At 39.9% G+C, this 72,089-nt stretch overlaps 2 protein-coding genes and 1 pseudogene across 3 annotated transcripts; 1 reads left to right on the top strand and 2 right to left on the bottom strand.

The window, feature by feature from the left end:
* Positions 1–8,933: 8,933 nt before the first annotated feature.
* Positions 8,934–14,180, bottom strand: LOC148800774 (protein IQ-domain 26-like; annotated as a pseudogene).
* A 2,330-nt stretch (positions 14,181–16,510) lies between these two features.
* On the top strand, positions 16,511–19,846 carry LOC104606245 (protein DETOXIFICATION 55-like). Of its 2 annotated transcripts, none has more exons than XM_088903446.1 (2): positions 16,511–17,111; positions 17,918–19,846. In XM_088903446.1, exons 1-2 carry the CDS (start codon positions 17,034–17,036, stop codon positions 19,466–19,468), a joined length of 1,629 nt encoding a protein of 542 aa, XP_088759572.1. In that variant the 5' UTR covers positions 16,511–17,033; the 3' UTR covers positions 19,469–19,846. The 2 variants fall into 2 exon arrangements, with proteins under 2 accessions (XP_088759572.1, XP_010269642.1); XM_010271340.2 differs by having other exon boundaries at positions 16,519–17,793.
* A 2,176-nt stretch (positions 19,847–22,022) lies between these two features.
* On the bottom strand, positions 22,023–53,187 carry LOC104606197 (uncharacterized). The gene is made up of 8 exons (XM_010271286.3): positions 52,886–53,187; positions 34,060–34,141; positions 33,867–33,934; positions 31,888–31,985; positions 31,363–31,499; positions 30,905–30,972; positions 29,864–29,927; positions 22,023–22,377 (listed from the first exon to the last, which is right to left on the bottom strand). Exons 1-8 carry the CDS (start codon positions 52,894–52,896, stop codon positions 22,360–22,362), a joined length of 546 nt encoding a protein of 181 aa, XP_010269588.1. The 5' UTR covers positions 52,897–53,187; the 3' UTR covers positions 22,023–22,359.
* Positions 53,188–72,089: the final 18,902 nt, after the last annotated feature.

The raw sequence follows: 72,089 nt of genomic DNA on the forward strand, positions 1-72,089 counted from the left end.
TGCAAACGGAAGTCACAAATGAAGAGATAAGAATAGCTTTATTCCAGATGGCTCCTCACAAGGCCCCCCAGCCCAGATGGGTTTCCCAACTCTTTCTTCTACAATTACTGGGAGGTGGTAGGGGACAATGTGTCTAAAGTAGTAAAAGAGTTCTTTCAAAATGGGACCCTTCACAAAGATTTCAATAGAACCTTCATTGCCTTAATTCCAAAATGCAAGATCCCAGAGTCAGCTACTCAGTTTAGGCCTATAAGTTTGTGCAACACCAATTACAAAATAATCTCCAAGATCTTTCAGAACCGACAAACAATAACAATAATAAAGAAGAGAGCAAACAATAATAAACTTTTGAGAAAGAAAATAGTCTTTGGATGATTCTTCATGATTGAAACTGATATGTATTTATAATATTAAGAGTTAAATGTACAATGGACTTCTTGGAGATAGGGGTATCCTAGATAGAGTCCAAAAATGAGTGTTATGATTAGACAAACTTGGATTACAACAACGTCCTAGATAGGATTCAATAGTGAGAATTATCTTAAGTGGATAGACTTCCACGAGAGGTGGAGTCATGCACGTCATTGAATTGGTGAAAACATCTACAACCTGATCACCAGTTGGTATGTACCTAATTTGGAGTTTCTTGTTGATGGTGAGATCCTAGAGAAAATGGAAGTGAATTTCAACATGTTTAATATGTGCATGAAATATGGGATTGGTAGCTAGATGTGTTATTCCAATATTATCACACCAAATGACAGGAGGGGTGATGTATATCCAAGATCTTTGAAAAGGGACTGAAATTACATAAGTTTAGTACCTCGTCATTTGTTCTGCTCCCAAGTGGCCAATGACTCAGAGGCTGAAGTGGAACTCCCTAGTGTAGTGCAACCCGGCTGCTCCCTGCAGGAGATGATCTGCTCATCTTTGTAGACAACGGGAACTGGTTGCCTGCAAGAACTGAATCAGAGAACCCGGGGTGGTTTACCCGGTGGGGACACTCCGATGGCTAAGTCAGCACTTAATAGTGAGCTGAAAATGATATTAGAGAATGAGAGAGCTAGAGAGCAAAGATCACCCTTCATTTCCATCCCCTCTTCCCCTTGGGGGGTGAGACCTTTATATACTGGAGTCCTCATGGGTTTGGTGGAGCAGTTCCTGGATTCCCGCTGTAATAGGACCTGCTTTCGTGTTAGGTGGGGATAAAGCCACCAATTGGTACGGTTGTCCATTTCCGCTTAAATCGGGGAGTGGGTGAGCTAATATAGCCGTTACAAGTCAATCCCGTAAAATGCGGGGTACGGTGGTGAGCTCCTCGTGGTTGTCATGCGGTGGTCAAGTTACCTGTGAAGTGCCGAGCTGTCTGTAAGGTGCCAGGCTACATGATGGCGAGCTGCCTGTGAAGTGCTGAGCTGTCTGTTAGGTGCCAGGCTACATGATGGCGAGCTGCCTGGTGGTGAGCTGCCTGCGAAGTGCCAAGCTGTCTGTGAGGTGCCAAGCTGCATGATGGCGAGCTGCTTAGTGGCAAGCTGCCTATGAAGTGCTGGGCTGACCAGGTGCCGAGCTGCCTGTGAGGTGCCGGGATGACCAGGTGTCGAGCTACCTGTGAGCTGTCGGAATGACCAAGTGCCGAGCTGCCTTTGAGGTGCTAGGCTGACCAGGTGCCGAGCTACCTGTGAGGTGGCGAGTTGTCTAAGTTTCCAGGCTACATGATGGTGAGCTGCTTGTGGTGAGCTGTCTAGTTGTCACGAGGCTGCACCTATTTGTCACGAGGTGCCAGGTGTCACAATGTCATTGGAGGGCCAAATCCATCCTCGTCACCTTATATTCTCACTGCATTGCGGCACACCAATGTGTAGACTTGGCTGCCTAAGAGAATGAGTGTGGCTCTTGTTCCTCACTGGAAAGGAGAGACATGAGTGTTGATGGACGGATACCTCGTGGCAGTGTTTGTCAAGAAGCTCTTGTGCGCATGGAGTGAGTATGGGTGGGTGGAGGGATCATTGGAGTGTTGTCAAGAAGCTCCTGCATACTTCGGTATCATACGATCCATTCAAAGGACGGAACATAAACAATAGTAGAGGAATTTGCGGTAAGCAACAATTGCAACTCAATGGACATATCAGGCGATGGAGAGGAAGGAACTGAACTAGAGGATGGAGCTGATGTATCATTAGTGGGAGATCCTTGTTATAGTGGCGCGAAGATATAAACCCCAATTGAAGGAAAAGAAGAATTTAAGGGAGGATTCTGGAAATCCTGGAAATAATGTTTCATCAAAGAGTAAATGGCGAGCAACAAAGGTGCGGCCTATAAGAACATGGAGACACTTGTATCCTTTGTGAGAATTGTTATACCCAATGAATAAACATTGTAGAAACCAAAACATAAATCTATTCTTATTCTATGGCAATAATAGAGGATAACATGCACAACTAAAACAATGAAGTATGGAATAATCCAGAACTCTGTGAAATAGTTTCTCATACAAAGACATACCATTCAAAGACACAATAGGCAATCTATTGATCAAATATACTGCAGTTTCAGCCGCTTTAACCCATAAGGAAAAGGGGAGTTTAGAGGTAGCCAGTAGAGAAAGTGTTGACTCAATGACAAGTATGTGCTTTCAATAAAACCATTCTACTCATGAGTTTGTGGACAAGCCAGTCGATGAGAGATGCCTTGTGAATATAAATATCGAGATAGATTCTGATATTCTCTGCCCCTGTTAGATTGGAAGGATCGGATTTTAGTATCAAAGAGGACTTCAACATGTCGTTTAAATTTCAAAAATATATCAAACACATCCGACTAGCGAGCCATAGGATAAATCCAAGAAAATTTTAAAAAAATCATGAAAAAAAACATAATATGAATAACCATTATTGATGGAGTGCCAGCTCGTGACCAGCCGGCGCCAGATTCGTCTTAGGGAGGAATTCCTATGCTAGATATCCATTGTCGGATGAGGGGCATCGAAGACTTCTACTTAGTATCGAAGACTATTATTTTACTTATTCTACAATTTGTCCTTAGAAATGTTATAAATACTTCTTCTGTTTTAAGTTTTAAGAACAACAATAATATTTTCTTTATCAATTCATTCGGCTGTTCTATCGAAGTCGTACGTTGAGTTTCCTTCGTGAGTGAGGTCGGTCTCTCGACCAACATTCGGCCGGAGGGTTTGCTCGTGCAACCATCGCTGTTCGAGCAACTCACGCTGTACCAGGTGGTATCAGATTGGGAGTTCGCCCAATCAGATGGCCAACCAAGATGGTAGCAGTTGCAACCAACCCCGTGACGGAGATCAGGGGTTTCAAGCTGTTTGGAGAGCAATCGAAGAGCAACAAACAACCACTCGTAACATTGAGCAACAGTTGGCAGAGATCGCTGGACAACTATGGACTGTGTTGCGAGAGGATGTTCCAAGGAATGGGAATAATGCATTGAATCAAGCCGGAGGAGACAACCACGGTAGGCTGATCATTGATCCTATACCTCAATTACCTAGGAACCCTATTATTGATGATGATAGCGACGATGAGCTAGAGTTCGGCGTTGCTCCAGTTAATCCTGGGGATGGTATGACTGATAGGAATTGGCGATATCATGGCAATTTCAATCGACACTAGAATAATGACGAGTTTAAACTAAAAGTGGATATCCCTACTTTTAGTGGAGAGCTGGATATAGAAGGTCTTCTGGATTGGATTACTAAGGTAGATCGTTTCTTTGAGTACATGGAGATCCCGGAAGAAAGAAGGGTGAAACTAATAGCTTTTCAATTGAAGGGAGGAGCATCTGTCTGGTGGGAATGAATGAGGGAGACTCGGATTAGAGAAGGAAGAGGTCCAGTTCGAACATGGAGATGCATGAAACAGTTAATAAGAGGTAGGCTTTTGCCTCCTGATTATGAACAACACATGTTTGAATTGTATCAAAGATGTGTACAGGGAATGAGGAGTGTGAATGAATACACCTTGGAGTTTCTGAGACTGGCCGAGAGGAACCAACTATCAAAAAGTGACAATCAACAAGCAGCTCGTTATTTGAGTGATTTGAGGCCCGCTATTCGAGACAAAATTGGAGTCCAGATGGTTGTGTACAGGAAGCGAGAAAGTTAGCTTTGAAAGCTGAGTTGATGTTTCAAGAGAGGACCCGGGCTGATAATTATCGACGGTACAACGAGAATGATAATAGGCAGGCCGCGGCTAATAAGGGCAAGCCAATTCAAGGGGTGCAACCCCCCAACCCGCCTAATGTAGCTAACACCAATAAGGCTGCAAAGGAAGCACTAGAGGTAACACTTCAAACCCTCCTAAGAACATTAATCCTTATGCAAGACCTGCTCCTTTTAAGTGTTTCAAGTGTAATGAGGTTGGACATAGGTCTAGTGATTGTCTCAGGAGGAAAGCAGTTAACGTGGTAGAAAGGGAGGAGGAAGAAGTTTGTGGGGATGAAATGTATTGTGGGCCCGATGGAGAGGACGAAGGAGATGTTTATGAATACGAAGAGTACATGTGTGTTGTAAGGAAGCTTATGTTCTCTCAGAAAAATGGGGATGACACACAACGACACTGGCTGCTTCGCACCATGGAGTGTTTGAAGCTTATATTCTCTCATTACGGAGTGTTTGAAGAAAGGTAAGTTCTAGTGGGGAGAGGAACAAGAACAAAGTTTTGCTCTAATAAATGAGAAGTTATGTACCACTCCTGTCTTGGCTCTACCAAGCTTTGACAAGTTATTTGAGGTTGAGTGTGATGCTAGTGGAGTAGGCATAGGGGTTGTATTATCATAAGAGAAGAGACCAATTGATTTCTTTAGTGACAAGCTATGTGAGGTTAGAAAGAAGTGGTCTACTTATGATAAAGAGTTTTATGCTATTGTGAAGGCATTAAAGACATGAGAACACTATTTGATTGCTAAAGAATTTGTCCTTTACACCGATCATCAAGCCTTTAAGTATCTAAGTAATCAAAAACGATTGAGGAGTGATCTGCATGCTAGGCGGTCTACTTTTGATAAATTCCCATACAAGATTGTGTATAAGACAGGACAGCAGAATACGGTGGCAGATGCTTTGAGTAGACGTGTGGCCCTGATTAAGACCCTTAGCGTTGAGATTGTGGGTTTTGAGTGTTTGAAAGATCTGTACGCTCAAGATGAAGGCTTCAAGAAAGTTTGGGAGAAGTGCATGGCCAAGCAAGCATCAGGTGACTTTTATGTGCATGATGGGTTTCTTATGAAGGGAGACCAATTATGTATTCCTTGCACATCCCTTCGTGAGAAAGTCATTAGGGATTTGCATGGTGGTGACTTAGCAAGACACCTTGGGAGGGACAAGACGATTGAGGCTGTCAAGGGGCGTTACTACTTGTCTAAGCTGAGGAGAGATGTGGCTATTATCGTGGGTAGGTGTTATATATGTTAGACAGCTAAGGGACAGGCTCAGAATACTAGTCTTTACATTCCTTTACCAGTTCCTACTACTATCTGGGAAGATTTGTCTATGGATTTTGTGTTGGGTTTGCCAAAAACTCCACAAAACATGGACTCCGTGTTCGTGGTTGTTGATAGGTTTTCCAAGATGGCGCACTTCCTTCCATGTAAGAAGACTGTAGATGCAACAACAACAACCAAACTATTTTTTAGGGAGGTTATTTGTTTGCATGGGGTGCCTAAGACCATTACGTCAGACAAAGATACGAGGTTCTTGAGTCACTTCTGGATTACCTTGTGGAAGTTATTTGACTCATCTTTGAATTTCAGTAGTACAACTCATCCACAGACTGATGGACAGACAAAAGTGGTGAATCGAACTCTGGGTAACCTGATTCGTAGTATTTGAAGAAAGAGGCCGAAGCAGTGGGACTTTGTTGTAGCTCAAGTAGAGTTTGCCTACAACAATGCAGTTCATAGCTCTACAGGTAGGTCACCATTTTCTATTGTTTATATGAAAGTACCTAACCATGCTTTGGATTTGGTGAAGCTATCCAGGGTACCAGGTCTTAGTACTACAGCTGAGCAGTTGGCAGGTCAGATTCAGTCAGTACACGAGGAAGTAAAGAAGAAACTTCAAAGAGCCAATGAGAAGTATAAACTAGTAGTTGACAAGCATCGAAAGTACAAGGTATTCAAAGTCGGTGATAAAGTCATGGTGTTCTTAAGGAAGGAGCGCATACCTGTTGGGAAGCATAGCAAGCTAAAGCCTAGGAAGTATGGCCCGTACAAGATTATTAAGAAGATCAATGACAACACTTACGTAGTGGACTTTCCAAATCACATGGGTATTTTCAAAACGTTTAATGTTGCCGATCTTCATCGTTATTTGCCTGAGGTGACACTTGCATATCCTGATCATGACTCGAGGTCGAGTCCTTTCCAAGTGGAGGTGAATGATGGAGTGCCAGCTCGAAGACTTCTACTTAGTATCGAAGACTGTTATTTTACTTATTCTACAATTTGTCCTTAGAAATGTTATAAATACTTCTTCTGTTTTAAGTTTTAAAACAACAATAATATTTTCTTTATCAATTCATTATGTTGTTCTATCGAAGTCGTACGTTGAGTTTCCTTCGTGAGTGAGGTCAGTCTCTCAACTAACATTCGGCCGAAGGGTTCGCTCGTGCAACCATCGCTGTTCGAGCAACTCAAGCTGCGCCAATTATTTAACTTGATTGGAGTCAAGACTCGTACATCTGAAAAAATTAAATCCAAAGGACGTGTAGACTGATACTACAAAAACAACATATGACTCTTACCCATTTGACACAATTCACAAACTAACTCAACCTAGGATTATCATAAGGAAGACCATAATTTGAAACAACTTTTCGTACAATAGATAGTGCTGCATGACCAAGATACAAGTGCCAAGAATGAACTGAAGTCTATTCCCAACAAGAGATTCTGGTGCCTGAGAAATTTAGTTCAGTATTTCGGTTTTTACCGAATAATGCTTACCCCTAATCACGAGCTCCTGTTTCACTTGATATGGCTTTGATACTAACATAGAGTTTTAGAACTGATAAACAATAATAATAAAGAACAGAGGAAATAACAATAAACTTCTAAGAAAGAAAACAATCTTTAGATGATTCTTCATGACCGAGACTGATATGTATTTATAATATTAAGAGTTAGACGTTCAATGGACTTCTTGGAGATAGAGGTATCGTAGATAGAGTCCAACAATGAGTGTTATCATGATTAGATAAACTTGGATTACAACAACATCCTAGATAGGATGCAGTAGTGAGAGTTATCATAAGTGGATAGACTTCCATGAGAGCTGGAGTCATGCACATCATCGAACTAGTGTTCTATCATTGACAAAAAAATTAAACCAATTCTTACAAAAATAATAAGTCCCAATCAAAATGATTTTGCTCTGGGCGAACAAATTTTTGGCAATGTTCTGATCTCTCATGAAATCCTACATTTTATGAAAACAACTAGACAAAAGCAAGGACTTATGGCCATCAAAACAGACATAAACAAGGCCTATGATGGGGTGGAGTGGAGTTTTGTTAAATATGTTATGGGGAAAATGGGGTTTCCAAGTACATTCATAGAATGGATTATGATCTGCATTTCCTCTATTTCTTACCAAATCCTAGTGAGTGGTAGTCCTAGTAAGGTTTTCTACCCTACTAGAGGACTAAGACAAGGTAACCCCCTGTCTCCCTACTTATTCTTGTGCTTTGAAGTTTTATCTTTGACACTCCAAAATCTACATGATTCTGGCAAAATCACAGGCATCAGACTGAACAGGCACTGAGGCACTACCCAACAATCACTCACCTATTTTTTGCAGATGACTCATATGTCTTCTCAAGAGCAACCTTGGCAGGAGAGGTGATTATGGAAACCTTGCAACAATATGGAGAGGCCTCTGGTCGATGAATAACCCAAACATGCATTCCAAACTACATAAAATTATGTGTAGGGCTTTAGGAATAAAAAAAGCGAGCACACCCTTAATTTATCTAGGTCTTCCTTCTCATTTTGGTAAATAAAAAAGGACTTATTTAGAAGCCTCAAAGAAAGGACAGAAAGCAAAATAAGAGTTTGGAAATCAAACCACATTACCTCTATTGGAAAGGAAATCATGATTAAATCTATATTGAATGCAACTCCAACCTATGCAATGTCATGCTTTCTAATTCCAAAGGAAATTTGCAATCAGCTGGCCAGCTTTCAGAGGAAGTTCATGTGGGGTGACTTAAAAAAATTAGAACAAAATTAACTGGGTTAGTTAGACCAAGATGTGTAAGAGTAAATTAAATGGTGGCCTAGGTTTCAAAGATCCTCATATTTTTAACCATTCTCTCTTAACAAAGCAGGCATGGAGATTCTGTTCAGACAATGACAACCTGTGGGCCAAATTAATAGCTGGGAAATATCTGAGAGGGAGGAATGTTTGGAGGGTCAAAGCACCATCTAATTCTAGATTCTCATGGGGCTTTTTGAGTTTGTCAGCGGGAAGAGATGTCTTGAAGGATGGAGTTTGCTGGAGTATTGCTAAGGAAACTTAAATTGGCATCTAGGACGACCCATGGCTGATAGGTGTCCATCACTTTAGGGCTATGGGGCCAAGGATAGACTCATATCAGTGTCCTCTTCCTCTATAGAACTAGGATGGTGGAAAGCACAAAATGATGGAAGCTTCTCAACATCTAATGGTAATGGTTTTAGTTTTTTGGTTTCGAATGATTCTGTAAATTTTGTTTTTGGGAAACGTGGGTTATGTAAGATAATATCTGCTGAATTTTCTGAAGTGTTTGCAAGCTGTGAATGTTGTTTTTTTGCTAAGGACTATGGTTTGCTAAACATTCTCATTGAAAGTGATTCCCTCAGTGTAGTAAAGTCTTTTGACTGTTCACCTATAACTTGGCCTTTGCCCAATGATATTTTCCACTTAACAGGGGCCTCTCTAAGATTCAGGTTCGTGTCAAGAAGTAAGCTAACTTCAACTCGTTTGTTATCCTCCAAAGGTAAGGGTGGTTTTTCAGGCTCCTAGTGTTTTCCCCCGAGTTGGTTAGAGCCATCGTTGGAAGCTGATTTGGGTGGTGTTCCTGCCCAACCTCCATAGTTGTTTTCAGTCTTCTTGTTTCTTTGTGTTTTTTTTCCCTTTTCTGTGTTCTTTTTTTTTTTGTCTTATGTTATGTTTGCTTGCTATAACTTATTCTGCCAAAAAAAAAAAAAAGAAATGTTATTGCTTTGTTTACAAAAAAAATTATCATCCGAAGAAAATTCAAATCAGATCTTCATTGTGAATTTACATGCAACATGTTGTGTGTTATATAATCCTATTGATTACAACGAGAGGGAGGTCTAAAGAAACTAGACATGGCAACTAATCTTTAATTTGCCATCTCCTTTGCAAGTAATAATCTCCCTTTGTTTCTCTAACAAAAACTAGACAGATCTATCGAGCCTACCCACTATGGCATTCTTAAAATTGATTGCTTCCTGAGCTTGAGAACAAGAAAGCTGCATTCAAACTCCACTCAGACTAGCCCTTGACTCCACCATTTTGTTCAGTGAGAGCCTCTTCCTGGGACTTGGCTTGGGCCTCTGTTTTGGAGAACTATTTGACCTAACTTTTGCTTTGAATGATTGTGTATTGTCCATGTGATTCGGGAAATTCAAATACAACTAGAAGAAGTTGTCGACACACATGCTCTTGGCGGATGTAATGGGTGCATTTGACCCACCACCTGAATTTACAAACCGAGGGATGCTTTGTGCCTTAGAAAACTTGCACTCATCTCCGGTGAAGCCCCAGTCCAAGTCTTGGAAAATTGCAATAATCTGGATGGACAAACGAGTAGGAATTTGGCACGACAAAGGAGAAGAAACTGTTTAGTAAGGTGGGTCTTCTCCACATCTGGACATTGATGTGTTTTTTTTTCTACGATATCTCGACTTGGGTATTCCTATATTGATCTCAATGATTTTAGGGCTTTCTTCAAAGGTGTTAATTGCAATCTCAGTGGATGCCAATAGCCTCCAAATGTGAATGGACGTGTTGTGTGCTCGCTTCTTGTTTCGTCGAATCTTTCCTGAAAAGTGGAAATAACAAAAGAGGAGAGTTGAGATGAAATGATTACTCACAAAATACAATTCTTGTCCAATATTAAGTTTATTACATGGATTTATGCAGTGAATATTTGTGCTCTTTCTTGAGGAAAGCACGAGCTTTCTGGGATCGGATGGTGGCCTGGGCTCTTATGAGAGCTTGCATAGCGTGAAGAGTTGTAATAACTTGCTTATACACCAGGTAACCTCTAACAAGTGCATGCAACTTTACTAGTCCCTCCAGAAATCATTAGACGGTGTGAGCATCGGAATCGGTTGTTAGGCGCCAGAGAGGAAGCCTGGAGTCCAAGTTTGGTTTTGGACATCTGGGACAAGATGAGAGACACAGAGAACTAAGTCAAGAGAGGTGAGCAGGAATGACCATTTGGGGTCTTTTGGGAGCTAACGGGATGGAGGGCGGATTAGCTGGAGACAAAAACATACACACCAAGCTGAATTATTTATCACGGTTTGACACGCCAGTGTTTAGTACAACTGGGTCCTAAATGGGCCACACAGTGAGCACTGGTGTGTTCAACCGTGATAGGTAGTTCAGCGAGTGTGTATAATTTTGTCTCCAGCTCATCTAGACTGAACGGGATGAGCTAACATCCCTAGCTCCACATGTGTTAAGGCTAGTACATAAGCAGACAGGTGGCAATTCGCTATTGTGTGGGGCATTGATGCGAACTCGAGTAAGAAATGCTGACCTTATCTAACAATTGGTTAGCAGTTTTCAAAATTCATTTTTCCATCTAGTCTAGTGTACTATTATATACATCATTTGGTTATGTGCTTGCATGCAAATGCCTCAATAAAGGAGTGTGGATGAGAAATTGGGTGGTATATTACTTTCAATTATACTATACCTATAGTATGGTTAAGAACACACCATGCCATAACAGAATAAGTGTTTTGTAACGTGGACAAAAATAGGTAACCTGAACCACATCACACCCATATAGGCGCGTTTTGTAGGGTGTGGTGTGGTTTAGACCACATCCTATGTTTTTATTCTATGTATCTCCAATATACAATGTGAGATAATCTATGACATCGATCAAGAGTAATATTTTTTGTTTTTTTAAGCAAAATACAAATTAATTTAACATGTGATCAATTCAAATATTAGCTAATATGAATTAATAAAAAAAAAATTAACAGATGAATTCCAAAAATTAATAATGACTAAAAATTAAAAGTAATATAAAAATATAAAACACACACATAAGAAAACTAATGTTCATGATAAATAATTAATAAAAATTAATCTAGAATTATTAAAATTAGTAATGCATAAAAAAGTAAAATTCCTATTTTTAATACCAAATAGTAAATATACACGTTCGTTTTGCACGTGGTAATTTCAGATAACATTAATAATTTCAATATTCTCATTAGAACCATTTTAAAAGGATAAGTAATAAAAGCATGGTGTGTTGGTGTATTTATATTTTATATTTCATTTTCATTGTTAATAAAAATTTCTTATTTGTCAAGTTCATTTTTATTTAATATGATAAATATATGATATTAGAGATGTGCAAAAATTTTATAAACTAATTTTTTTGTTTTCTATATTTTTATTTCTATCAGTTTTTATTATATAATTATGACACCATGTGCTGGCCTATTCGAATCTCATTTTTGGGCAACTTTATATTTTTCATTCCATTTGCATAATTAATTCTAAAAATAATTCATGTTTATCATACTTATTTTTATTTGATATGAAAAGTTTATAATATCTTAGATATCTCAAAAGTTTCTATAAGTTTTATGTATTTTCTTATTTTTTTGTGTTTCTATCTATTTTATAATTTTTTATTATTTAATTATAACATCATTGGTTAACTCACTTAACCAAATGATTAGACCATTATGGTGCACGTCAAGTAGGTAGGGCTGAATTTAAGCTTAACCTAGGTCCAACCCTATGATTGGACCATTATGGTGCAAGTCAAGTAGGTTGGGCTGAATTTAAGCTTAACCTAGGCTCAACCCTATGATTGGACCATTATGGTGTAAGTCAAGTAGGATGGGCTGAATTTAAGCTTAACCTAGGCCCAACCCTATGCATTGGACCTAAGGCTTCAAATCAAAGTCTTGGACTTGGGCCTATCAATTAGCCCCATAAGTTCTATACATACGTACATACATACATACATACATACATACATACATACATACATACATACATACATACATACATACATACATGCATACATACATACATACATACATACATACATACATATATATATATATATATATATATATATTTATATGCTAAATTTTAGCTACCTAAGGGATAGGCTTAGGCCCAACCTGAAAATAAAAAAACCAAACTTTTAAACCTAGGCTTAGGACCAAGTCGAGGACCGAAAATCGAAGCTAACTCGTATAAAATTACGAGTAGGTCGATTCAAGCTCGAGTTAAGCCCACCTAATTTGCCTCCCTATGGACCATTGACCATTAATTTGATGAAAAAACAGTTTTTAAGTTATTTTAGTTTTTAATTCAATTTTTATCATTAATAAAAATAATTCTTATCTGTCACACTTATTTTTGTTTAATACATTGAATACATAATATTAAAGATGCACCCAAATGTTCTTTTACAATTTTTTTGTATTTTTAATAACTTTTAATATTTCTATCTTTTTTGAAATTTTTATTATTTATTTATGATATCATGGGTTCCATTTGACCTAAAAGGTTGAATCATTGACCCACCACTTGAATAGAAAAATGGTTTTGTTTTTGGGTTACTTCTAAATCTTGCATTTCATTTCCATTGAATAAAAATACTTTTATTTAGCATGCTTAATATTAATTGTTTGATATGAAAACATTGATTGATCCATTTGATGATGGTGGTTGAACTATTTAATTGCCACTTAGTCAAAAAGGGTGGTTTATTTAATTATTTTTCTTATTGTTTTTGAACATAGGTTTTGCATTATTAAAAATATTAGATATAGATTTACTTTGTAGAATTTATTGGTGATAAAACAAAAATATTTCAAATAAAGTATCTAAGGAGAAAGAATGAGAGTTAACACCTTAATGAGATGAAATTTAATGAAGTGGAAAGTTACTTTAAATTACAATTTTTTTAACTACATAGTTAAAGAGGGATTAAATTCATACATAGTTTTTTTTCGTTAAGAAAAGTCCACAAAGCTCATTTATGTAGTGTGTCTTAAATATAAGATTTAATAAAAGGAAATAAGACTTAATGATGAGGAATGTAATGAATTTAATAAAAGTAATAGTTCAAATTATGTTTTTGGCTCTCATAAATACAGGGAGGCCAAATTCAAAAAGTAAGGGTATTTTAGTCAAAAGATTCTAGAATCTAGAACTCGTATAGATTAATAACAATTGTAATGGTAAGATAAATATTATTAATTAGCTATATATAAGACAAATAATTAAAAAAGCATTATATAAATTAATGCACGTGTGAAGTATTGGATAAGGAGAGGGGCACATGTGGCATGATATAATGGTGTGGCCAATATTTTGGGGCGAGGTGAAGGGCACATATGGCATGATTGTACCATGAGATAATGGTATGACCAATATTTTGGGGCGAGTGTGGTATAGTTTGAAAACCCATTATCTTTCTTTTCTTTTTTTCTTTTTTTGAGAGAGAGAGGATTCAAATTTCAAAAGATCGAGATGGATTATGAAAGGTGCCCAACTCTCTACCTTTCACGCACGAGATAGATAGTGAGATGTAAACGTGCACACATTTACATCTAATTCCAAGAATAGAAACTGGATGGTATATATCTCTTTCTCAATGCCAAGAATAGAAACTTTCAGCCTTCTGGGTCTGGGGTCCCTTCGTAGACCGTGGTCCGGACTCCGGACTTCTTCATACACAGCTCTCTCTCCTTTTCTTTTCCATAGAAATATGGAATACCGGAAAGCATATATATCTCTTCAGTTCACAGAATATGGATCCCCGCAATCAGGAAGAAAATGGACGAGATACCCAGATGTGACTTGTGATTCGAGAGTCCACATCACTTTTCCCTCGCCCTGCTGTAATGTCCGGCCGGTTGGTGATGAAAATCATCGATGGGGCCAAAACGTTTCAATTCCCAACATAACAAATATAACATATTTCTATTGGCAACTCTAAATATGTTGTCCTACCTAGCTTATCCATTTATGAACGGGGACAGAAGCTAATCCATTGTGCATGTCATCGGGTTAGATCAGTCGAAGAAACCAGTGGGGGTGGGGTTACGACTCAAGTATAGGTTCATTGATGATTTATTAAGGTAATTGGCACTGGATTATGACCTCGTTATGTATATACTCCGGACTCTTCTCTAAATGATCATGCCAATGATGTTGATGCTAGGCAACGGTTGAACCTTGAATACACTCGAGTGCTGGGATACGAGATATCTCGATCAGCTTAGACTTGGGATTGGTGAAATGATGCGGAGACATCACTATTGCCAATCCACATGCAAATTAAAGCCTCTCTCTCATGCACAAATTAAGTGCAATGCCAATCCATGCACCATCGGTATCCCCATGAAGAACCTTGATAGAAATGTATAGTCTTTGGAGTGCCAAGGGTAGATAACTAAGGCTGCATTTGGTAGAGGTGTAAATTTTACACTCTGGTTGGATTTTCTAGGCATTTGGTAGAGATGTTAACATACCTCATCAATGGGTGTAAAAGTCAATTCTTGCCAGTATATTCATATAAAATCGATGTAAAATTTTACCTTCATCTTCCTTTGTCCAACGGTTACCTCGCGTCTCCTCTGTCCAACGGATGCATCTCTTTGTTCGACCAAAGAAGAGAGTGAACCGATGATGGCGACGGTGTATTAGAGTTCTGTCCAGAGAGTGAACCAGCTCCGGCGTATTAGTGAGTGGTGGTGCATCAGAGTTCCAGTGGCAGAAAGCGACGTATCAATGCAAATCTTGCTGGTGTACGCATTGAAGCACTATGTAAGATTCACTACGCAACGGTAACATTCACTGCGTAAGCATTGCTTGTTCACCTTTTTCCGCCGATACCTAGTTTGTTCACCTTTAATCAAATAGCTTTTTAATTTACACCTTAGAAAACCAAACATGATCGGTATAAATTTTCAAAATCAACCGGTCCCAATTTCCATCGATCACTAAACCGGTTCACATTTTCCCATTGTGTAAAATTTGAATTTACACCTCAAACAAATACAGCCTAAGGAGGTCAACCACCCCCCCTCAAAGAAGACATTAAGCTTTTGAGATTTTGACCGAAGATGATAACATTAGGGTGGTGAAAAATCATATTATAATACCATTCAACCTAGTCCACTTAAGAAAAAAAATCGGGTATTTAGTAATTCACCAGTCACCACAAGGCGGTTTGATCTTTGACCGGTGCTTGGTTGTGGCGACCAAAACCCTAGTTTCCATCCATCCATACATGCTTGTTTAGTGCAAGACTCCGGCGTTTCAGTTCAGTGGCCCACACTCAAAAATCATGAAAGAAATTGAGGAAAGTACGTGCCCTATCCCTATGCAGACTATGCCCAACCATACGGATCAATTTATGTCAAACTATATAAGGTAATGAATCTATGGGATGATTTCCATATGGCCATGCTAGAAACCCTAATACCAGAAATGATGGTGTCATCATGGGGAGATGTTCTCAATACATGATGGGGATGTGCTGTGGGATGTTGTGGGGGACTGATTTGAATTTAAAATCTACACTCCACATTAGTTAATGGCCATGTCAGACACAAGATATTCTCCTCATAGGCATATCCTACAACATCTCCTATAAATAATAAGTTAATAACTCATTAGACTCAGTTTGGAAGGAGTACAAATACAAATTTATAGAATACAAAACCTTGTATTTTGTATGTATTTATACAGTACATAATTTGTATTTGTACTCCTTCCAAACTGAGCCTTAAGTAAGGGAAATGTTCCGGTCACAAGAATGCCCCCCACAACATTCCACAGCACATCCCCACCGTGTATTAAAAACATCTCCCGATAATAAGGGGCTGATTCGGTCTCGTGCCCAATATATTGATGGAATGTGGCTGTAAGGTCGGTGTGAAGTGCGCTACGTGAGGAGCAGATCCCACTGGCCAAAATCTCTTCTTCATAAAAAATTCAGACATCAGACATGCATGCAATAGTATCTGCCTTTCATAAAACATACAATAAAATTCATAATGGAGTGGGGCCAGAGGAGATCGAATTTTATTTATTATGAAAATCAAGCTAGATCTGGATTTAATAAATTTGAATGTTTATTTTCGGTTACAGGCCTCGCTAGCTTTTATATGTATAGGTAAGCAACAAAAAAATTATTGAGATGGAGACTAAAGAGACAATCCTATAAATATCTCACACAATTAACATATGCTTCTTCTCCTGATAGCTACTGGGGCTAACAATTTTGACCCCAACCCAACTCATGTGAACCCACCCATTCCACTATCCACTTGAGGGTCATATGGGTCGAGTGACCCATTAGGGTCATCGTCTTCTCTGAAGATAGGGGTGATAATGGAGCTATCAATGAAAGCGGCTATGTCCAGCCTACCGACGAACAGACAACAACCGGCCCTTCCGTTCTATCTGTATCATCTTCTTCCCTGATTCAATGGATCTCTCTCTCTCTCTCTACCCCCTCTCTCCGCCTTTTCCTCACGCAATAGATCTCCACCTCCGCCCAAAGGACAACAGACTTCAATGTTCCACTCAATGACTGCACATGGTTAATTATGATTTTTCGAAGTTACTACCTACTAGACTATGTAGTTTCTAGAATTTCGAAACCAGAAACAAGAAGGGAAAAGTGCGTAGGGAGGGACGATGGAAAGGAACTGATGTGATAAGGCGAAACTGAGTCTAGTTCAGAGAATATGAGAAGAAAACCCAAGCCGAAGGAATGCTCCCGCCGGGAACATACTGTGGTTTTCATTCAACGAAGCTCTTTCTGGATTTTCACTTAACGAAGGATCATCATGTGAGAAGAAACGATTTTTCTTTTTCTTTTTGTGTTTTTATATATTTTGTTGTCTTTTCTGCATTTTATATTTTATTCTGCAATTTTTGTTGTTTTACATTAAATATATATTTTCTACCATTTTTGTGTTTTCATGCATTTTTTATTTTTACTTTTTGAAAAGAAGTAAAATATTTTATGTTTTTAGTGGAAATATATTGTTCTATATTTTTATGCAAGTAGAATAAGAAAAAAAAAAATCTAATTTGAAGTAAAGGGTCAAATGGATGGGTTAAGGTGGGTCAGGATCAGAGGGGTCACAACTCACAACCCACTTTGGCCCACTAACATGGGTGACAAATGGGTTAATGTGTCAATATAGGTGGGTTGATATTCAACCCACATCCACACTCAACCAACCCAGTACACCCATTTGCCACCCCTAAGCTACCTTACATGTTCCAACCTTTATATAAACCTTAGTAGGCTTTTGTTACGTTCACGGCATTCACTACACTCCATCTTCCCTCCCTCTTCCCTCTTCTCTATATTTTTCGGGTAAGGGAGCTCAGCCCCCTTTCTCCCCTAACCTCACTCCCATCTCTCTCTCTCTCTCTCTCTCTCTCTCTCTATCGAAAATTCGAAACAAATAGAAAAGATGTTGGCAGAAGATCAAACCCAAAAGAAGCCTACACTGCCAGAGGTACAAGACCTTAAACTCCAGGAGGCAGGAGTACTCTCTTGTCTCTTCACCAGCAATTTAACGTTAACGTAATAATCTTTCTATTCTGACATATATTATATGATGTGTGGTTGGTACTTGGTAGGTTTTGGAAGAGTTGAAGAGCATTAAGGACATAGCCTTTCCAATAGCTGCCATGAGCTTGGTGGGATACCTGAGGAACATGATCTCAGTTGTGTGCATGGGGAGGCTTGGCGCTCTGGAACTAGCTGGAGGTGCGCTGGCCATCGGTTTCACCAACATCACCGGATACTCCATCCTCTCAGGCCTTGCAATGGGGATGGAGCCCATCTGCAGCCAGGCGTTCGGCTCCCGCAACCTCTCCCTCATAGCTCTAACACTGCTAAGAACCATTCTCATGCTGCTTGTTGCCTCTATCCCTATCGGTCTGCTATGGGTTAACCTTGAAGCTATAATGCTTAGGCTTCATCAGGACCCAGATATCATACAAGTTGCTAGCCTCTACTGCCACTTTGCCCTTCCAGACCTTATCCTCAATAGCTTTCTTCACCCTCTGAGGATCTACTTACGTAGTAAAGGCACAACATGGCCATTAATGTGGTGCGCTTTACCTGCTATCCTTCTGCACCTACCCATCACCATGTTCTTGGCCTTCACCCTTCGTCTCGGGGTGGCTGGCATCGCGGGTGCAACAGTCATCACCAACTTCAACGCCCTTGTCTTCCTAGTAAGCTATATACTCTGTACTCGCACCTCTGGCTCTATCAAGGAACCCATTATGTACACGCCACTGTTTCAGCCTCCTCCTCCTCCTCCTCCAAAAAGCTCACTACAGGGAGCTGTGGGAGGGGAATGGGGGAAGTTGATTCGACTCTCTCTGCCCAGTTGTCTAGCTGTTTGTCTGGAATGGTGGTGGTATGAGTTGATGACCATCCTCGCCGGTTATCTTTATAACCCTCGAGTAACCCTAGCAACATCGGCTATTGTCATACAGACCACATCTCTCATGTACACGCTGCCTACAGCGCTCAGTGCCTCGGCATCAACGCGTGTAGGTAATGAGCTCGGGGCGGGCAGGGCGAGTAAGGCTCGACTGGCAACCATGGTATCCATGGGACTAGCTGTTGTATTCTCCACAGTGAGCTTTGTATGGTGCTCCGTAGGGAGAGAGGCCTGGGGAAGAGTCTTCACCCAGGATGGCAAGGTTCTGGAGCTAACAGTGGTGGTGCTACCTATTATCGGTTTATGTGAACTGGGGAATTGCCCACAGACAACTGGTTGCGGCGTCCTCCGAGGCAGCGCTAGGCCCATCATCGGTGCTGCAATCAACTTCTACGCCTTTTACTTGGTGGGCTTGCCCGTGGCCATGGTGTTTGGCTTTGTCTTGGAAATTGGCTTTGTGGGACTCTGTTATGGCCTTCTAGCCGCTCAATTTGCTTGTGCCTTGTCAATCGTAGCTGTGATTTGCAAGACGGATTGGGACAGAGAGTCATCCAAGGCCAGAGACTTGGTTGGAATGGATGCTGCATGCGCACAGCAAGACCCAACAGCAAAATCCCAAGATGAAGTGGAGTTTCTTAAAATAGAGTGTGAAACGTGGATGCAAATCGCAAGGGATGATGCAACATTCATACACATCAGCGCGTCCCCACATGCACATCTCAGCGTACATTGAGAACATCTCCCAATCCCCATTGGAGATGATGTTCCCAATACACGGTTTGTTTGGGATGTACTGTGAGGCGCGCAGATGTGAATAATTCGTCCTATTTTCACTCTTCATCTCTAACCCATCCTCTCTCCCATTCCCAAAAACAACGAAAACAGTTTAATTAAAAGAATCCAATCCCATCAATTCCAAAGAAAGTCAGAGATCCATGCTCATTAACAGCGAGACGTTTTTATTTTTAATTGGGTTTCTAATCTTTGTCTGATTGGATTTCTAGGCTGTTATATAATCTTGTTTGGAATGTAACCTAAAGATAGACAGTTGTTATACATTGGTTCATTGCATAAATACTTTGAATGTAGATATGGATAATCGTTCATTGAATTCATTGGATTTCTAGGCTGTCATATACATTGATTCAACCAAAGCAACCAGAACACTTGCAATACAGATATCTACATTGGGCAAGTGTTCATTCTACTTTTAATACTGGCATGTTTCAACAATGTAAGTTAAATGGATTATTTGAATCTGATTTCCCCTCTTTTGGCCCCCTATTGATTTTGACAAATGATTATTACGAGTTTATTAAGACAAATAGTTATTTTAAGACTCCTCAATCTGTTGTGACTTGGATAGACTTTGTAGATCACTTATATAATCACAACAGATTTTGGTGGAAGGAAGATAGGACGAGGAAGAGATGAAGAGTGCAAATATGATGAGAACAAAAAAAAAGTACAGCTCTAGGATTCTTGGGCCTACAAATTAATTAAAAGATAAATAACAAAGAACACCACCAGTGCAAAGAACAGGTGGCGATCAATCGTTGGGTCTACAAAAAAGTCGTTATCTGTAGGTTGTATATGTTGTATCATCATCTTTTTATAGAACCATAACCCATACAAATTAACCTGATATATGATATCCAGCCATTTGTTTTTTATGTTTTTGCCTTTTGTTTTACCATGGGAACGGGTATGGAAGCCTACTATAATGACATAACGCTCAAGACCAACCCAGGAAACATCGATCGACCCCAAGGATCGGCCAAATATCCTGTCAACCAGCTGCAAAACACCAAAACGCATTATGTACTATGACTATGTAGTGAGATTTTCTCTGTGCCCTTCTAAAGTCAAATATGAGTTGGTGGTCGTTCATATCTCTCTCTCTCTCTCGGCATTTCTTTTGAAGATGCGTGATGAAACACTTAGGAGTGGAATATTGCTAAAATCCACATTGATATGGGCTGCCTTTATAAGATGTCTTGTCGGTTTGTCTTTTTACAGATAACAGAAATGGCATAACCACAACGTGGAAAAAATAGATGGCAAGTAAACGTGAATGGACTCAAGCACAGACCATAGCCTCTCACATGTTCTCATTGTCAGCCTTGCACTGGGATATCTCCGCATAAAAAAAAAAAAAAAAAAGGCTGTGAGAATGGTGTGAACAGTCTTGTGAACACTGAAGCCGATCTCGTGTCTGTATATGTTGCGTCTTCCTTTCTTCACCGCCAAAAGGTCAATAACTTATCAGAACCCATTATCCGTATGGGCCTCTAGGCTCTAATGGTGACTTTACTAAATGATAATTATTTTACAACCAGACGTACTTAACAAAATCAAATGAAGTTCAAATAAATAATAGATAGGAACGGAGAAACAGTCCAGTGTTTAATTGGTCATTCTGGTAGACATCCATTCTTACTATTGATCCACGATTCGTGTGTATTTGGGTGTAGTAGATCTAGGCCCAATCAGTTTTACGCTACTACCTAGTGATCAATTATTATGGACTAGTTCTATACCTTCACCAGAATACGCATTTGAATAAAGTGACCAATACATTAAAACAAGAGCAACCAAGTAGGCTAAAGGCACAACCTGTATGATTGGGTATTGACTTTCTCCAAGAGGTTTTTAGTTTTCACTGCTCAAGCAGCCTCGCATGAAGTTGTACAATAAATAATGCTCAAAATTATGGTCGCACTGAGGCCCTCTTATCCTTGGGCGTTAACTCATTTTCTCTCAAATATACAGTTTCAGTAGTTGAGGTATCAACGGGACGACAACGGACAACCCAGTAACAAGGATCAAAATACTGCAACATAAATCCTAGTAGATAAAACCAGCAGTAATGCTAAACTAGCATGTGAACATAGAAAGATGGGAGACTTTGGAATGGAACAGAAAAGACACCTAAGCATGATCAGAAACAGACTCGAATAGAATTATGATAGAATCTCAAGAGGTTGTCAAGCTGCATGCCCCAGCCACGCAAGCATGAAGAAACCCCCTATAGCAAATAGCAATCTGAACTTTGGTAGTGTTACAGAAACATGAGTTGCAGCTAGAGCATCATGATCAGAAACAGACTCGAATAGATTTATGGCTGAATCTCAAGAGGTTGTCAACCTGCAACAGTGTTACAGAAACAAGAGTTGCAGCTAGAGCCCCAGCCACGCCTAGAAAATGTTAGCTACAGGTCACAATCTATCTCAACCGAAATGCTAGATTATGAGCTGAGTCGAGTCCCTCCATATTTTCACCGTCTCTGCGCTCTAAATACTGTCTTGTATAGTTGTATAGAATATCCATCAATCCATGAAACTTCATCTCAATGATGAGGTTGTACTTACAAAACTATCAAATGTATACAGAAGAAAATAGTAACTCAAAACAAACTTATCTCAACCTTTTCTTCTACTGTTTCTCATAAAAAAAAAAAAAGTCAAAAATCAATATGGATGTTCCATCATCCACGTTCTAGGTAATAAAGATGCTTTTGGTACTTGTTTAACACGCCAGCCCACCATTGAGTAAATAACGATCATACCACATACACAAATACTTGGATTCTTACATTGGTGGAAGTGATAAATTAATGCATCTTCACTCCAGTCGTTCCATCTGCAAATGCAACAGAAGAAAGCATGACTTGTACATCTAAATATCTAATTGCTTCAATGCACTGACATGGTAACTTCAGCTTTTTATCCTTCTGTATTTCTAATTAAGAAATTAAACTGAAAATGTCAAAATTTGACTTTAATATTAATGGTAGAAAATTCAGTGAAGGGGCAGTTACATGAGGATGAACTGTTCTCAGATCAGGTTTGATCCACTAAAAAATACCAACAGCATACCTAGTGTCATTATATTGTCATAAAAACCTCATCTAACACCAGTCTACTGGTGAAAAATTCCCCCTCATGTGGGGTTTCTCGTTAGATGAATCAAATTAATCCTCAGAAATCAAATTGATTTAATATTAATGGTACAACTGAACTTGCATTTACTAGGCTCAGTATGGAAAGAGTGCAAATACAAGGTTTAGAAAAGTAGTCGATCAAGACTACAATCAGTCTTGAATTCAAAAGAAAAAGAATGAATAAATTTCAGAAGAGAAGAAGAAGAGAAGGAGAAAAGAGAAGAAGCACATGAAGAGATTTTGAAAAGAGAGAGGGTTGATCTATTTCATCTGCCAACCCACTCTTAATATTTATATATGTTAACTAATTGTAAAAGGGCTGAATTGCCCTTATTGCTTACATGGCAATAAACTAATAATAAAATTGAAATAACAAGTTGAAATAACAAACTGAAATAACTACCAACTAACACTGACAAAACTAACGAAAATATGTTGCCATACGAACACAGTGGGGATCACAGCAGTGGGGTCCACATCAGTGTTCTCTACACTCCACCTCAAGTTGGGAATAGATATTTGTCATTCCCAACTTGCATAGGTCTGCCTCTAACTTCTTCCTTGGAACAGCCTTGGTGAGAAGATTTGCGAGCTGCATGTCGGAGGTGATATACGGGAGACTTCTTGAGATGAAACCCTTTCTCTGACAAAATGCCAGTCTACTTCAATATGCTTAGTTCTATCATGTTGTACCGGATTATGAACTATATTAATAGCAGCCTGATTATCATAATACAACATTAAGGACTTCTCATAAGCAATACCCAACTCCTCAAATAATGACTTCAGCCATAGGATTTCAGCCACACCATTAGCCATAGATCTATATTCAGCTTCAACACTAGAACGAGAAACAACACTTTGTTTCTTATTCCTCCAGGAGACAAAGTTACCTCTACAAAGGCACAATATCTAGACAAAGTTACCTCTATCATCAACACTCTCAGCCTAATCAGCATCTGTATAAACCTCTATCTTCATGTGATCATTATTCTTGAATAATATACCTCTACTTGGACATCTCTTCAAGTATGCTAGTATCCTCTCAACTGCAAGGAGGTGAGTAGTTCTAGGAGAGTACATATATTAACTGAAAACGCTGACTACATAACTGATGTCCAGTCATGTGAGACAAAGATAGAGGAGTTTTCCTCCAACTAACCGTTGGAACATAGCTTTTTCTTCCAATAGATCTAGAACATACTTTCTTTGAGAAACAAAAATCCCATGTTTAGGTCTAGCTACCTCAATACCCAAGTAGTCTATACCATAAATCTGAGTAAATCCCTTTGCAACTAACCAGGCCTTATGCCTTTCAATAGAACCATCAGCATTATGTTTCATAGTAAATACCCATCTACATCCAACCAGTTTCTTCCCTTTAAGCTGGTCAACTAGCTCTCAAGTATTATTCCTCAGAAGACCATCCATTTCAACCTTCATTGCATCTTTCCACTCAGGAACTGACAAGGCTTCCTGCACTGTTTTGGGGATAGGAATATCAGCAATGGATGTGAGAAAGGACCTGTAAGAGGGGGACAGGCGATCATAGGATAGGAACTGGGAAATATAGTGAGTTGTGGATGTGGTGCAATGTCGTTTGCCTTTACGGACTACAATGGGGAGGTCAAGGTCATCCAAAGGAGGCAAGGGTGCAACAGTGGAAGGTATCTCAGTGGGACCTAGATCTGATAAAGGGACTGTGGTACCTGGATCTGGATCCGCAAAAGGAACTAAGACTGGCCTGGACTGCTAATGACCGAAATCAACTTGCCTCCACCGCCTGTGATAGACTCTCAAATCCTAACACCTCTAACAACCCTCCCCCTTACATCCCTCATCACTCAATGGAACAGGTAAAGGAACTTCTAATGAGTTAACCACACTCTCACTCCCACTCTCACTACTCTCCCCATGAGGAGAAACCCTAGGGTAATAGGGTACCTCCTCAAAGAAAGTAACATCCATCGAGACAAATCTCCTCCTAGAAGTAGGTCCATAGCAGCAATAACCCTTTTGAGTTTGTGCATAACCGAGAAAAATACATATGGAGGCCTTAGGATCAAATTTGGAACGATGAGGTCCAAGAAACTGAACAAAGCAAGTGCAACCAAAGGTTTTAAGGGGAACAGTAAACAATTCTTTATCGGGGTATAGAAGGGTAAATGGAGACTTCATGTCAAAAACCCGTGAAGGAACTCGATTAATGAGATATACTATTGTAAGAATAGCATCTCCCCATAAACAAATAGGTACATTGGAGTTAAACATAAAGCTTCTAGCCACCTCCAATATGTGCCTATTCTTCCTCTCAGCAACTCCATTCTGTTGTGGTGTATAAGGACAAGTACTCTAGTGAATAATCCCATGATCAAGCAAATAAGAGGCTAATGAGTTGGTAAAGTATTCTTTCGCATTATCGGATCTGAAGATTTTGATTTTGACCCCCAGACTGGGTTAAAATCATCTGATGAAAGATCTGGGTCAAAGCAAGAACCTCATCTCAAAAACGCATAAGGTAAACCCAAGAAAAACGGGTATAGTCATCAGCATACAACAAGAAATATCTGTATCCCCCCATAGCAGTGATGTGATACGGTCTCCAAACATCGGTATGCACAATATCAAAAGAATTACTACTTTTATTACTCAATGAATAAGATGTTCTACAATGCTTTGCAAGCTCACAACTCTAACATCTCAAATTGGATATCTAAACAGACTCAAACAAATTTGGAAACAAACTCTTCAAAGACCGAAAGGATAAATGACGGCATAACCTGACTAACAGATTGAGAAACAAAAGACTTCCTATCTTCACGATCTTCCCAATGAGAACTCTCTCCAAGCAGATAGATCCCATTCGTCTCATGGACAGTCCCAATCACCTTCCTTGTCTCCAAGTCTTGAAAAACACATCGGTCAGGGAAAAAAGTTACTGAACAATTCTGATGTTGTGTAATACTACTGACTGAAAGCAAGTTAGTATTAAGCTTAGGAACATGCAGAACTGAAAATAAGGAAATGGTATTAGACAACTTGATGTCTCCCTTGCCAGAAATGGGAACAAGGGAACCATCAGCAATGGACACTTTATCTCTACCAAAAGATAAGTGATAGATAGTGAACAGTGATAGCAAGCTAGTCATATGGTCAGATGCACCTAAGTCTATTACCAAACAATGTTCAGTGTTACCTGGAGCTGATGCATGATAAGCTGAGGCCCGAGTACCTGAATGAGCAAAGGCTGATGTGGGAGGAGCTGATGGTGGCTGAGATGATTGAGCTGAATTCCCAACTTCCTTTTCCAACTGAGTCAAGGCAGCCCGGACAGCAACTAGGGTGTCTAGAGGCATGCCTTTTGTGCCCGATGAGGATGCAGAATCAGTATTAACAGCCATATTAGCATTACCCCTTTTGTTCCTCAGTTTTGCTGGAACTAGATGAGGGTGCATCTTCCAACATGTGTCTTTAGTAATTAAGTTTCTTGCAATGTTCACACACTAGATCCCGCTTATCTTCCTTCTTTATATCCCTCTTCGTATCACCCCCAGACTTAGGTTTAACTGCTGCCAAGGCTGGTGGGAAGGGCTGATGCTGCATCATAACCTTTCTCCTAGTCTCTTCACTATGCACTAAGGAGTAGGCTTGAGATAAGGTCACACTGTCCCTTGTTAGTATTTGTTGTCTCACGATATCATAGTCACGATTCAGACCAACTAGGAATTCAAAAACCCTACTAGTTTCAACTTGCTTTCTATGAGTCTGTGCATCCTTCTGACTTTCCCACTCAAGTGTTTCTAGGTGGTCAATTTCATGCCACAGAGATTTCAAGGTAGAGAAGTAAATCGATACCGGTTTCTCTCCTTGCTTAAGGTTGTTAACCTCACACTTCAATTCATAAGCCCTAGCAACATTAAGGGGTAGGGAGTAAGCCTCTTTCATGACATCCCAGATTTCCTTGGTTGTTTTTGCCCACAAATAGTTCCGGTTGATATGTGACTGCATAGAGTTGCACAGCCATGTCATAACCAAATAGTTCTTCTGAACCCATTTGGTATAAGTTTGGTCCTCCTTAGTTGGTTCTTTCATATCTCCCAACAAGTAGCCGAGTTTTCCTCTACCCCCAATGGCCATTATGGCCGATTGAGCCCATTCTAAATAGTTTGATCCATCAAACTTCACAGTTGTAATTTGAAAGGCATTCTCAAACATGTTACCAGAATTGCTAGTCCCAAAAACACCTTCCCTCTGATTCTTGAACTCCATTCTTGGTCAAGAATTAATAATAAAAAAACTTTTTAAACTACTGTAATAGAAAAACAGCACTCAAACAACTGATAACAACCGACCTAGGTCTTCCAAAGAACAAAGAAAACAGAATTCTGTATGAAATCAGTTCAAAATCTGATCTGATCTGATCTGAAAATCTCTGGCCGCCACCTTCTATCTGATGCAAAACCCTAATCTTGAGAATCCGAAGCCTTTTCTGATTCTTCCTGACTACTGGAACTCTCTCATCCTTCCACAATCTTCTTAGTAGCAGCCGCACACTACCAGTAACCTCCAAGAATCAGCTGATCCTCCTTTGTTGAAAAACTTCTAAACCTAGGAGATTCTCATGTAGTCAATCTAATTAGACTAACATAAGAGCTCCTAGGTCGGCTCTAATACCAAGTAGTCGATCAAGACTACAATCAGTCTTGAATTCAAAAGAAAAAGAATGAAGAAATTTCAGAAGAGAAGAAGAGAAGAAGAAAAGGAGAGAAGAGAAGAAACACACGAAGAGATTTTGAAAAGAGAGAGGGTTGATCTATTTCATCTGCCGATCCACTCTTAATATTTATATAATGTTGACTAATTGTAAAAGGGCTGAATTGCCCTTATTGCTTACATGGCAAATAAACTAATAATAAAGCTGAAATAACTACCAACTAACACTGACATAACTAACAAAAATATGCTGCCATACGAACATAGTGGGGTCCACATCAGTGTTCTCTACAAGAAATACCATATACAAAGGTTTCACACTGTACATAATTTCTCAACAAGGGGAATACTAGAATTTACCACGATAAAAGGGTTTAAATCAGTATATCTTTCGAAGGGCTACACAACAAGGGGTAGCCCATCCCCCAACCCAGGTGCAGGTGGGATTCGATCCCAAGTCTACACTACGACCAGCAGGAGACCTTACCAATCAGATGGTTTAAATCAGAGATTTTCCTACATTTAGGATGTGACAACAGAAGGGACTATTGCTACTCTCCTTTCTGTTCCAACCATTCCCTTCCAATTTATTCAGTCCTTGCTTGATTAAAACATCCCCAGCCAAATCTCCTTCAATTGATAGGGTAAAATATAAAAACCTCCCCTAAGGTTTCTGACAATCATAAAAACCTCCCCTATAGTTTTGAAAAAACCTACACTTTTTTTTTGATAAATGAAAAAACCTGCACTTACCTCCCTTCCATTATTGCCTCTGTTGATTACCAAGAAAAAAAAAAACATTATTGTCTCCATTATAGACTTTGAAGCTACAAAGTTGCCCTTATTACTTGTTAGGGAATCTTTCAATATAATCAAAATTCCAGATTTGCCCTTTTAGACTTCACTCGATCATAACGAGTCTATAAAATTAAATTATTTTACTCTTTTTAATCTGACTTGGGAATTTTACTGGATGGGACAATGATGGAAGGGAGGTAACTGCAGGATTTCCTAAAAAACATATCCTTTCAATAGATCCATTCAGGTTACAATTTCCTAAAAAACACAACATTGTCTGTGTGTGTATCTTTGCAGTATTTTCCTTATACCCTAAATACCCTTCCCAAACCAACCAAAGCACTTCACAAAAGGCTGATTTTCTATTGTGGTTTGGGGGCTGCAACCCAAGAGATTAAAAGTAGCTGCCCTAGGTGTCTTTACATGGACAGGGAAGGCAAATCTGGTGACTTCTGGTGGAGTTGCACAAGTGCTCTTGGAAAGAGATTGAATTTAATGCTTCATTTGCTAATACATGAGCTGAGACAACTTGATTTTCTAGGAATATAATGAAAGATATCAAATCAAATCCACACATAGTGCAAGCACCCATCCTCTTCAAATTCCCAGGTGTTGGACGAGTTGGCTTTTCTAGGAGCCATATAATGTTTAGTGCATCCCAAAATGGCAATATGCTGTACCTTGGGATCTAGTGCCAAATCAAGAGCTTTTCTTAGCTCAACACTTCCGCCAGTTCAAAAAAGCATTTCTGCAACTCCACTGCAAAAGTCACCACAGACTTGCCTCCCATATCCATGTGAAGAGCCGAAGACACCTAAAAGTAGCTTTGATGTCTTGGATTGCAGCTCCATTGAACCACAATACAAAATCAGCCTTCTGTGCAGTGTTTTGGTCAGTTTCAGTAAAGGATATTTTGGGTATAAGAATGAAATTGTGTTTTCAGGTATTTGTAACATGAATGGTCCATTTAAGTGATACATTTTGACATTAAGGACTTGTAAATTAAAGGAGACTTGGCTGGGGGTGTTTTGGTCAAGTGAAAACAGAATCACTTGGCAGCAAGTAGCCTGAGCAAAAGGGGAAGTAGAAATAGTGCCTCCCCAAAATTTAAATCAAAATACTGATCATGAAGCATATGATAATATGCCTAACGTGATATTTGAGAATATATTACATGAATCACAACTTCCCATACTAATTCTGTAGTAATATGATCTAGTCCAACAAAAATTGGAAAACCCCTTTCTCTGTTCGCAATTCAGAGCAGCAAAGCAGCTAATGACCCAATTGCTAATGCTCGCCTATACCATGACTTACATCATATGACAAGTTTTGCTTTACCTTAAGGAAAACCACATTGTCCAAAATATGAAAGGGGAAGAGCTCAGCCAAGGGTATTTTGTTTTGCCAATAACATGATTTATTCACATAAAACTATTTCCAAGGATATGTTGCAGTATGATTTAATATCAACCTATCTAAAAATCTTTAGCTATTTCCATCTGGTTACTTTAATACATCAAGCTAAATTGAACTTTGACTCTCAAATATGATTATAGTCATTTCAGTTATCCTACTGCAATATCCTGTGAACACATTTTAAAAGTGACATACTAAGACCTAGGAAATGCTCATGGACAAAGACACATGCAAGAGATATTTGCCATGAGTTACCTTCCAAAGACCATCATTGAGATAATGCATGTTGTCCACACCAATTCCTTTGTTGATTGCTCTTCTGCACAACAAACAAACAAACAATTCCATTTCTTCCACATGGAAATCAAAAAGAGAGAGAACTTCCAAATTACAAAGCAAAAATTCTCATCTATTTGGGAACAAGAAGAGAATACATTTTCTTCTAGATCCTCTTCTCTAATTCTACAACCAATACCAAGAATATCATTCACAAGAAGGAAGATGAAAGAGCACAGAAATGATTTCTTAAGTAAGTTCATCTGGCACAATAACAAGGATTGTCATAGAAACTGGTCAATACAAGAACATAGTCATCTAGCACATATGAATGATGAGAATATATCTCAACCTTAATAATAAAAAATAGGCTTTTACATGCTGTTCCTAATTGTAAATATTTGTATAAGGGGGAGAGGTTGTTGGTTTTTGTTGCAGTGGCTCCATTCCCACTTCTTGTGGTTTTCTGTAGCTTCTTTTCTCTTCTTTTTATCAGTGAAGACCTTTCTTCCTCTGATAGTTAAAGAAATCCACTAAAACAGGAAGTTCCTGTTCTTCTCTTACACAGTTTTTCCCCTGCAAGTTTTACTTTACATGATAGTAAAACCTAGTAGATCAGTACTGTCTAGAGATCTTTTTGTTTCACCAAAAATTCACATACATATTTTCTCAATCAGGAAGAGAAAGAAAATATCTAAGGGATTCCATCCTAACCAATTTCCCCCTACTTAAGTAGTGCAATCTCCACAAACTGGTTCTTCTCTCTTTTTATTCAAGTCATGAAGGTAGAATTCAAACTAAAAACAACCAACTGCATAGTAAATACAAGAACATAAAACTGCAATTTGAAATATTATTTATAGAAATAATGAAAATAAAATCAAAGTGATCTTTCAAAATAATACTTTTACATGGAAAGAGAAGCTACCATGTCTACAAAAGATGTGAGCTACTGAAAATACCAAAATTTGTTAAAAAATAAGGACATTTACAAACTTGCAAGCTAAGAAGGTAACTTACATGTCTTTTGCTGACATTTTTGTAAAGCCAATTGCAAGTGCATGTTTCTTTCCTTCAGCCATAATGGCCTGGACAAATAACATAATTTTAGAAATTAGCAAATCTGGGGACAACATCAACTTCAATTCCTTGGCAAGATTTCTCAAGAGAAATGAAGTGGCTAGAATAACTAACAGTACAATATGCTATAAAAATGGTGACATCAACATTTGATACCATACACAAGTATGGCTTAATGAACACATCCATTGTGCATAATTATTTGGTTTTCTTAAATTGTACAATGCAAAAGCAAGGTGCCAACCAGCAGGTTGGTAAGGCCTCCTGCTGGTCATAGCAGAGATTTGGGATAGAATCCCGCCTGCAACTGGGTTGGGGGATGGGCTACCCCCCCCCCCCCCCAGTTGTGTAGCCCTTCAAAAGATATAAAAAAAAATGTACAATGCAAAAGCTCTTACCACGGGAGTTTCCGCTAGCGCGTCATCATCCAAAGCACCACCAGGAGATGTAAGGCCAGGACACATTATGTTTGCACCAGAAAGGACAAATTTAATTGCACCCCTATCTACTTGTAACTTTTTCATTATATCAGGATCTGAAAAACATAGAGAGCATAAAAACAAGGGGTGGCAGATATGAAGTATTTCTCAGTATTAACTGCACTGGTCATTAACCCAAAGATTAGCTTCCTGGTGTTCAATTTGGATAAATAGAATCTTGGCTAACTAGTTTTCCAGGAAAATCCTCAAATCTTCCAAGATTCTAGGAAATAAGTATTGTCCAACTAACCATATAAGATATCAAAATGGACATCACACTACAAGTTTTTCCCTCATACAGAAACATGAAAATCAAGCCACCAGTGTTCAAGTATGAACATATAATCTCAGTTAATCAAAGACATTCAATCATAGAGCATAAGACATGTTCCATATACAATACACAATGATACAAGTAAATAGTTAGTCAAAGGGACACATTACATTGATGAAGAAGCCGCAATGTTGGCATGTAAGGACCATCACGGACGTTGAAAAATAGTGGGACATTGTTCACCATAACCAGATTCAGATGATTTTGGCTAGAGAAATTTAAAATAGAAAATTGTAAGAGCCAAATCAATGTAAACGTACACAAGACATGAATACAGGGAATAAATTAAAGATATGATCCTTTAAGCAGAAAAATAATGTCTCTAGACTACAGCATTTGAACAATCAACCACAACAATGCCAAGGATGAACAGGGATCATGATTCTATAAAGGTCATCCGTGTTTTTCTTTTCAGACATTAGGCATTAGATTATATTTTATTCATTCAATAATCAACAGACTGGTAATACTAAGCCCATAAAGCTCAAAAGTTGGAAATTATAGAACCCATTAATTGATTCTAATCTGCATAATGCACCAGCACAGAACAGACAGAAAGATCATAGAATTTAAATAATCACAGTATCTAAGCAGTTAACGCATATATTTGGAGCTAATTCGAGCAGTGGAAGTTGGGTTAGATCAACTATTCTTCTTGCATCCAGTCACCAAGTCTAAGACATTCTAGAACATGAAAGTCAGTATTTAGTTTTTCATCATGCAACATAGAGAAAAGATAATGGAAGTTTGCAGTCTTTGCCTTGAAACAGTATCATTGCATGGGCATTGTGTCTAGCATGTTCATTTATTAAGCAACAAAAACTTAATTTTCAATTTTTCATGTAATAGTAGAAATGCCATTTTATTTCATAGTTAATATACAATCCCTGATCTCCATGGGTTTAGCTCTTCAAATTAATAAGGAAAGTTAAAAATTTAGAGATGTAGAACCAGACAACAACTAATACCATCAGTTCATGGAAGTACAAATGTAGAGATGTAGAGCTAGACAACAATTAATACCATCAGTTCATAATTTCAAAATTGGATCTTATGAAACTGATAAGTTAATAAGTAGAGCACTATTTGGCACTTCTACCATAGTTTTTAAAATCAGACGATTTAAGATTCAACAGAATTCTGAATCCTAATCCCAAGTGTTCCGATTCCAATCCTATCATTGAATAGGCAATGTCAGGCCTGGTCAATGATAAAGAAAGAAAAAAGTCAACCTACCAACACAATTGATATCCTGGTTAAGACATCTAGAAATTGCCTAGGCTAATGGGACCAATAGAAGCTTGGGGAAGTTCCAAATCACAGACCTGTTTTCTTTTTCTTTTTCTCTTTCCCGGTCTGCATTAATAACCCTCTAAAATAGACTTTAAAATATCATAAAAGAGCTCATAAAAGATCTCAATCATAAGAAAAAGAACACATAAGAGATATCCCAAAAGATAATGGTTACCCACAATCATTAGTTGACCATAACTTGCTCAAATTACACCAAATTTCACAATCCCATGATCATATATTTTAAAGATAATCAAATAACCTTAATGGCAATAAAATCAAGAATCCCAAGCAAAACATTGGCCACAAGTGAGAGGACCATAACTTCATGGGACAGTCTTAATCCCACCCTTTATAGCTCAATATAAACCAAATGTTCACTTGTGTTTTCTTCTGCAACTTTGTGCTTAGGTCAGTTCCTGTATGCCTAGGTCAGTTGTCAGTTACAAGTAAATTACATAATAAGCTTATAAACATATATAACAAGCATGTATGCAGTATGCATGTGTCTATCAAGAGAAAATAGGTAAGAAAATCCCTTTACTATAAAATACAAAAGTGAACAGATGCATTTAGACAAACTGAAGTATCAAGAAACAGAACAAAGAAATCTCTTGTGCAGTAGCAAAGAGGACAACAATTCAAACTATAAAAACCATGTCAAAAGCCATGTAGGGAAAGAAAAGGTGTGCCATCTCTATAGGGTCAACAACCAAGATATTAACAAAGATAAAAGTCAAGAAATTCCTATTTAGAACTAAGAAGAACGAAAATTAAAAGAGAAATGTCAATAAACCATTTGACAACAATGAGAGGTGATTTCTTTGGTAGCAAATCATCCAAAACTGGCTCCAGGCCTGGGTACTGCAAGATAAGAGGAAGTAATATTAACACATGAAGACTCCAGAAATCATGTTTTGACAGCTCCTATGTGCCTAATGTAGTAATGCCAAAGCAAGAAAAAGTGAACAGCCAGTTATAATCCAAACCTCATCTGCAATACTTTGTCGGATCTTGCGCTGCACAGATGCTTTCACTTGATTTTGTGAAGATACATCTTCAGAAGAGAACCTTGATAGAAAAAGGAAAAAGCTCATTGAAACCATAAGCAACCTTAAGAAAATTAAAAAAGAAATTTATTTATATAAACATAATAAAATAATATACAAAAGAAATAGAGGTTTGGGAGAACAACCCAAGAGGAAAAACATATAACATCCAAATACCATACAAACTGTTGAATTATGAAGGCAGAATTACATATCTATCATAATTTTCCTTGTAGAGGGGTGTTCATGTCCTTTTCCCTCTCATTAGATCAACCTAATAAAATAACATTCACTGGGAGTCATGGGAACTAACTGACAAGCCCATCCTTCTTCTACAGATGATGTCAGCAGCTAGACCAGGCAACCACCTTAGAACTCAGAAAAATTCATATATTCACAGAGGGAAAATTGGATATCTATCATCACGATCTTCTTGACCAGCTGGCATCATCAGGCCATATGGATGATGTCAGAAGGCATAACAGGCTACCATCTAAGAACTACAAAAAAAAAAAAAAAAAAATATTTGCAGAGGGCAGAATTACATATCTAGCATTATTTTCTTCTTCTCACATAAACCCACTCAAAAGCAACAACTTCAACTTGGTAATGGAGTATGATGATAGGGATCTAAAGGGGCCTTGCATCATCAATGATATGCTGTTATTATCAGGCCACATGGATGATGTTAGCAGCCATACCAGGTGACCATCTTGGAATTCAGAAAATTTCCACATACTGGTAGAGTTGAACCATAGAGTTCATTTTTATTGATCAGTAACCATAGAGTTCATTATGGAATTTCTTTTATAATTTTCAGGCATGTTCATTGAAGATTAATATCTTTGCGTTTTTGCTGCAAAAAATACGAAAAAAAAAAACAGTTTCAAGGATTCTTGGACCTAGCACTCTGTTGAAGATTAATCAGTTTTATGTTGTTTTTCTAAGTAGATGTTTTATGTTAGTTGTTAGATAGGTGGTGGGGACCACAGTAGTTATGTGAGTCCAAATTTTATTATGTTTTTGAGTCTTATATATGCAGTTTTATGTTTTGCCTCCCTATAAGGGCATAGTTGTCCTTATACTGCTCTATTATTTTTAGTATAAATAATAAGTGAAGGGGGCGGCCAGATTATTGCTCTCCTTTCTTCCAAGATCTCTTCTCTTCTTCTCCTTCTCTCTTCCTTCTCTCTTCAAGAAACCACTTTTCTGTTCATATTTTTTTGAGTTCAGCAGATTTCTACTTGGTATCAGAGCACCGGCTAGGGTTCTCGAAGTATTCTCATCATAGTTTTCAAGGCGCCAAGGCAAGGCTAGGCAACAGGGGGGTGCCTTGTCGCCTAGTCGCCTAGGCGATGGATTTTTTTTTAAGTAAAACCCTAGATCCTAGGGTAGCTCCCTAGGTTCCATAACCATCTTTCCTTAATAATTATTCATAATTTTCATAAGTACAAATTTCATGTTTAAGTCTAGAAAATCAACATTTTATGAGAAGAAAAAGAAGTAAAGAAAATTCAAAAAATATAGGGGCTGAACCCCTACTTTTGTTATAGGAAAGAAGAAAACAAAAGGTGGAAGAAGAAGAAGAAAATGTGTTTGATTAGACAAAATTTTAAGTTCTTCTTGCTTATCGGTTCAGGTTTTGAAATTGTCGAGGGTTCAATCAAGGATCAAAATTTCGATATGATATGCCTTGTATCGGGTGTATTATGTTGTATCTTTGGGGTCCCGATACCCGTTTACAAGTGTTTTCGGGGACCCATTTTTTTAAATAATATATATTTAAAAATGAAATTGAAAACCAAAGAAATAAAAAAATAGGGAGAGTATCGTTATAAGTACCGATACACCTCTGCCAATACATTACTGTGAACCATGGGTTCAATACAGAAGTTAGCAATGTTTGCATTGATTAAACCCTAACAAAATAAGAAAATAATAAAAAGAAATTAGTAAATAAACACATAAAATGAATATTGTAGTTAATGTCTATCTTATAATTATAATGTCAAAAAATTAAAAATCTAAAAGTATTTTATAACCCAGTGCAAAAAACTACTAGGCAATTGGATGAGGCTAGCCTCCAAGGGCGCCTTGTCGCCTAGGCATCGCCTTGACAACTATGATTCTCATGCAGCCCTAGATCAGCCGACTGCATGAAGTAATGAAGGGTTGATCGATCTGCTATATACTGCCCAGTTCTTGGATTTTTTGGTGGGATCTAGTCATTAGGAAGGTGATCTACTTTTCGGCATCAAAATCAGGAAGAACTGGAGTACGGGGAAGAGCCCCAGAAAAGTTGGACTCTTTGTTTTTGATCTGATCTTGGGCGCCCAGGTATTGTTAGTTTTCTTTTGATATTCTGAAGAGGGCGGTTAAGTTTCTGGAATTTTTTGAGCCTCCTGGAGTGATCGATTCACTCCTCTCTGTTGGGAGGCGTGGGGAGGAGAGAGATTTCTCTCTAGATAGGGTTTTCTTCTTCCGAGAAGGTTGGTTTCTATGTGTGTGATATTAAATTGTTTTTGGAAGGTCTCCAATCTATTTTTTTCTTACTGTTGAACTGTTTGAAGTAAGATGGAGAGTTGGAATACTGAGGTGAAATCCACCAGTATTGTGGGACTAGGTGTTGGAGGTAGTAGTGATATTTTTTGGTCTAGAATCATTACTACAGTAAAACTTGATGGTACAAATTATTTAGAGTGGGCACAATCAGCCAAGATGGCTATTGGTGCCCGTGAAAAATTAGGGTACATCACTGGGTTAATACTGCTAAGGAGATTTGGGATGGAGAGACTAAAACCTACTCTCATAAGCAAAATGAAGCCAGAGCCTACCAGTTAAGGAATCAGGTGATAAGTATGAAACAGGGAGAAAAACCCCTTGCTGTGTATTTCTCCATGCCAATGTTTTAAAACATGGAGGCATGACACGAGGCGTTCCATTACCTAGAGGCATGAGGCGTAATTCAGAACGCAAGAGGCGTAAGCCTCCAAAACACAAGGAAGCGTAAGGCTTCTTAAGAGGAGGGGATCTCATTTTTTCTTTATTTTGTTTATCTTTTCTTCCCTTCCCTTTCCTTTTCTTTTCTTTCCTTTTCTCTTTTTTTCTTCTCTTTCCTTTCCTTTTCTTTCCCTTTCTTTTCTTTTCCTTTCCTTTCCTTTCCTTTCCTTTTTTTCTTTTTTCTTTTTTTTCCTGTATTTTCATATCAGGTGTGCATGAGGTGCAAGAGGCATATGCCTCTAGCACGCCTCATGAAAAAAGCACAAGAGGCATATGCCTCTTGCACCTGAGGCGTACGCCTCAAAGGTATCAGTGCCTCTGGCATACGCCTTAGGGCATTTTGGGCACGCCTCCAGGCGTACGCCTCCAGGCGTACGCCTCCCATGCCTTTTAAAACACTGCTCCATGCTAAAAACCCTTTGGCAAGAAATAGATCACATAGAAACTGTGGTATGGGAAAGTGTAAATGATGCAGCGACCTATCACAGACTGGTAGAGAGGAATAGGGTTTTGAGTTCTTGACAGGGCTGAACCCTGAATTTGATATTGCTAGGAAGCATATTTTTTCTAGGGAGGGTGTGACACTCTCTCAAACCTATGCCTTTGTCTTTGGAGAGGAGAGTAGGAGGAATGTAATGCTAAGACAGCTTGGGAATGACCAATCGGCTATGGTTAGTACAACCAAACCTAAGCCAAATGGAGACAGGGGGAGTAGTGAGACTAGAAGGGAAGATAAGAGGGACATGGTGTTTGATTATTGTAAGAAGCCTAAGCATACCAGGGGCACTTGTTGGAAGCTTCATCCAAATCTTATGCCTGCCCAGATAAGGAACAAGAAGGGAAATGCAAATGTGGCCACTATAGGAGACTCTTCGGCCCCTCTTTCCCAAACTGATTGGGAATCCATTGCAGTAGCAGCAGTGAGAACAGAATTGGAGATGTTTGGACAACTTATGAGTAAGAAAGATTCACCTAGCTCTGGCCTTCCAGATGGACAACAGAATGCAGGAGCCAACTACACCACTTCTTTTGCACATACAGGTAGTTCATATGCAACTGTAAATCTTGCATCCACTTCAGGTAAGGAGGGATCTCCTGGGATTATAGACTCAAGAGCATCTGAGCACATGACTAATGCCCCTACCCTTTTCAGTTCCTATCAGTTGTTCTATAGTAGAGACAGAGTCTCTACAGTAGATGGTTCACATATTCCCATTGCTGGGAAGGGCACAGTTAGAGTGACCAATGATATAACTTTATCTTTTGTTTTACATGTCCCTAGACTTCATACTAACCTACTTTTTGTTAGTTCTTTGACAAAAAGTTTGAATTGTTCCATGACATTTCTTCCTGGTAATTGTGTTTTGTAGGATCTGGAGTCAAAAAAGATGATTGGGAGTGGTCGTGAAATGAATGGAATCTACTTTCTGGATGAGATTCTGAAACATCAGGCCCATCATATTAACAACAATAGTAGTAGTGGGTCAGAGTCAATGAACCAGATTATGCTTTGGCACAATCACTTGGGACATCTTTCTTTTAGTTCTTTGAAATTTCTTTTTCCAAGGTTGTTTAAGTCTGTTCAATTATCTACCTTGGAGTGTGAGAGTTGTCAGTTAGGAAAGCATTGTAGATAGTCTTTTAAACCAAGTAAAAAAGTAAGTACTTTTGCTTTTAATATGGTTCATATTGATGTATGGGGGCCATATCATATCCCTTCCATGGGAGGATACCGTTACTTTCTCTTGTTTGTGAATGATTATACACAATTTTCTTGGATATATTTGATGATATCACAAGATGAGGTTCCTAACTTGGTACGACAATTCCACCAGATGGTTCTCGCACAATTCTGAGTAAGAACTAAGGCCTTTAGATCAGATAATGCCAGAGAATACTTTGAGAAGGACCTAACCATGTATTTCTTAGAACATGGTATAATTCATCAGAGAAGTTGTGCATATACACCGCAACATAATGGAGTAGCTGAGAGGAAAAACAGACATTGTGGAGGTGGCAAGGAGTCTTATGGTGTGTGCTTCAGTTCCTATGCACTTCTGGGGAGATGCGGTTCTTACAACCGTGCATTTGATTAACCATGTTCCTTCACCAACTTTGGAGTTTAAGGTGCCATTTAGTCTTCTTTTTCCAGATGGGGAGATATTTCACATACCTACGAGGGTTTTTGGTTGTGATTCCTTTGTTCACATTCTTGGCCCTCATCGCAAGAAATTTGATCCTAAGGCCAAGAAATGTGTTTTTCTTGGGTATGCTTAGAACCAAAAGGGGTATTGCTGTTATGACCCAGTGTCGAGGAGCAGATTTGTCACTATGGATGTTACCTTTTTTGAATCTACCTTCTTCTCGAGTGGTTCTCCTTAGGGGGAGAGTTTTGGGGAGGAGAACTTACAATCTACTCCTATTTCTTTTGTGCCTCCATCAATTCAGCCAGCACCTCCATCAGTTTCATTACCTAAGCCAATATGGACAGCCTCACAGAAATATCAGCGCCGGCAAACGATGGTTGACTCCACACATCCTCAACCCACACCACTCTCTATCAGTCCTTCTGAAACTCCAGATTCAACAGATACAATTCCAGGTATTCCTCTTGAGTCTGAGCCGGTTATGTTTTCTAATGATAATGTTCCTATACCTAACACCATTGTTGCAACTGATCCCACTGACCTTGATCTTCCCATTGCACTTCGTAAAGGGAAGAGAAGGTGTACAACCCATTGCATTTCACACAATCTTTCCAACAGTGCCTTATCACCCTCCTACCGTGCTTTCCTACCTATGTCTATACCCAGGAATGTTACTGAGGCTCTTTCTAAACCTGAGTGGAAAATAGCCATGCAAGAAGAGATGGAATCCTTGGTTAAAAACCAAACTTGGGAAATAGTTGATCTCCCCCCAGGCAAGGAGTCAGTCAGATGTAGATGGGTATTCACAGTGAAGTATAGGGCCGATGGCAAGATAGAGAGGTACAACGCAAGGTTGGTAGCAAAAGGGTATACTCAGACCTATGGTGTTGATTATCTGGAAACCTTTGCACCGGTATCTAAGATGAGTTCAGTTAGTATCATTTTATCTCTGGTAGCCACCTATTCATGGCCCTTGTTTCAGCTTGATGTCAAAAATGCTTTCCCCAATGGTGATTTACAGGATGAGGTATATAGGGGTATTCCAACAGGCTTTTATGTAAATGTTGGTAAAGGAAAGGTGTGCAAAATCAAAAAATCTCTATATGGTCTGAAATAGTCACCTAGGGCTTGGTTTGACAGGTTCAAAGAGGCACTTATCCGTTTTGGATACACTCTAACCCAGTCTAATCACACCCTCTTTGTAAAGAGGAGAGATGCTCTGGTGTCAATTCTGATTGTGTATGTGGATGATATAGTGGTTACAAGAAATGATCTAAAGGAGATTGATGATCTCAAAAAATCATTACAGCAAGAATTTGAGATCAAAGATCTTGGTGAGCTTAAATACTTCTTAGGGATTGAAGTTACAAGATCCAAGCATGGGATTTTCATCTCACAGAGAAAGTATGTTCTTGACCTATTGCGGGAGACTAGGAAGCTGGGGACCAAACTAGCAGACACTCCTATTGATCCAAATCACAGAATTAATGGTGCGGATGGTGAGTTGGTAAAAGATGTGGGGAGATATCAAAGAATGGTGGGCCGACTGCTATATTTGTGTATGACATGACTAGATATTTCTTATGCTGTCAGTGTTGTGAGTCGGTACATGCATGCACCTTGGGTTCAGCACTGGGAAGCTATCAAGATAATACTTGCATATCTGAAAAAGCACCCTGGCAAAGGCATTCTTTTCTCAAATCATGAGAATCTGAAGCTAGAATCCTATACAGATGCAAACTAGATAGGATGCTTAGATGACATGAGGTCTACATCAGGAGTTTGTACCTTTGTAGGTGAAAACTTTATCTCCTGGAAGAATAAGAAGCAAGCGGTTGTGGCAAGGTCTAGTGCAGAAGCTGAGTATAGATCCATGGCTCATGATGTCTCAGAACTTCTTTGGGTTAGATCTCTTTTGAGTGGAATTGGGGTGAAAGCAAAGGAACCTATGATGCTATACTATGACAATCAGGCTGCAATCAATATTGCCCACAATCCAATTCAGCATGACAGGACAAAACATATTGAAGTTGATAGACACTCCATAAGAGAAAGGGTTACAGTCGAAGAAGTCAGTTTGCCTTATGTCTCTTCAAAATTGCAGTTGGCTGATGTACTCACTAAAGGGGTGGCAAAGAACAAGCTTGAACATGATCTACGCAAGTTGGGAATGTGTGACATTTACTCCCAACTTGAGGGGGAGTGTTGAAGATTAATTAGTTTTATGTTGTTTTTCTGAGTAGATGTTTTATGTTAGTTGTTAAATAGGTGGTGGGGACCACAATAGTTATGTGAGTCCAAATTTTATTATGTTTTTGAGTCTTATATATGCTGTTTTATGTTTTTCCGCCCTATAAGGGCATAGTTGTCCTTATACTGCTCTATTACTTTTAGTATAAATAATAAGTGAAGGGGGCGGCCAGATTATTGCTCTCCTTTCTTTCAAGATCTCTTCTTCTCTTCTTCTCCTTCTCTCTTCCTTCTCTCTTCAAGAAACCACTTTTCTGTTCACATTTTTTTGAGTTCAGCAGATTTCTACTCACTCTATTGGTGCTGTTGCACTCCATGGGACCACTTGGATTTGACCCACCACATAATTATGGATCAGCAGAAACTGGTATTGCAGATTTGGTGCAACATTGAAAGCTTTGTTTTGGTTTATTTCTTATGTTTATTAGCCACCACTTTTCATTCATTTTTTGTACTTTTTGTGTCTTTTGGTAGGTTGTTGTCTGCTATTGACACTAACAGCAGAGAACAGCATGAGTAACTGCTTTTGGGCTTGTTGTTTGTTACCTCAAACCAACACCTATCATCAAAATGTTGCTTCTTACCTCAATAATTTTGTATACCATTCCTATACCTGTGATCAAATTGTTGTTTGTTACCTCAACGTTTTTATGCTGGACCGCTTAAAAAGGAACAATACACCAAATTATTGCAAAGGAAGCTGCTACTGACATTCAGCCTTAATCCCAAATATTGGGTTCAGCCTTTTGAATCCTGCCCCACCATTGTGAATTTGTGATCCATCAAGAGCCATGTTTTCTATTAAGTTTTAAGTCTTTAGACCATTTCTTACCACTTCTTATCCCTCATCTTGTCACCTACCAGGGATACTCCCAAGTCCTTTTGAATGTGCTCTCTAGTTCTATCATTTTTAGTCTGACCACTCATCCACCTCACTACCTCAGCATCCTCATCTCAACTAAATTCATTTTTTGGACATGTCAGTTCTTGATTCCCTAGAATTCTGCTCCACACATTGGAAGTGATCAGTTTGGGTTATCTCCTCATCACCAATCTTCATTGAACCACACAGTTACTACTATTTCCACTAAAATTGCAATATGTGAACTCTATCTTAGTTTTACTTATATTAAAACCTTTTTATTAAGAAGCATCTCTCTGTCGTTATATCTATATTTAGCCCATATTTAGTTTTATCACTCAAAACATTATCATCAACAAGCAACATACACCACCACACCATGTCTAATGATTGAAAATTCTCTCTCCTTCTGGTGTTCTCATAACAGTTACTGCTCCTTCATGCATGTCCCCAACGATATCAATTTTTTTAGCCAGCAGCAACAATCATGTTCCCTGACACTGCTAGAACATCCAATGCTATTTGGCTGATCTGGGTGCCCATCAGAACAAGAAGTTCAGATATGAAGCCAGAGCCTTTGGTTCTCTAGTAATCAGGTCAGTATCTTAGGGTCCATAGTCCTTCCCTTGAGATACAGTTACTACTTGACAGCCTCCTCCAACAAACAAAGTAATCATCATGAGACCAAAGCCATTTTGAGCCCCTGGAAGGTGAATTATGTAAAGAGACTGGGCCGAATGGGCCCTAACATCCTCTCTTGTAATATCTTTTATTTTATTATTGATGGGCCACACTTAATGGGCCCGTTAATTATTCTTGTTTTATTCTCTTTATGTAACTGCCAAGCTGGCCACCCACTTAAGGGCATTCTTGTCATCATCTAATTTTTAGATCTTAATAAAATAGGGTTAGAGAAGAATGGAGATTAATTCGACTTTTTCTTCTCTTACCTTCTCTTTTCGCCATTTTCTTCTCCTGTATAATTGTTCAGACATGTTCTTTACTTCTTCTAATCCCTAAATTTGTTCTTGATATTTGAGGACTGATTTACATCTTGGTATCAGAGCGGGTTTAGTTCTTCTTTCTTTATCTTTGTTCCCATACACTCTAAAATCAAGGGAGTGTATGGATTTTGCCAAGAAGCGGTGCTGTTCAGCTGCTGCCCGAAACCCTAGCCGACTAGAGATTTTCGAGGTTACCAGGAAAGGTGAAGCTTGGGTGTGGTGTTCTGTGCTTGGAAGGTGTCTCGTGACTGTTAAAGGAGGGCGGTTCAGGTTTGGAAAAATTTGGGTTGGTCTGGTAGGTTTGGCTACATCTTCTCTCTTCCTCCCAACAACTGGACAGAGCAAAACCCTAGTTTTTCAAGCACCCGAGTTCTGGTTTGACTTCAAGTAAGTTTATATAGACAAAATTTCTGGTTCTTTGATTTTCGTTTGATTGATGGAGACATACGGAAGTGAGTTCAAGCAGGTGCCGGTTTCTAGCCTTGGCTCAGTAGATTACGTTTTGACTGGTGTAACCACAATCAAGCTAGATGGGACAAATTATCTTGCTTGGGCATAGTCTATAAGAATCTATGTCTGTAGTAGAGGAAAACTCGGGTATCTCACAGGCAATAAGGTGAAACCCGAAGAGACAGACCTTGAATTTGAAAAATGGATGCAAGAGAACTATACTGTCATAGGATGGTTGGTCAACTCTATGCAACCTCATATAAGCTAGCACTATCTCTGGATGTCTTCGGCTAAGGAGATATGGGATGGTGTTACTGAGACCTATTCACAGAAATTGAATGTAGCCAAAGCTTATAAGTTGAAAAGTGATGTGAAGAACCTGAGAAAGGGGGAGAAGAGTGTAGCAATCTACTACTCTATACTGAAATCCCTATGGCAGGAAATTGATGTTATGGAGACAGTGGTATGGGAGAATAAGAAGGATGCTGAAATGTATAGAAAGCTAGTGGAGAGAAATAGGTTGTTTGAATTTCTCACTGGACTCAACCCTGAGTTTGACATTATTAGACAAAATATCTTGGCCAGAGATGAGGTTACTCTTTCACAAGCATATGCTATGATAAGTAGTGAGGAGAGTAGGTGACAGGTTCAGTTGCAGAGTCCACCTACAGAACATTTTGCACATGCAGGAATGAAGCCAAAGGGCCCTATTGAGAAAAGAGAGCAGATGTGTGAATATTGCAAGAAACCGAGGCATACAAAGGACACCTGCTGGAAGCTTCATCCTGAGCTTCTCCCTGATAGGTTTAAGAATAACAATAACTCTAAGAAGGGCAGTCAAGTAGGAAAACCTAAGACTGCTAATGTTGCTATAGTACCTGAAGGGGGAAGTAAGGAGAGTGAAGAGAAATCAACCATTGAGCAGTTGGCTGCAATGAAGCTGGATTTTGATAAGTATGGGAGGCTCCTAAATCACTTGGAAGCTACGGTTTCTTCAGCTCACCCTTCCAACAACACATCATCTTCATCGGCTTTTGCTCACTCAGGTATTCGTGCTTCTGCAAATCATGCTTCAGTTTCAGGTAATCATAAAATCCCTTGGATTATTGATTCCGGTGCATCAGACCATATGACCAGCTTGTCTAATCTTTTTTGCTCATATCACCTTCTCTCTAGAAAAGAGAAAATATCCCTTGCCGATGGGTCCCTTGCCCCCATCTCTGGTAAAGGTGATATAAAGACCTCTGACACCCTTTTCTTATCCTCTGTCCTTCATGTCCCTAAACTTAACACAAACCTTTTATCTGTTAATAGCTTAACAAAATCCATGAATTGCAGCATAACCTTCTTTCCCACTCATTGTGTTTTTCAGGACCTGCAGTCTCAGAGGATGATTGGGAATGGCCATGAGGCGAACGGAATATACTTGCTGGACACACCGGATCAAGCTTTGGGACCACCTCATGGAGTTGCCTTAGAGTCAATTGTGTCAGTCTGTTAACAAAATTTTATTATGTCACTTTCGGTTTGGTCACTTATCTTTTTCTGCTTTGAGTCATCTGTTCCCAGATATGTTTAAAGGAGTGTCTTTATCGAGTCTTTATTGTGAGTCATGTGAACTGGCAAAGCATTGTAGACATTCCTATTCAATTAGCAATAAAAGATCTCTTTCTCCTTTCCATATTGTTCGCTCTGATGTGTGGGGGCCATATCATATGCCAACCATGGGGGGTTACAGGTACTTTATCCTTTTTATTGATGATTATTCGCGTTACACTTGGATTTATCTCATGAAATCCAGGGATGAAGTACCAGCTATTGTGAAAAAATTTCATGAACTCATCCTCACCCAGTTTAATACTCGTATCAAAATATTCCATTCTGACAATGCTAAGGAGTATTTTGAGAGAACCCTCTCCACCTATCTTGAAGCTTTTGGGGTTATTCATCAAATTCTTGTTCCTACACTCCACAACAAAACGGGGTGGCGGAAAGAAAGAACAGACATGTGGTCGAGGTTGCCAGATCCCTCTTATTTGCATCCCATGTTCTTATAAAATTTTGGGGAGATGTTGTTCTTACTGCTACTTTTCTGATCAACCGTATGCCCTCCTGGGTCCTTGGCTTTAAAACCCCTTTTAGTCTTCTCTTCCCGGATGAGGATATCTTTTCTCTTCCTCTCCGTGTTTTTGGGTGCACTTGCTATGTGCATATTCAGTCATCAAAGGCACAAGTTTGAACCTAAGGCTCATAAATGTGTTTTTCTGGGATATGCTTCCACACAGAAGGGTTATTGCTGTTTTGATCCAGTTTGTGGCACCCGCTTCGGGATGTCACCTTTGCCGAGTTGACTCCCTTCTTTAGCATTCCTCCTGAGGGGGAGAAATCTGACGAGCCCTTTGCTATGTCTTCAGCTGTTCCTCTTCCCATTCCTTGTGAGTCCGATCATGGGGTGTCCACTTCTCCCACTGGACCTACCTCTGATATTCATTGTGAGTCCGATATTCCTGCTCCTCCTGCTCCTGCTCTCCAAAGGTGGTACCAAAGGCAGAAATTCAGACATGTGTAGGTTGTTTCCACTCCTTCAAAAGAGCATCTCGCCACTCCCATCATTCCTGTCGTAACAAGTCAGCCCTCTACTGACCCATCTCTGACTATCCTAGACCTTGACCTTCCTATTGCTCTCCGCAAGGGCAAGTGGAAGTGTACAACCCATTGTATCTCTAAACACTTGTCTTACAGCCTTCTCTCCCATTCCTACTACTCCTTTCTTGCCTTTGTTTCTTCCCATGCGATACCCAGGTCTGTACCGGAAGCATTATCTCAAGATGAATGGAGGGATGCTATGATGGCCGAACTAGATGCATTGCTTAAGAACCATACCTGGGATATTGTTGACTCGCCAGAAGGGAAGGAACCAGTGGGTTGTAAATGGGTGTTTACCATTAAATATCACTTTGATGGCTCTGTTGAGAGGTTTAAGGCTCGGTTGGTTGCTAAGGGCTACACTCAAATGTATGGCATTGACTATCTTGAGACATTTGCTCCTGTAGCTAAGATGACTTCAGTCAGGGTTTTACTATCTCTAGCTGCTACTTTTGACTGGCCCCTACACCAGTTTGATGTTAAAAATGCCTTCTTGAATGGAGACCTGCATGAATAGGTCTATATGTCTCTACCTCCATGAGTGTATGGGAAGGAAATGAAAGGTAAGGTGTGTAAACTACACAAATCTATTTATGGTCTCAAACAGTCTCCTCGGGCTTGGTTTGAGAGATTTCGGGTTGCTCTTGTCTCCTTGGCTACACTCAAACTCGATCTGATCATACACTGTTCTTGAAGAAAAATGACTCTCTAGTGACCTTCTTGATTGTTTATGTTGATGATATTGTGGTCACGGGTAATGACATTGAAGAGGTTAGTAAACTAAAAGAATTTCTCAACTCTGAATTTGAAATCAAGGATTTGGGAGATCTTCGGTATTTCTTGGGCATTGAAGTTGCTCGATCTAAGGATGGTATCTTCATCTCTCAACATTAGAAGAACAACTGGCTGATATCTTGACCAAGGGAGTTCCAAGAGGGAAAATGACACACTATATAAGCAAGTTGGGCACGATTGACATCTATGCTCAGCTTGAGGGAGAGTGTAAAGAGACTGGGTTGAATGAGCCCTAACATCCTCTCTTGTAATATCTTTTATTTTATTGTTGATGGGCCACACTTAATGGGCCTGTTATTTATTATTGTTTTATTCTCTTTATGTAACTGCCAAGCTGGCCGCCCACTTAAGGGCATTCTTGTCATCATCTAATTTTTAGAACTTAATAAAATAGGGTTAGAGAAGAATGGAGATTAATTCGACTTCTTCTTCTCTTACCTTCTCTTTTTGCCATCTTCTTCTCCTGTATAGCTATTCAGACCTGTTCTTTACTTCTTCTAATCCCTAAATTTGTTCTTGATATTTGAGGGCTAATTTACATCTAATTAAAAGTTATGTTCTCAATGAAGTTCCTTGCCCTACTGGTCCTAAATAGCTTAGTAAAATGTAACCATCTTGGTCAAACAAGAGTGAGATGATGGCTGTGGGAGAAGTAATGGAGTTGGAACAGTTGGCACACATACTGGGTCGTAATATCAGAAAGCTCCGCACAAAATAATTACATTTTCCACTTGTAGAAAGATGCATCTCAAAGTCAATCTGGGACCTAATAGTGGAGTGTTTTTTAAGAAGGCTATGAGTCAATCTGGGACCTAATAGTGAAGTGTTTTTTTAGAAGGCTGTGGGAATTTTTTTTTTTTTGGCTAGCTATATACAAGTTGTTTAAAAGTATAAATCACGGTTCTTTTTTTGTATATGAAAATCTTTTTATAAAGCAATTGCAGGGGCAGCTTTTATATAGCTGAGTTCTTTTATCTTCTTTGAATATAATACTATATTTTACCATCTTTGAAAAAAAGAAAAACCAGATAGGCAAGACATCTATCAATGAGGGGGTAAAATTACACTGATAAAAAAAATTGTGCTTTCATCTCTACTAATGTACTATTTATCTCTTTCCCCAAGACCATCCAGCATTTTTTTTTTTTTTGATAATTGACCATCCAGCATTGTTAATCAATTGGAGAAGACAATCAAGGATTTCTCATGGGAAGGCTGAAAGGGTGACTTAAGTTTCATTTGATGGGCTGGAACCAGATGTATAAACCATAATGCAGCATAAGATTGGGGCTAGGGTGGGTTCAAAAGATGAGCACATGCACAGCACTCCTTGGAAAGTCATTTTGGCAATTCAATGAGGAACAAAGAAGCCTTTGGAGGCAGGTAATATCAAGTAGACTAGCTTGACAGTAAGGTTCTGGAAGGAATGGTGCAACAATTACCCACCTTATTCATGGCACAGAGAATACAGATGCTTAGGTGACAATATTTTGAAATGTGAAATGAAAGAATGGTCAGGAGTCCCCAATTTAGAAGAAATCTTAATGACTGGGAAAATGGATCTTTGGCTGAGATGTTATAATTAAATGATTAAATCAGAAGCTACAGCCTTGTAAATGGTATTCAGCCTGATGCACATGTGTATGTGTGTGTGAAAGAGAGGGAGAGAGAAGTGAAGAACAGAAGGGAAAAGAAGAGAGGAGAGAAAAGAATACACTCACCCCAGGTGGCCAGATCCATTTATAAACTCTATACACTAATACCCTTGTCAACATGCCTCTTAACAAGCCTAATCCAAGTGGAGAAGATAAAAGGGTGTTGGTGGGAAAAAGTCATGGTCATTCTCTGTTAATCCTTTTATAACAAGATAAATGCATCAGTAGAGGGCATGTTTCTCAACTCCAAAATGGGAAATTCTGGCACACCATCTAAGGTTAACTTTTTTGGGGTGGACAGATGCAATGGAGAAATGCCTTGCGACTATTAATTGCATGAAGAGAGAGCATATGATAGAATCTTGGAAAGGGGGCAACAACCATTGTTAGAAAACAGGTTGGAGACATTAGAATTTCTAGTTGCAATGGAACTTCAATTAGGTTCGGCACTTTGCCATTATTTATTTGCACTACTCATTAATGAATTGACTAAACATATTCAGGAGGTACTGCAGTGTATGTTATTTGCTGATAGCGTAGTATTAAGGCAAATAATGTTGTTTGGAATAGAGTGTTGGGTAGTGAAGAAGCGACATGTCCAAACATGAATATGATGAAATACGAATGTTGAGATAGATGAGTGGGAAAACTAGAAAGGATGGAATTAGAAATGAACTTATTTGAAAGTACTTGAGTGTAGATCCAAAAGGTGATGAAATGAGGGAAAGTAGACTAAGATGGTTTGGGCACATACAGAGAAGACCAGTGGATCTAAACCCAAAATCTTTTTGTTAATATCATTTGGAGTTAATAATAGAAAATTTCAAAATAATTGAGGTTAATCACCTAATCACTCTCATGGTCCTTAAAACCTCTCTTAAAGCCAAAGTCCTAAGTAATACCCACTAGGGAAAAGGATATTAGGTCAAAAACGGCTTTTTCCTTAACATGTCAAATATAGTATATAGAACTAAGCACATAAAGGATTGTTACTCCACGACAAATCTTCCCAAAATTTGACTTTCTGACCTGATACAATATCACATTTGATTAAAAAAAACAGACCATTTATTGGCCCTAGCTTTCTAGGGTCTTGGGAAAACCAGAGGGGTGGACTGATTGGCAGGCCTAACCTTTAGCTATTTTTATTTACACAAAGTGGCCACTTGAACCTGAACATGCTTTCTTACACATGTCAGCCCAAGATATAGCTTCAATAGATTTTCATAGACACCACAAAGGATTGAGGACCCAAGGAGAATCTCCAAAGCCATTTACACAAGAAAGCAGTGTTCTTATCTTTCACCTTTCCTATATCAAGCCCCCCTCCATGTATTTTCTAAACATAGGCTAACTATCACATTAAAATGTACACTTACATCTACTAGTGCTCTTTTTTTTTCGAAGATAAATAAAAAGTAAAACTTTATTAGAGAGAAAGGAAAAGGAAATTACAGCAGGGTGATAAGGAATAACCCAACAATAGCAGACCCAAAAGCATCAGACCCACCCTAACAAAATCCCTAAAAACAAGGAAAAAACCTACATCTACTAGTGCTCTAGTTGATATATTTTTTCTTTCTTTTTTTTCTTTTTGAGAAAAATGTGAAGTAATATATTAGACAAAAAGCAATAACCAAATCTGCACAACAATGAGCTGTTCAGTGCTCAATCAGAAGCTGTACATCAACTAAAAGATTACTCAGTATGCATAGATACAAAAAAAGCTCCAGGATTACAAAAGGAGCTATAAGATCTATTCCTGAACAGATTATGAGACCCTACCCATAAATACATCCTACGGTTCCTACCCCAAAAACCTTTACATAAACTATCCTCTGAAACATACACAAACATTCTTTTGTTTCTTTCTGTCCATAATGTCCAGATCACTAAAGCTGGACCTGCTCTCCAAATTACCTTGCCAACTCTGAAGAACTGCTAGCACATTTTCTGGGAAACAAAAATGAGCTTCAAACAGCCCCAAAAACCTTGTCCAGAGCATTCTAAGCCTTCAGATGCTTCCCCACACATAATGCACTTGCTAGGAAACATAGGCATCCTTCTTCTGGCCAAAACCTCAGCTGTCAAACATTTACCTGACACTGCCACCCATAAACAAAATGCAGCTTTTGGAGGGGCTGTGGATTTCCATAAACCAGCTTCTGGGAAATCCACCACCTCCACCTTCGTGAGTTTGTTATAGAAGGACCTTACTGTGAAAAATCCGTCTTTATCCCACTGCCAAATTCTCCTCTCTCTGTCTGTGGAGCCAGGAGTTATACCAGATAGCTGCTGCATCAACTCCATCCACTGCCCAACCTCCCAATCATTTAAATTCCTTCTGAACATTGGACACCAAACTGCAGTATCTCCTACCCAAGCAAAAGCCTCTGCAACCATGCAGTCTTTGTTTTGAGCAATCTCATAAAGATTGGAAAAGCTCTGATAAAGACACTGATCCCCACACCAAATATCAGTCCAGAATTTGATTCTTGTGCCACCTCCCACCTTGTATCTGATTCCTTTTCTGAATTCCTCCAACACTTTTTGAATTCCTCTCCATACAGCACACCCATAAGACATTCTAGTCTCCGCTGGCTCCCAAGATGACACATCTGCTCCATACTTAGCTAGAATAATCCTTCTCCATAATGCATCAGGCTGTTCATTCCACCTCCACAGCCACTTGGCAAAACAGGCTAAATTAAGCTTTCTCAGCTTCCTTACTCCCAATCCCCCCCTCACTTTCTTTGGGCTACACACTTTGTTCCACTTTACCAGGTGCAACTTATATTTCTGCTTCCTATCCTTCCCACAGAAAAGGCCTCTAGTTGATAATTTTCCATAAGAGTAAGGCATCTAGACATGAGGTTTTCAAGACCATCATCAATATTTATCTTGTGTGTTAGTGCATTTATGTGTTTGCGTCTATTATTGGTTCCTCGGACTCTCAGATTAAGTTATTGCCAAACATTTTCTATGGATCCATCTCCATTTATTTATAAAATCTTTATCATTAAGGATCAAGCAAAAGAATTGTCTGGCTGATTACGGTAGATGGTTGGACCATTTAATTGCGTAATGTGCAAGCAACTCTCTATGCTTTTGTTCATAGGACAATGTTGGCCCTCCTATCTATTTTTGTTTATAACTTCTACGGTTCTACCTACTCCCTAAAAAGAAGCTTCTTACTTTACAAGTTTACTGTTTTATGATTGTAATTGCTTAGTTGTTTGTCAGTCTGTAGCTACTTGGAAATGATTTTAATCGTTGGCAGTGGACTGGCAACCCGTAAATCCCTACTTCCTGCATGACACTATATCAAGCAAAAACTTATCTTCTAGACTGCTTGTCGAACGCATACCTTAGTTCCAAACTGCTGTTATTTGGTTTGTGAAGTATTAAAAATCAAACCGTATAACTTTCTTGGTGATTATTAAGCATTTGATATTTGTCTGCCGTTCCCAATTTTCCAGAACGGTTCGTCCTCTTCAATGCTAAAACCAACAGTTCGTGCTAGAAGATAATCACATCTCTGGACTGGAGCCTTGGAGCATTAAAACGCAATCTATCCCTAAGGACCCTAACTAACATTTAAATCCGCACCCATTTTGTCTGGTAATCCAAAGAAGAAAAGAATGTAGCGCACATAATTAAAATCTACAATGCGCGCAAATAAGAGTCAAAAAGCAGGTCCCTCTGGAGCCCAAATTCATCGATCTAGACGATGTTTCAGTTGCCCATATACCACCAAATTACGTAAACCCTAAATCTCCAAAATCCAAAACTAAACAAATCTACGAAGAAAACGAGGAGTTGAACAAATAAGCATTCTCTTCAAACACCAACAAATTAGAAATATCGATTAAAAAACAATTCAAGCACTTAGCACCTCAAGTAAACTAAAAAAATACACAGAGACAAGGTGAAAGAAAAAGGTGGAAGCACACTCACTTCTTGAACATGTTCGCAGGTTTAGACAGAAATGGAGAATCACCGATTCCCGCGTTCGAGGGTTGCCTATGAACTGGAAAATAAACTAATTAACTAAGTTAATTAGCAAGCAGGGGCACTAATGGTGTCTGCAAATGTGGGGTCCCCTCGAAGCCGTTGAACCAGTTTCTGTGCAATTCTTGCAACCTCGTTACTGATCGAGACCCCCAAAGTATCAAGTATTAACGCGTGATTGTTAAGCGTCTTGCAGTCTCAGAAACGAACCCATATCATGCTATCACCTGATTTTATGACGTAATAGTGAAAAGACTATAACACCCTGCAATGACTAATAATAGCAATTATTTATTTATGTAGTAGACAACAGCTTTAAATAATTAAAAAATAGTCAAAATACAGAAACTAAAAAAGAAAAATATTGATGGGTAAAATTATGATTTACTTGAGTGACCACTGAGTCCCTGACCAAGCATCAAATGTAGTGTTTGAAGCATTTAGGCTAAAATTTTTATTTGATCAATTAGATTTGGTTTGTATGAGAAGTATAGGTACAAGTTGGGCCGGGTAAGATCGGATTGAGGTCAATGGCAACCCAATTAGATTTGGTTAGTCGTCAAGAAATTTCTTTACGTCTTCTGAGGAGCTTCCACTGCAACAAAATTTATGGCACGAGATCACCTTTGAAGACACATGTTGGATTTCAGCACTTATAGCACCATTAATAATACTATGGAGATACTCCATTTACTTCCCAGCGGCAGGATTTGACGCTTTTCGTCCATTTCTCTCATAGTAGAGGCTCAAGGTGACTCCATCTCTTCCCGTGGGACACGTTGCATTCATCGATCATGGTTTACATGCACCAGGAACAGTAAGTATCTCGGCTTATTTAGTGTTGAAAAATAGTAAAGAGAGAGAGCAAATGTAACTTATTGGTAATTGCTTTCATTTGCCGATGTTGTAATGAATTGAATTTGTTGTAGGAACTCGAAACTAGAAATTGCAGAAAGATTGAGGGTTGAATCGTGCCACTTGGTCACTCTCCTTAAAATCGTATTTGTCCCCTACAGTGCAGTCGGGTGATCACAAATTGGTCGCCAAAATAAAACAGCCCATAGGCCACTGGTAGGCGTGCACTCGCTTACCAAACCTCTGTAAACCACTGAATTGATACTCAGATTTCTCGGAGAAAAAGAAAGTTGAAAATGGTGTGTATTCTTGACTGGGTTGGCCAACACTCCTTTTATAGAGTGCTCTCAGACCCGAATGGACACAAATGTGTCCTTTTAGATAGGAGCCTCTTTAGAACAGTGCACATGTTCGAAGAGGCACACAGGAGGAAGAAGAGACACGAAAAAAAAAAGGAAAACAAATTTATTTAAAAATTAAATTTGAATTTGAAGAGACACGTTTTAAAATTGAAAAGGTATAATTCGAATAAAATAAATGATTCAGTGCACCGCGCATACGTGTACACATGCACCCGCGCCCACGCCCTGACCCGGCCTGGCTCGGCTCGGCATGTGCATGTGAAAAGCACCCCCAACCCCCCCTCACATGCATGGAATATCTATATTCCCCTCCTCCTATGGGTCCCTACCCATAGAGGGAGCAAAACTACAAATATACTCTACTCCCACTTCTTTCTCAAATAATGTGGGACAATGAGTCATTCAAGGGAGGAAATGACTAAAATAAAAGAGGGATGAGAGAGATTCTTGTAAATTTGAATCTCCCTCCAACAATCCCCCACAAGATTCAAAATTACAAGAAGATTGAACAATCTGAGAATCGCAGTGAAAAAAGTATTCATGGTGATGTCTTTTGGACTTCAATCAACACTTAGGTATGACAGGTTATGTTATAGAGTACGGGTGGACTCAGATTCCTTCAACCTTTCCTCCTTATCATAACTAGATAACCGACCAACCAACTCAATTCACCAGTTCTTTAGTGGTTCTTTTGTTTTGGAACATTTCGGCCTTGTTCCCTCTTGGAATCATGAGTGTTTTTGAGAGTCAGCCCTAGATCTCCCTTAGAAGCGATCATACTTCACACTCACTTAGGTCAGTTATTAGTGTGCACTGTTCACACTATTCCTAATTGATTAAGAGCCTCATGCTCAACCTCCTCAATCTGCAGTAAGTACTATTGTACCTCAGCATTTGAAATGGGATACAAATGATAGTGCTTTCCCAAATCATCTAGCGACTCATTTTTACCCATTCAACATAATTTTTCCACAGTTGTAGCTATGTCTGGTCTTGTACAGTTCATTAAGTAGGATACAAATCCAATTATACTTGCATACTCCTTTTGTGAAACAGGTTCTCCTACATGTTTCTTTAAGTGAATACTACAGTCAAGAGGTATTTTAACTGGTTTACAGTCATAATGTCCAAATTTCCTAAGAATACTTTCTACATAATGTGATTGGGAGAGAATAAAGTTTCTTTGTTCTTTATGGATTTTAATCCCCAAGATTACATCAGTCTCACCCAAATCCTTGGTATCAAATTTGGACATTAGAAATTGTTTCATTTCTTTTACTACCTCTAGACTAATTCCCATTATTAGCATATCATCCACATATAGACAGATCATGACTCCTTTATTATTTTCAAATTTGCTATAGACACATCTATCAGAATCATTTATGTTATATCCATTAGTTACTAACACATTATCAAAATTTTAATGCCATTGTTTGGGAGCTTGTTTTAAGTCATACAGACTTAATTAGTTTACATACTTTATTTTCTTGTCCTGGCATTATGAAGTCTTCAGGTTGTCTACTGTAAATTTCTTTCTCTAATTCTCCATTTAAGAAAGTTGTTTTCACATTCATTTGGTGAACTATCATTTTGTGAATGGATGTTATAGCAAATAAAACCCTAATTGTTGTTAATCTTGCAACCGGGGAGTAGGTGTCAAAAAAGTCTATACCTTTCTTTAGTCTGAACCCCTTAGCAACTAACCTGGCCTTGAATTTATCTATTGTGTCATCTGGTTTAGTTTTTTCTTAAAAATCTACTTACAATCTAGTGCCTTAGTTCCAAGTGGCAGATCTACAAGTTCCCAAGTGTGATAAGTGACTAAAGAGTCTATTTTACTTTTTATGGCTTCTTTCCAAAATACTGCATCGGGTGAAGTTATAGTTTTCTGATAGGTTACTGGGTCCTTGTCCACAAAAAATGTGAGCATTCCATTACCCAAGTCTGGTTCTCTTCTTTGTCTTTTACTTCTCCTTAAGTTTGGGTTTTGCCTAAGTGAAGTACTAGTTTCTTGAGCATTCACTAGTTCTTGATTTCTAACTTGGTTTTGGAAAGGTTCCTGATTTAATGTTTCTTTCCTTCAAGGGAAGATATGCTCAAAGAACTCTGCATCTAAGGACTCTATTATTGTGTTACTCTCAACAATATTTTCAATTGTTTTAATTACAAGGAATCGATAAGCCGTACTATTTTGTGCATAACCCATGAACACACAGTCATAGGTTTTTGGTCCTAATTTCATTTTTTTAGGTTCAGATATTCCAACATTTGCTAGGCAGCCCCAAACCCTTAGATAGTTCAAATTAGGTTTTCTATTATGCCAAAGTTCAAAGGAAATCTGTCATTTCTTCTTATGTGGTATTCTATTATATAAGTGAAAAGTCGTTAGGATTGCTTCCCCCCACAAATTCAAAGGTGCACCTGAACTAATTAGCACTACATTCATCATTTCTTTTAGTGTTCCGTTAAGTCTTTCTGCAACTCCATTAGATTCAGGTTGATAGGGAGTTGTGGTTTCATGTATGATTCCATTTTCTTCAAAGAATTTTCTAATGGTTTGTCCATCATACTCAGTTCATCTATCTATTCTAAGCCTTTTTATTTTCTTTCCTAATTGATTTTCTACTTCAGTTTTGTAGTTTATAAAAGTTTGATCAGCCTCATCTTTTGATTTAAGTAGAACTACTTTTGCATATCTAGAAAAGTCATCTATAAATGTTATATAGTATCTTTTTCCTTCTCTATCTTCATGACATTTAAGGTCTCCTAGATCACTATGTATAAGTTGTAACAATTCAGTTTCTCTTTATACACTTTTATGAGGTTTCTTAGTAAATTTTGCTTCTACACATACTTGGCATTTCTCATTTGTAAAATTAATAGGAACATTTAAAACTCCTAATTTACATAAGCATTTTGAATAAGGAGCACTACAATGTCCTATTCTAGCATGCCAAATATCAAAAGATTCAACAATATAAGCAGAAGAAGAAGAAGCTATTTTATTCATAATAATATTAAAGATGTTCAGTACAAATAATCCACCAGCATTGTACCATTTTCCAATAAATACATTATTTTTAATCAACACGGCATTGTTTGCTTAAAATGTGAGTTTCAGTCCTATTTTGTTAAGGAGTGCTCCCGATACCAAGTTCCGTCGGATTTCTGACACATGTAGTACATCATTCAGCATTAGGATTTTTCCTGAAGTCAGTTTCAGGAGCACATTTCCTTTGCCGATGACCTTTGAAGTTTGTGAGTTTCCCATGAAAACTCGCTCTCCTTTAGATAGAATTGTATACTCATAGAAGGAATTGCGGTCTCCACAGATGTGCTTGGTAGCACTAGTGTCCAGTACCCACTCCTTCGGCTTATCAACTAAGTTTACCTTAGTTACCACTACTGCGATAACATCCTTAGTCAAATTTGACTTTCGGTTTCCCAGAGTCCTTCTTCTTCTAGTACCGACAGTCTTTCTTGTAATATCCGAGTTTGCCACATACATAGCAGTTCCCTTTCTTTTGTTGTTTCTTGAATTTCTGATCATTTTTCACATTCAAGTTCTTTTTGAATTTTGTAGTATTTTCCTCCACCATATTGGTTTTGAAAAATTGGTCATCATCTTTCTTTCTGTTCTTTTCTTCAATCTTAATTTGGACCACTACTTGGTCCAAAGTAGTGTCCTTCCTCTTGTGTTTCATCCTAGTATTGAAATCATTCCATGTATGTGGTAGTTTCTCTATGAGAGAACCGACAATGAATTCATCTAGCAGTACCATGCCTTCTTTTTCTAGTTCCCCCACAAGAACCTGGAACTCATCTATTTGAGCAGACACATCCATGTCTTCTTTCATAGTAAAGTGCAGGAAGTTGGCAAATACATATTTCTTGTTTCCAACATTTTCTAGAGCATACTTAGTGTCCAAAGCATTCCATATTTCATAAGCATAATTATAGGAAGAATAAACATTGTAAAGTTCATTGGACAAACAATTTAGGATATGGTTGGTGCAGAGGTGGTCGGTTGTAGTCCAATGTTCTGCAACAACAGAATGGGTTGGTTCCTCCATGTTTAATGAGTTTGGTTCAGTCAAAGCAAAAGCTTCCCCTAACTGTTCTAAGGCAAACAATAGGCGTTGTCTCCAACGCTTATAGTTGGTTCCATTGAAGGGTTCAATTTTAGAGAAATCAGAAAACGGTTGATAGTATCCGGTTCCTCATGAAGAGTTTAGCAGAGATAGGTTCCATAAATACGGTTTTAGGAATGTTGAAAAATAGTAAAGAGAGAGCAAACGGAACTTATCGGTAATCGCTTTCATTTGCCAATGTTGTAGTGAATTGAAGTTGTTGCAGGAACACAAAACTAGAAATTGCAGGAAGATGGAGGGTTGAGTCGTGCCACTTGGTCACTCTCCTTAAAACCCTATTTGCCCCCTATGATGCAGTTGGGTAATCGCAAACTGGTTGCCAAGATAAAATAGCCCACTGGCCACTAGTAGGCATGCACTCGCTTACTAGACCTCTACGAACCACTGAACATTGATGCTCAGATTTCTCAAAGAAAATAAAGTTGAAAATGGTGTATATTCTTGATTGTGTTGGCCAACACTCCTTTTATAGAGTGCTCTCAGACCCGAATGAACACGGATGTGTCCTTTCAAACAGGAGCCTCTTCAGAACAGTGCACCTGTTCGAAGAGGCACAAGGAGGAAGAAGAGACATCAAAAAAAAGGAAAACAAATTTATTTAAAAAGTAAATTTGAATTTGAAGAGACACATTTTAAAATTGAAAAGGTGTAATACGGATAAAACAAATAATTTGGCTCGGTGCGCGTGTGTGAAAAGCACCCCCAACCCCCTCTCACATGCATGGAATATCTATAGTCCTCTCCTCCTATGGGTCCATACCCATAGAGGAAGCAAAACTACAAATATACTCTACTCCCACTTCTTTTCCAAGCAATGTGGGAAAAAGAGTCATTCAAGGGAGGAAATGACAAAAATAAAAGAGGGAGGAGAGAGATTCTTGTAAATTTGAATCTCCCTCCAACATTTAGTTTGTTATATGGTTACAATTCTAAGTCTTAGTTAGTTTCAGGTTACTCTTTTGGTTACTTAGTTTCAGTCATCAAAGCTTTAAATACTCTGATTTTCCAGGGCTGCTTCTCTTCTCGTTTCTCTTTTGCTCCCTCTTCATCTCCTCTCTTCTCCTCCCTTTCCTTTTCCTTCTCTCTCCTGTCCTGTTTTGTGTTTCTTACCATGGACAACTTGGAGGACCTTAATCAGGCATTCCAGAATATGCTCCAAGGAAATGGGCAAGGAGCAGTTGAAGTCATCAACATTCAAGACTTAATCCCACCCAACGTGCATGAAACCCGAAACTTGTCCTTGATTTGTTGGCTCTTCCCTAGGCTCATTGACCAATTTGATGATGTAATTCAAGGTTTGTATGAGTTATGGAACCTTAGTCCTAAAAGATTACTATTTGCATCTTTTCACCATGCCCACTTCATGTTAAACTTCCGGTTTCAAGAAGATTACAAACGAATCCGTAATGAGGGCCCTTGGACTTTCAACGGCCAGTGGATTCTTATGGAATCCTGGGTTCTAGGCAGACCTCAATATGACTGGAATATCTAGAATATAGAAATATGGGTCCAACTTCATGACCTGCCTTTTGAAACCCTTTCTGTAGCAGTAAGGCAACCTCTGTTTGAAAGTATTGGTCCCACTAGACTCATTTTTGTAGTCCAAAACTACATTCGCGCCAAAGTAACTATATTTGTAGACAGGACCCTTAAAACTAGTTGTTTCATCAGAGCTCATCAATGGGTTACATATAGATATGAACATGTTCCCTGGATCTGTTATATCTATGGAAGAATTGGTCACCAATTCCAGCGATGCTCTCATCCAATGCCTCATACAAACAACCTGTCCTATGACCAGTACTTCAACTGAAAGAACATGAATCATCCTGGTCCCTAACTAAAGGCAAAACAAACCCTGTGGCGCACCTGGAAAAGGCATAGTTTTTGGGATTTCGCGGAGTTACCTCATACCACCCTTGCCCATTCCCCAAACCTTCATCACGAAGGCTTCTCCACTCCTAACCACTCAACCACTCCTGCCACTCACCCTGCTAGCCCAACTAATCTTACTCTGAATCACTTGGTCACTCCTTCTTCTAGTACTACCCCGCGTGTCAGGATCTCGGTAGATACATTTCACCTAGCTAAAAGTGCTCATTCCCTTCTGAATCGTATCTTAGAAGATCAACCTGGACCACCTTCTACTGTACGAGGTAAGAGACCTCGTGTGAATTTTCTTTCTGGACTCCAACTTGATTCTGACCCAATTCTCATTCCAATGTTTGGTCGTCCTAATATGCCAGACCCTACCGACTCTCCTGCTCGTATCATTAACATGGATGACTTTGCACCTTGATCTGTGGATATTGAGACTGAACATCAGGATCTAGTAAATACAAATATCTTTTCCTTATTTTCATTTTTATCTCTATGGGCGGAGGAGGTTGGCCCGATTCAGCCCCACCCATATCCATGTTAATTATTAGTTGGAACTACCGTGGGGCACGCCGCCCCAAGGCAGTTCAAGGTTTACAGGATTTGGTCTCCCGCATAAACCCAGATATTATTTTTCTATGTGAGACCAAAGTCCAGGATTCTAGTTTAAATTCCTTAATTAATACTTTGTGTTACCCTCACTCTTTCATCATTAATCCTGATGGTTGAGTAGGTGGACAAACAGTAATGTGGAAAGCTGCTCTATATCTGTTTTTTGCTCCTATAAGAGGTATGTTTTCTGCAAATACACTCCTCAATTGACACTCGGTTTTTAGGTTTTATTTATGGACCTTCGTTGTGTCATAAAAGAAATGCTTTTTGATCACAAATCAATAACCTGCTCCTTTCCTTTAATTCCCCTTACCTACTAATAGGGGACCTAAATGAAGTAGCATCCGTAGATGGCTCAATGCCTTCCTCATCCACTTCTACCAGTCACCACCTCACCTCTGCTCAGTATAGGTCTCTAATCCTCTCACATAATTTGGTGGAACTCAACCTCCAAGGAGGAGGTTTAACCTGGTCCAACAAGAGAACCTTAGATCACATTCAAAGGACTTTAGATCGGGCAATTCTTTCACCTGATTGGCTGTAGTTGTTCCCTGATACAACTTTATCCTTAGGATCTAAATGGGGTTCAGATCATCACCCCCTCATTCTAAACCTTCTCCCCAAGATCCAAAATATTCCCAAACCTTTTAGATTTTTTGAAATGTGGTTATCCGAAGAGTCTTGTAAACAGATCTTAGATTGGAACCATCAGGTCTCTAGATATGCAACCTTTAGAATAGTTAAGAAATTAGATGCAATAAAAAAAGACTTAATTTTGTGGAGGAAAACTCATTTTGTTGATCCCAAAACAAAAAATAGAGTGCTTAGAAAAGCAAATTATTCAAGCTGAACAAATGGAGGATTATCCCTTAATCCAAAGGCTTTACAAGCAATTAGAAGATGCCTCATGGAAATTAGAAAGCTTTTGGAGACAAAAATCCCGACATACTTGGTTTTATTTGGGAGATAGAAATACTAGTTCTTTTCATAAAAGCACTCTTTGTAGAAGAAAGAGGAACCATATTGAAGGGATTAAAGATAAATCCAATCAATGGAAAACCTCTCATCAGGAGATTGTTCAAATTTTTGAGGATTACTTCTCAGATCTCTTCACTTCTCAAGAAACTCAGGATCTTGAAAATCTTCATTCCCTTATTCCTCCAATAATCTCCCGGGGTGATAACTCCATGTTAGTAGCCCTTCCCATAGAAGAGGAAATCAAAACTTCTCTTTTTAGTATTGGAAGTCTTAAGTTTCCTGGTCCAGATGGTATGCCAGCTCTGGTGTTTAAAGATTGTTGGGATTTTATGGGACCCAAAATTGTTCAAATGGTCCAAGAATTTTTCATAAATAAGAAGCTTCTAAGGAGAATAAATCATACTTTCATCTACCTCATTCCGAAAAAAGTAAACTACACAAAAGTTCAAAACTATAGGCCTATTAGTTTATGTAATGTCACTTATAAAATCATAGCTAAACTCATAGCTTCTAGGCTGTGTCTAGTTCTTGACAAGTGCATTTCTCCAAACCAGGTAGCTTTTGTCCTAGATAGACATATGTCTAACAAGAACATCCTAACTCAAGAAGCTTCCATTTTCTAAAACATAAACAAAGGGGTATAGGTTACATAATTGTGAAGTTAGACATGTCCAAAGCCTATGACCGTCTAGAATGGGGTTTTCTGTTGAAAGTTCTGTCTGCCCTAGGCTTCTCAAAGGACTTCTATTCTATCATTAAGGAATGTCTCTCTACAGTCTCGTACTCTCTCCTCCTAAATGGCTCCTCAGTAGGACATTTCTGTCCCTCTAGAGGCATCAGACAGGGATATCCTTTATCTCCCTACCTGTTCATCTTAGCAATGGAAGGGCTAAGCCGACTCTTTTACCAAGCTGAAGCTGATAGCCATTTACAAGGCATAAAGTTATCTACTAATTCTCCGGCCTTCTCCACCTTTTCTTTGCAGATGACATTATGCTTTTCTTACGGGCCCATCGAGAAGAGTTGGATAATCTAAAATCCATTCTATCAAACTTTCAAAATGCATCAACTCATAAACTTTGAAAAGTCTAGAATTTATTTCAGTAAGAATATCCATCCTCGCCATCAACAAATGATCAAGAGACAACTCCATATAGGGTCTCTTCATAAACACTCTAAATATCTTGGTACTCCTCTGATATGGTCTAGGAACAGACACAATCAACTCAGCTGTATTCTAGACAACCTGAAAGCCAAACTAAACAATTGAGGACCTCAGCCATCAGTCAAGCTAGGAAGAAAATATTGATCCAATCAGTCTTACAAGCTACCCCAATCCATGCCATGACTCTAGTCCAATTCCCCCAGAAAATAATTCATCAAATGAATAAAATCAATACAAATTTCTTGTGGAACTCCTCAAATTCTTACAAACAGCGTTACCACTAGTGTGCTTGGAATATTCTATCCTTACCAAAAGCTTTTTGTGGGTTGGATTTAAAAATTTGACTCTGGTTAATCACGCTCTTCTTAAGAAAATCTCCTGTAAATTCTTAAATGAACAACATCAACTCTGGGCTCAAACCTGGAAGTCAAAATATTTAAAACCAGAGAATACCTTCCCATATATCATCCCTTCTAATGCTTCAGCCTGTTGGAAGTCTATCTGTCCTAAGCTTAGAGAACTTGCTATTGAAGTTGCTTATTTAGTCAATGACAACTCGGACTTCCTAATCTCTCAATACCCTTGGATCCAAACATCTCAGAATTTTAATTGGATTTTGTTGGGGGCATGGCTGAGCTGGCCCAAAGAGGCCCACGGCCACGTCAGCGTAGTCCGGCCAAGCCATGTTATTATTGTGGTCCCCCACCTAATCCCATCGGTCACGTTAGCCACACGCCACGCAGATAAGCTCGCCTAGAGGATAAGGATGGGAAGTCAACTCAGCCGAGGAGTAGGACTCTACCCCCAGTAACCTCGACGGAGAACTCTATCCCGATTATCCTGGAACCCTACTCCGACCAGGATACGGACCCCTCGACTATAAAAAGTTACTCCATGCTCGAGGTAAGGGACTTTTGGACACCAATACTGCTACATAGCTCGAACTAGCATCCCTATAGCTCGGCCCGACCATTCACCACTTCTTACTGACTTGAGTGTTGGAGTACTTACCCGGGGATAACTCCTCAGGCCTCTGACTTCTTTCTTGATCACAGGTCTTGAATTGCGGCCTCTTCCTTGTAGCTCGGCTCCACCCTGTTAGCAAGGACTATCTGGTTTCTCTCCTTAATTCGTGCACCACCTCGGATTGAGCAACATCAGATTGGCGTCGTTTGTGGGAACTTACAAAAAGCTCTCCCAAAAAATTTCTCGCCGCACAGCTTCAAAGCCGATTAAGAAGCCTAAGAACTAATCTGAACGATCAGTAGGTTGTTCCCCGTCTCGGGAGAACCGACACCATGACTCCTCACATCAAGAAGCCCCACAGCCTTTGACTGCAATAGATCCAGCGCAATTCCGAGCCATGTAAGAGAAGGTCGATAAGATCTTTGAATTCATGCAAACGTTGGGGTCTGCTGCGCCACCCAACTGAGTCGTCCCCCCTCATGCCCCGACGCACATGAAGGATGATCCTCGGATCGAGGACCCCAAAGTGCGTCGGTTAGACGTGAGGGGGGAGCGGTTTGAGTGTATGAGGCAGGACACATTCTGAAGGCCCGCCTCTACTGCTCGCTCCCATGGATAGGACCACCATAGCCAGACACACCAGTCAGCGGGCATCCCTGCCAAAGAAAGGCTCAGAAAAAGGATGCTGCCCTTCGTGGTCTCTGTTTACGGCTCGACAAGATAGGCGACTTCGTCCTATGCAGAGTCATAGTCCCCGCACCAGGAGAAAGAAAGCTTGGACCAAACTAGGAAGGGCCGCATAGAATCACTAGAGTCCTCAGACCGAGTACTTATAGACTTCAAGACCTTGAAGGCCGACCGATACCGAGGAGTTGGAACTCAGGAAATCTCAGGATGTACTACCAGTAGACCTACAAGCAATGAAAGTTTCCTTTAAGCTACATCTCCGACCCCCAAGCGCACACACGTTCACCGCACACACTTCACATGCACATGCTAAGCTGCACTATCGACCGAGTTGACTCCGCCAATCCCTGAACGGCCGAGCCCATCACGCCCAGCTCGGTAGCGTATCACCGACCAAGCTACCTGACTCAGCTGACAACAGTTGAGCCTAAATGTAGAGAAAGAATGCCCCCGCCCATCGAGGCTTGAGGGCGGTTGAGGAACTCCGCACAACCGCTGGCTCAATGGTTGAACTAGCTAGGAAACGGCTAGCCCTAGAAGAGCCCCATTGGCTCCCGAGACCAGAAATTGAACATCCCATGGCTGAGAGCTCGGGAACCAAAAGATCTCAGATAACTACACCTTAGTCGGCACAAGATTGGGGACGTCGAGGCCATTGGCTCCCGAGACCAGAAATTGAACATCCCATGGCTGAGAGCTCGGGAACCAAAAGATCTCAGATAACTACACCTTAGTCGGCACAAGATTGGGGACGTCGAGGCATAGCCCGGTCGGCTATGCCTTGGCCAACGCACCTCAAGTCAGCACAAGACTGGGGACCGAGGCATAGCCCGGCTGGCTATGCCTTGGCCAATTACACCTCGGTTGGCACAAGACTGTGGACGCTGAGGCATACCCCGGTCGACTATGCCTCAACCAACGAACTAAAATCGCATAAGTACGAAGAAGTCGCCCAAGGCACAATCTGTCTCGGCCCATGCAGTAGCCCGGATGGCCACACCCCGACCAATGAAAGAAAATTGTACAACAAGACGCCGAGGCATAGCCCAGCCCGGCACACACAATAGCTCGACCAGACATGCTTCGGCTGGAAAAAGAAAAAGTCACAAGTAAGGATAGCAAAATTTGGTCAACAAATAAACACTAATATTCAACTCAAAATGGTCCATTACATCGTTTAAGGCTTGGCATACCGAGCCCAAAAAAAGAAGAAGGAAGAAACAGTCACTCAATCCTCGGCGACAGAGTCAGTAGCACCATCAACAGCTTTGACCTCGTTCACAACCTCTTCATCATCTCCCTCGGTGGATCCTTGCGGAGTATCTAGATCAAAAACACCTCAACCCTACGACTCCTCGGCCAGCTCCGGATGGCGGCAAAGGATCCTTCGTCGAAAGACATTAAATCTAGCTGCGAAGGAAGCCTCGATGTACTCATCCATCTGCGACTACATCTCCTCCGATGCCTTGTACTGAGTGACTATCTCCTCGGAAGCCTCCTGCCTTAACATGTCCCATTCCGCCTTAAGCTTGGCGATCTCTCGCTTCAGCCCCCAGATAAGGCTGGCCTACTTGACCAGCTATGCCTTCAGCTCGGCCACATCCCTCTCTAACGCGGCTGATTGCTCCCCGACAGCCTGAAGCTCGGTCAATTGGGCCTTCTGCCATAGATACTCAGAGTGTTTCCACTTGTACGTTGATTGGAGGTCTCGGAGGCAATCAACCAACGCGACCACCACACAAGCATTATGTAGAAGAAGATGATAAGTATACAAAAAAGAGAGCAAAAATGCAAGGAATAAGAGAAGGGAACTCGCCTAGGCAGTGGACCATAGAAGTGCACACTCTAAGGCTCCGTTGCCGACCCCAATCGATTCCCGAGCTATCGACATAGTCATGATCCCCCGCAGCAACTGCTCGGGGACCCTAGGCATCTCCAGATTATCATCAACACGAACCGACCACTACGGCATGTGTAGACCTGAGCTATTGTCTGCTTCAATCCCCGACACATCGGTAGGGTGACGAACCCCTTCAGAGTCAACCACGACAATGTCGTCATCCTTAACCTCTTGTTGCCAAACTATCCTTTGCTGACGAGCCGCCCTATCTGCGGATCGTGGCCGCTTTTCTGTCTCGGGACGAGCCTCCGATTGCGTACCAGCTCACCCCTGCCTTTACCAAAGTGCCTTCATCCGACGAACAATCTCTTCCTCGCTGGCCATACTTATACCTACAACACAGGATACCCAAGATAAGTAGAAAGCAGGCAAGGTAACGATAACTCGACGAACAAATAGTAAAGGGAACAGACCGGCCACCCTCTCCATCAGCCCGACGAGCATCAGCATCTCCGAGCATGTGTACGCGATAACATCAAATTCGTGGGTCATGCTTAGGGCCGACCTCTCCTCCAAGTGAGTGCTAACCATTGGGGCTGTGGCAGAGTCGTGCTCGGCTCCCATAGCTCGGCAGGAAAAGGGAGACTCCCCGGGAATGTGCACGAAGAAGAACGACTCCTTCCAGTGCTTCAGAAAGGAAGGGGCCCCGACCAACAACCGGATATTCTGCATACTAGAGAAGTAATTGTACCCCTGCTGGTGATGTTTCAGATGGAGCATAAAACTCACCATCCCTAGGGTTAGTTCGATATCGTGGATGGCGTAGTAGGACATAAGGCCGAGTAAGAACCTAAAGGAGTTCAGCATTAGCTGCACCGACAACACCTTGTACCAGTTTAGCACCTTGGCGAACCCCTCGCTCAATGGGAACCTCAACTCAACCTCCAAGTTGTGTTCATAAACGCATAACTCACCAGGCTGAGAATCAGTGGCCATCTCCCTGGGCAGTGGACACTTGATTTGGTATTCCGTGGGAATGGCGTACATAGCTCGGATCCGAGCCATATCCCTGGGTGCCAAGACGTAGGTCGTGGTGCCGAACCGACGACTTTCCCAAAGAGGCAGCTCCGCCTCCATTCCCAAGGGACCAGTCTCAGCCTCCTCAACTTCGGCGGCCACAAAATCTCTCAACTCAGGCTCATAGTTCGAGCCATGAAAAGAGTTGGAACCGGAACTACTGGAGGACCAGGAAGAGGAAGAGGACTGATGAGATGAAAAAGACATACCGAGCAATTTACAAACCTAAGGAGCGAAAACCACCGAGCAACTTGCCGAGCTATCTACCGAACAGTAAATGCCAAACACCTTCTTGCAAACAATATAGAGGATAGGGCGCCCCGCCCCCTGTCCCTCCTTTTATAGCCACCATGGGCACAGATCGAGGAGAGATCAATGGTGCAGATGAAGCACCTCTAACAATGTCTCAGAAGGCCAATCAACGCAACCAATAGCGCACGACGCGAAGCCATGGAAACCAAAGTGGCACCCTTGACAGGCAGCGGTTACGCTCATTAATTGCGTCGGTTCGACCTACAATACCGGTCCAACCTTCGATGCAGCCCTACAACACCGGCCCAACCTTCGACACAAGTCCTCGGTTGGGCCGCACAAGAGCGCAGGCTCAACCGGAATGCCCAGTACCAACCCCAGCCGAACAAGGCTCAAGGCTGTGTAGTAGTCCAGTCGGGCATTCCCCCTCCTCGACAGCAGAACTGGGAGAGTGGTTCGGGAACTGAAATTTTGGTTCCCATTTAAGTTCTACAGCCGACGATCAGAGAACTCCTCAGCAACGACCGACACGGCGCGGATGATACGCACGCCCGGAAGTTCCTCAGCCAGACAACGAACCTAGAGGACCTCATCCTTTGACTTTAGAACTGGGGGAGTGGTGTTGGGGGCATGGCTGAGCTGCCCCAGAGAGGCCCACGACCACCTGTCATAGCTCGACCACGTTGGCGTATCCGGTCGAGCCACATTATTATCATGGTCCCCCGCCTAATCCCGTCGGCCACGTCAGCTACACGCCATGCGGATAAGCTCACCTAGCGGATAAGGATGGGAAGACAACTCAGCCAAGGAGTAGGACTCTACCCCCAGTAATCTCGGTGGAGAACTCTATCCGGATTATCTTGGAACCCTACTCCCACCAGGATACGGACCCCCCAGCTATAAAAGTTACTTGATGCTTGAGGTAAGGGACTTTTGGACACCAATATTACTACTTAGCTTGGACCAACATCCTTATAGCTCAGCCTGACCATTCACCACCTCTTACTGACTTGAGCATTGAAGTACTTACATGGGGATAACTCCTCGGGCCTTTGACTTCTTTCTTATTCACAGGTCTTGAAGTGCGGCCTTGTCCTTGTAGCTCGGCCCCGCCCTATCAGCAAGGACTATCTGGTTGGTCTCCTCAGTTCGTGCACCACCTCGGATTGAGCAACATCAGATTCCTTTACCAATAGCACCTCAAATGCAAGATATCTCTATCAATTCCCTCATGTCAAATGGAAACTGGAATCCTTCTTTAATTCATCACCTTTTTGAAAGGGAAACTACTTCTCAAATCCTTCAAACCCCAATTTTCCCCTCCTGAATCCATTGTCACTGGATTTGGTTCCAGCATCACTCAGGAATGTTTACTCTCATAGAGAAATACAAAGCTAAACAAGCTCTCTCAGTCCCCAAGATTGATGATAATTTCAAATCTTGCCTTTCAAGAGTGTGGAAACTCAAAATTCCACCAAAATACCAGCTTTTCATTTGGAGAATTGTCAACAACTTTGTCCCTACAAGGAGTCATCTTTTCTCAGACCTTGTTGAGAAACTCTGCATTATGTGCAATTAGGAGAAGAAACTGAAGGGATGAGAGATCCATCATATGGATAGCCGAACCTTGTAGGTAGGTGGGGCAAAATTTTAAAAGATTTCTCTCTCTCCCATGTGGGAATCACATTACCTGTTTTAGAAATCTGCATTTTCAAGGATCAATCTTGAACCTAAATCGGACCAGATCTGAAACCAAAACGTAGGGGAGGGATATACCTGATACGGAGTAACAATAACTCCCAACGAAGGTGTTCATGCCAAAGACTGCTCCCACTGAAGATGACACAGCGTAGGGTGGAGCAGAATCAGCAGGTGGTTCTTCAGCAAGAACCGAACTCTTCAACATGAATTCGATGGAGGGTGAGTGAGCATGACTTCAGATCAGTTTTTCACCAAAAACTGATATCAAGAATGCTTCTTTATCACTCTTACAAGTGGAGAACGAACTGGCAATAGCGGCAGTAAGAGGAGAAGGCAAGAGCAGAAGATGGTGCTAGTCTCACTGGGGTTGTCTTCTCTCTTGTATCTGCAATCAGAATTGAGTGCTGAAGGGTTCGCCCTCCTCCTCTATTTATAGCCTTAAAGAGAGGTCCTCCTAATCCCATTAGGAGTTTCCTAATCCAAATCTTGTATTTGGATCTGGACTCTCTTTAAGAGATAAGGATAATCCCTTATTTTATTTGCAGATAAAGATCAACCCTCCTAATCTTATTAGGAGTTTCCTAATCCAAATCTTTATTTGGATCTGGACTCTCTGAGTGGATAGGGATAACTCCCTATCCTATCTGCTGATCTAAATCCCAGAACCGCCCCTCTTTAATTAATCAAATTAAACCCGTTCGAATTGGGCTTTAGGCCCATTAAGTCCATGTGCTCATTCAACCTTTAAACTGCTGCCCAGTTGGGTATCCTTGTATGGCGTGGGACCCAAACATTGATATACACATCAGCCACATGGGTTCAGCCCAGCTTCTGTTACAAGGCCTAGCCGAATTCACTGTAAGGGACAGTGAACCCCCCTGAGCCCATCACCATGGGCTTTTAATGGGCCCAACACTTACACTAAGTGGTCCTTGGGTCAAGCCATCTTATAAAAACCCAGGGACTGTGGGCAGATGCAAGATTAGCCCATCAGGTATTACCCTCAATGGTCTTACACTTAACCTCTCAGCCCATAATGATCAAACACTGCCCGATAAGAGAGGACCTCTCCCTCAGCTGCAAGGAACAATGCAGCACTCTCTACTCACATGGATCCCGGAAATTAAAACCTTTTGTAAACATTTTAAAACAATAATACAACTGCCGGCAGTTTTGGTTTCCATCAGAGAGAGTGCATCCCCGATCATTACCTTTGTCCGACAAAGGGGCTGATCCTGTCACTATGATCACCCACTCAGATGAATTCTCGGACTGTCCCAACATACCTAGGTTTTGACCCCCTCTAAGGATCTCACTGATTGGCATATCAAAGACAGCCCAATCCGACACCTAGTGCAGTATCATAATCGAGTTTAGGGTTCAGGTGTAACATTCCAGTTTTGCCCATCAATCTCCAAGGTCCAAGGCAATACTGGAATTCTGGTTTGGTTCAGGGTTTCAAGAAAACACACACTGCATGTACCTCAGGTCTCACCCTGGCAACTGAGACAAGCCACCCCAACCAACTTGGTGGCACTTCAGTGTCAGCCTTGACAAGACAAATCTCCCCAGATCTATCCAATGGCTGTGAACATTCTAAACTAACACGAGTCTCAGATGTGTACATTTTAAGGGTATTACACAGAAACAAACCATAGTAACACGAATCAAATATGTATTTTATTCATTTACATTAAATGTCATAATGTACATCATTCTGATTGGAGCTAAATGCATACACTGTCTAATAGAAACCCCTTACCACCTCTTTTTACATTGCTCCTTTACTCGAGCTGTTCTCTTCGGTAATCCCTGGAACATCAATCTCGTCCTCTCCACCAACATTTCTTGGACCGATCTTTTTACTCGGTTGTATAATCAAATTCAAGACACTACCCTTTTCCTCCAAATTTTGAGTTGGTTTGCAATAGCTTGTTACTATATTTGGCTTGCAAGAAACAAAAAGATTTTTGAAAGTAAGCAGTTACAACCCTTTCAAATCCTATCAGTGGTAAATAAAATCTATCAAAATTCCTTCCAGCCCATTTCTATAGCTCAAGCTCAGTCTCCGCATGATTATAGTTTTCATTTAGGCATTACTTATGATACTGATCTCATCATTTTTACAAATGCAGGAAAATTGGCTAATGCTTCATGCTGAATTGTTTGCTATCTTGCAGGCTATTTTGAAATTACAAAATTGGAATTTCAACAAGATCGTCATCTGCTCTGATATTATTCAAGTAATCCAGGTGCTGCAACAAAAGACTCTGTTACCTTGGTTCTGCCTCTGGCTTTTGCAAAGAACCATGCTTTTAATCTCCTAGTTTTAGCTGTCTGTAACTTTTAAACATATAAATAGGACTTTTAATATCTCTTCTCATATGGTATCCCAGCAGGCTAAATCTCATCCGTTAAACTTTTTTGAATATAATGTATACCCTGATTGGATACCTCTAGTGGATCAGTCTGTTCATATCTCTTTTAGTTAATTAAAAGTGCGTTGACCTTCCAAAAAAAATTCAACAGTTCAACTTCCAACCCTAATTAGGCTGCAACTTGGGCTAGTTAGCTCAAATCCATCCTGAAAAAGTTGTATTGCATTAGATGATTATGAAGTTTG

This window comes from Nelumbo nucifera, chromosome 4, assembly GCF_055504915.1.
Source record: "Nelumbo nucifera cultivar China Antique chromosome 4, China Antique-T2T, whole genome shotgun sequence".
NCBI lineage: Eukaryota > Viridiplantae > Streptophyta > Magnoliopsida > Proteales > Nelumbonaceae > Nelumbo > Nelumbo nucifera.

Bases quoted from the DNA above. Each gene is read 5' to 3' on its own strand.
- LOC104606245 (XM_088903446.1), top strand. From the start codon at position 17,034: ATGCTCCCGCCGGGAACATACTGTGGTTTTCATTCAACGAAGCTCTTT. The intron at 17,112-17,917 runs GTGAGAAGAAAC...GGTACTTGGTAG, and splicing joins ACTTAACGAAGGATCATCAT to GTTTTGGAAGAGTTGAAGAG.
- LOC104606197 (XM_010271286.3), bottom strand. The intron at 33,935-34,059 runs GTTTGGATTATA...CTTATCTTGCAG, and splicing joins GACAAAGTATTGCAGATGAG to TACCCAGGCCTGGAGCCAGT. The intron at 31,986-33,866 runs GTTTATTGACAT...AAATTTCTCTAG, and splicing joins CCTCTCATTGTTGTCAAATG to CCAAAATCATCTGAATCTGG.